This window comes from Sus scrofa, chromosome 11 (assembly GCF_054392235.1).
Source record: "Sus scrofa isolate SSC_HxYL_T2T_F1_AM1 chromosome 11, Sscrofa_HxYL_maternal_Yorkshire_Landrace_v2.0, whole genome shotgun sequence".
Classification (NCBI taxonomy): domain Eukaryota; kingdom Metazoa; phylum Chordata; class Mammalia; order Artiodactyla; family Suidae; genus Sus; species Sus scrofa.
The window spans coordinates 51,606,497-51,678,585 of record NC_139393.1 but is presented as its reverse complement, the minus strand read 5'-3'; positions in this window follow the sequence as shown (position 1 = coordinate 51,678,585).

Here is a 72,089-nt window from a genome sequence, read left to right as displayed (position 1 = left end):
AGTAATGGTGAAGACTGATTCAGAAAGTTGAATACACATTTGGAATTTAAGAAGCACTAGGAAAAACCATTTATTACCTCAAACAGGTTTCTCAGCCTTTAGTCTAGTCCTGTTCCATATATACACCTTGAAAATCAATTGGGAGCCAGCCACTGTAATGCATGAGGCTTTATTCCTTGTCCTCAAGCAATTCACAGCCTTGAAAGGACCAAGGGTGAAATGCAGGTGTAATTCTCTCAATGTAGATTTGGGACTTCTCTTACCAAGTTTGATTCTATTTCTCATTAAAAATAAGACCTGAAGCTTCCCATGATGTAAAAACCATAACAGTATATATTAAAATGATTTTATTTGCAAGGCCCAGAGGTAAACGTTCATAACTCTTGACATGTTGTAGTTGGGCTTAATGCACAAGAGGCAACCAGCTGCATCATTAAAATTTTATGCATTAAAATTCTGATTAGAAAGCTAAACCATTCTGATTTTACTTTTTCTTTGTTAGTATTGCTGTTTGGGAATATCAAATTAAAGAGTAATCAGTAAGGTGGATGATCATTCTGGGGTTCATGGCTATAGCTGGACTCCTGTGACAGTAACATCCAGCTTCCAAAATATGCCTAACATTATCTGCACCAAAACTGTTTTATTGTCAAACTTGGGTCAGATAGGAGATGACAAAGTCAGTCAATGATATGGGAAAAAAAAACAAAAACAAAAACAAACTTTTGCTCCTGGAACCGCACTTATAGTTTAGTGAAATGTACCTAACAAGACTTTTTATTTCAGCCACTAAAAGTGGGTCCTTGCTGAATTACTTTTCCTGCCTTTAAACCCTTACTCTAGATAAGATGATGGAGGAAGGGCAAGAGAAAATCAAAAAACAAACTTAATAACACCATACCTTCGAAGCGGCTTGATTTATAATGAGTTTGTGGGAACATTCTGAACCTATTTCATGTTGAATTACAGTCCACCTTTACAAGTGGCTGCTGAAGAGAGTTCATGAACATACTCTTTGCACTACTTCAATCCTCTTCCTGCTCAGCCCCTAAAATTTAAAATGCGATACAAACAAAATGTGTCTATAAATTTATATAGTAACTACACAAACAAATGCAAACTCATTCTTAGTAACCATAAAATTACCTTCTGTTATCTATCACTTTGTGAATTATAGTGTCATCGCTGAGAAGAGCCAACAGCACAGAATAACACTGCTTCTCTTCCTACCCCTGTGTCACCGCGGCCCTCCTGGCTGGAGTAGCAATCAATAGTCTCGTGGATAAACAAATGATTAAAGGCCACGATGAACTACTGTAAATAGGGATCACATTATCTGTTTTTGCTCTGAATATAATTAAAAAAAAAGTCTGTGTCGACTTTTGGGCACCTGGCTCGAATTATAATCCAGTCGAGGTTCTTTTGTTTCTCTGGTTTCACATCCTTAAAATCTTCTTTAGAAAGAGCAAATTTTTAAACAGGTACAATGTAAACAATACAGCAGAGGTAGATTTGAGTGGATTTCTTACTGTTAAGTGTAAAATGGATACACATACCTACAGAATGAAATATGAGAATTTTAGCTCCAAAGTCATAAGAATTTTAAAATCTTTTCTTACTTAATGTTAGTTTGATATCCAAACAGAGGCACTGGGCTGGTACATATGAGATTTACAAAGTTTAATGAGCTTGGTATTATATAACAATATAGCTCAAGTGAAATAAAGATGAATAAATTATTTTTTTATTTCTCATAAATATGAATAAATTAATTTTTCCATAAGTTATGGGCAATGGAATATTCAATTTTCATTTTTGAGATGAAGACAATAAATTTGGGAGAAGAAATACAGTCCCAGTATATTTTATGCATTAAAATTCTGATTGTAAGGCTAAACTATTCTGATTTTATTTTTCCCTTGTTAGTTTATTGCTGTTTGGTAATATCAAATTAAAGAATAGTCAGTATGGTTGATGATGATTCTACTTATACTTTAAGCTGAGAAATTTTCTTATACAATATTAAATATCACAATACTTCATTATAACTTCATAGTCACACTTAACTAGATTGATTTTTTTATTATTATTTAGTCAAACTGGTGGATCTAAATGCAAATAACTTGGAAATGCAATATGATCACAGAAATTAGAATTTTAATATAAGCTTTGACAAAGGCAAGGAAATTGCTCAGGAAGTAGATTAAAAGGGCAAAGAGAATGAAAATATTAAATGAGATAAAATATATATAAAATCAATACAGGTGGGCCAACATCCAACTAATAGCACCATCACAGACACAATAAAAGACAGTTTCTTTAAACAGAAGGATCAATGCCCAGCATAATGTGTGGAAGAAAAAAAACTGGACCCATAATTGTGAAGTTTTCATACACCAAAGAGAATGTAATGACTTCAAAAGCTTCTTAAAAGAAACAAATATTTCATGTCTAAAGCAACAAAAAACACATTAGCATCAACTGCACATCTGTATAACTGGATGTTAGAAATTAATACAGCAGTACCTTTGAAAGTTTGAGAATAATTATTTTAATCTAGAATTACATAACCTGCTAATTTCTCTATCGAGCTTGAAGCTAGAAAAGATATATTTTCATATTTGGAAGGCGTGCAGATTTATTCCTCTTTCTTTAAAAGCTACAGGGGGATAGACTCTAAGCATTTAAACCACGAAAGAGGAAGACATAGAGTCTAGGAATGTGTTGAAGCATTGACTCAAGATATCAGTGGTGCAGTAGACCTGGAGAGCAGAGTCCAAATGGGATCAGGACTAGGGAGGTAGTTCTGAGGAAAAAGGAGAGTCCCAGAGATTTCATAGTGTCTATGGGAACTTGGAACAATTTTGGGGAGCAATATAAGAAAGATGGTGGCAAGTATAAATTCCAGAACAAAACAAAATGAATGACACAGAATCCAACAAAACAAAGCAAAATGGTAAATCGGTATGCAAAAAGAAATGCAAGTATACTACATTATTGGTTATGTGGTGTACAATATTTACATAGTCATAAAAACATACCCATTGAAATTTTGTAGCAAAATATGTTGAGGGACCTAATTATGCTTTACAGTATGGCACATAAATGCCATTCTTCTCAATAAAAGGAAGGCAATATGGCGGAATTTGACAGTTGAAAGAAGGAAAGCAAAGTTACAGGTAAAGAAAGGGGGTCAGTCATCCTTATTTTTCACTGGAAGGGGTTAAGAATTTGGTCTACGGATGAATCTAAAAGTAAAGCTATTTTCATATTAAAGTTATCAAAGTAACCACTAGAAGGAGTAAACATTAATGCTACGGGGGAAAGGATGTAAGGTGGTATAAAAGGGTTATGCAATCCCACAATTCTAGGAGAAATAGTCTTCATAAAATTTCACTCAAAATTTATTTACTGAAGGAAGAAAGGAAGTAGGAACTAGGACTTGGCAGCAGAGCTCATGGTCTACCAGTGATGCCAGATTCCTACCCTCCACCGAGAATTGAGCAATTATTCTGGATTACTCGCTGCTGAAGCAATATAAAAAGTGATTTAATCAGTCACAATAAATGAGGGAACAACATGTGGCATGGGGGAAGTCAAAATTACAGGTAGCATAATAGGCATATATACACATTGCTGCAGGCTTACAAAGAGTGGAGTAATTGTGGGGAAGTATTGTTAAGGTAGCTGAGAGCTAGTGACCTTCGAGTAGAAGATAACCCATATAAATTAATTAGAAAATCATGGAGTGATTGTTGAGGATGGAGTTTAGGGAGGGCATTCCATGTGTCAGAAACAGCACATGGAAATATGGCCTGGAGTGCTCATAATTTGAAGAGGTTACAAACAGTAAACTACGGAAATGAAGATGCAAACAGGAATGATTGCCCAATGCAAGTCAGGTCTAATAACATGTCATGTTTTGAACTGCCGAGCATTTCATAGTAAGAAGCTTCGTGCTCTATTGGAAGTATAGTGAGGAGTCAGTCAATGGAGGAGGAACCAAGGGGTCGAACTTGTTAAGACAGCAAGCCCTGGCCTTAGAGTGAGCAACAGATTGACTGGCATGTTAGATATTTTGGAAGCAATTTGAAGAGAATGTCCTTACATGTTCAACAGAAAACATTTGCTTTCCTGAAAGAATGTCTTTGTGGAGGATTTGACAGCAAACTTTGGAAATTCAGAAAATGAATGAAAATAATTTTGGAAGAGTGGGTAACAAAAAAGAATAAAGAATAATAAAAAATGTCCATGTGGTGGAGACTGATAACACAAAAAGATATGCCATCAAAAGGCACATTGACAGGGCCAAATAAATTAATGGAGAATAATGAATGGTAAGCAAAGTAATTTCAAGGAATAAAATTTACTCAGTACTTAGGTTCTCATATATAAAGGACCAAAGCATAAAAGTCTCAGAGGAAATCTACTGGGTCAAGTCAATATCAGCATATAGTTGGTGAAATGAGAAGAAAAAAGACAATTTTATTTAAGTTCTTAATGTAGTAATCCCAGATCTTTTTCTTTTCTTTTTTTAATGAAGAAAAATAACTTAAACACAGGCTAGTGGTGAAGAATTTGAATAAATTTTTAAGTCACTTAATGTTTTTCAAGTCAAAGCTTTAAGGTAAAGACAATGCATATGGAGTTCCTGTCATAGCGCAGCAGAAATGAATCTGACTAGGAGCCATGAAGTTGCAGGTTCAATCCCTGGCCTCACTCAATGGGTTAAGGATCCAGCTTTGCCATGAGCTGTGGTGTAGGTTGCAGATGTGGATTGGATCCTGCATTGCTGTGGCTGTGGCATAGGCCAGCAGCTCTAGCTCTGATTCATCCCCTAGCCTGGGCACCTCCATGTGCCGCGAGTGTGGCCCTAAAAAAAAAAAAGAGGAGACAATGCATATCATTTCATACTGATTAAAGATGTATTTTAGGTCCATTCTCTGAAAGATGAGACATTGTTAGCCTCTCTTAGGCATCTGCATGGTACAACCATTTGCTAATATCACTAATTTTTCTTAGTAACTTAGATTCACAGTCAATAAAAACTCTATTCAGCAACTCTGCCAAGGAAATTGATATAACTACTTCCAAAATTGATTTTTTTTTTGACCCAAGGTGTCTTAATTTTTTTTTTTTTTCCCCTAAAGCCAGCTATTAGGCTATGCTTAAGAGACTTCCAGGGGACAGGAGAGGAAACATACAACTCTGTCTTTAAAATATTTTATTTTTATTTTTATTATTGTTATGAAAAATGTTAATTTCCTAAGGGAATGGCGTTTAAATGAACACTCTGGAGTCCATTTCCTAAGCCAATCAATAATGACCTCATATGTATGAAAAAGAGAGTACCTGGGCATTTCAAAGCAAAATTTATGGCACCCATATAAGTAAAGGGATAAGAATTTCTAGCATAAGACAGCAAACACAGATTTATGTTGAAATACTTAATTCAACATCTCATACGTCCTCATATATCTATACGAATGTCTCTTTTCACTAAAGCCTGGGATCAATCAGAAATCTAGGTCTCCTATCATTAACATGAGAAAAATATCTATTTCAGAACTCTCAGGATGCTATCCTTTTGAGGTCAATAGCTGGTGTCTCATTTGTAAAGAGGAGCTTGTATTTGCAGGCTACGTAGAAATGAAAGTAATTTTCACTGACCCATTAGAAAGCAACAGAAGTGGTTTAGCATAATAACAAAAGAGTTGACAGTGTTGTTAAACTCTTTTGTTGGTAGAAGAGAGTTCTTTGGTTTGGGCAATGGTGTATGACAAGCACTTTCTTTTTGAATATCTGTGTTTATTCTCAAAATAACTTTTTGTCATTCAGTAACGTTCACTTATACAGGTAAAGGAGCCTTTCAGAGTGGAGATGTGGATCAGAAGTTAGGCAGAGTGGACACTCCCAGTCCTTCTGGATGGCGTGCCGTTACACACATCTCTGGTTTGGCTGCACAGCTACTGCACAGTTATTCTCATGTATTACCCACAAAATAATGCTTCATTTACATAGCTTTATATATGTATGCAACAACTGCCAACATTTCATAGTTAAAATAATATTGGAATTAAATGTGAACAGAAGAAAAGAAAGTTTAATAGCCGAGATAGAAAAAAAGATGCTCTCATGTGTGATTAGAAAATGATGGGGATTTGATGCAGTGGAAAGATATGGAAAGTTCTTCTGGATACCAGCTACTTGCAGAGGATTGTGCATTGATAATAGTGACAAGTGAGGGCAGTCTGTATAAAAAGAGAATTTCTGCCATTTTCATAAGTGTACCAAGCAGGAAAGTCAGCATCCATTGATGAAATTACAAGACAATTGATAGTAAGAGAGTAAGCCAAGTCGTTTCTTCCTTTAAAATGGACACGAGATATCTACACTTTGCTGCTCAATTTTTACAATGGGAATTGAAAATGGGCCACTACAGAAGAGTTAAAATAGAACAAAAACCAAAGACCAAAATGAATGGCTATTTATTTGTGTTTTCTATAACTTGTTATAAGCAAAATTCCTTGCTAAATATTTATTTTCAAGTTATTCGAATACTAGTAAATGTGAGGACAGTTTCAAGTTGGGGGTGAGTTCCGATTTTATATTCTTTAGAAATCTTATGATGGAGGGATAAATGTAAAGATATATGAAACTGAGATAAGCTCGCCATCGATTCAGATTTTATGTGGATTCTGTTGTATGGTAGCACCAGTGATCGAAGCAACTGTTCAGAGGAGAATCGGAAAAGTTGAAGAGAGCCTGTTATTCAGATGGTAGCAAAGGAAGACTTGTGCAATTGGGTACAATTAAAGATCAGGGGATGTGTTTCAAATTTTACCATCAATTCGAGTAAGGCACCTAAAGTGGGAGATGTGTTTCTATTATTACTAAATATCTTGAACATGGAAAAAACACATGTATAATGCAGCCCAGTAGCCTATCAGAAATGGAAGTCTGGTGGCCTTATTGAATGCGAATGCGAGTTTTTTTTTTTTTTTTTCTTTTTACGACCACACTCAGGGCACATGGAAGTTACCAACCTAGGGGTCCAATTGGAGCTACAGCTGCTGGTCTACATCACAGCCACAGCAACGTGGAATCCAAGACGCGTCTGCAACCTACACCACAGCCCACGGCAATGCTGGATCCCTGAGCCGCTGAGCAAGGCCAGGGATGGAACCCGAGTCCTCATGGATACCAGTCGGGTTTGCTACTGCTGCGCCATGATGGGAACTCCCGTGAATTTGAATTTTTTTGTTGCTGAAGATTGCAAGGCAGCAGAGATATTGTAGAGGATTTGCTTGTTGGATTTTTTTCAATAATGCTAATTTTTTAAAATTAAGAAGAAAAGCATTTTATACTTTATAAAAGTTGAAATTTAGAAAAGCATAATGAAAAAAATAAATATGCAATTCGATGAATTTTTAATGTAGCTTTTATAAATTCAAGAGAATGTTTTCAGATGGAAATATTGTATGCTTTATAATTTTCACAACTATCATATTATATTCCAAATGGAATTAATAACAATTTACATTGTGATTATAATTTAAATTTAGGGTCCTTTTCTTTCAGTTCAATGCTTTCCATATAATTTCTATTGTATAGAGTAGTTGCGACAGATATGATATGATTTTGCCTAAATATTTAAGAAGTAAACTGAGGAGTTCCCGTCGTGGCGCAGTGGTTAACGAATCCAACTAGGAACCATGAGGTTGCGGGTTCGGTCCCTGCCCTTGCTCAGTGGGTTAATGATCCGGTGTTGCCGTGAGCTGTGGTGTAGGTTGCAGATGCGGCTCAGATCCCACGTTGCTGTGGCTCTGGCGTAGGCCGGAGGCTACAGCTCGGATTTGACCCCTAGCCTGGGAACCTCCATATGCCGCGGGAGCGGCCCAAGAAATGGCAAAAAGACAAAAAAAAAAAAAAAAGAAGAAGTAAACTGAAAAAAGTTGTATATAAAATTTGTTTGGCAATTTAATATTAATAACCTAATATATGAGGAAACAAATATACTGAGGCAAAAAGTCAGCAATGGTAGTAAAAATATCATAGGCATTTTAGAGAAACTATCTCACCACCAAAATCACATATTATTTTTAGAAAACAGTAGAATAAATAAATCTAGTTTACTTCTTCTATAACAAGTTTTTACTTAAGGATGATAACATTTTATTATTCAAATGCTTTCTGTTCTTGTAGTTCATGAATAAAACTCTTTTCTTTCTTTCCTACAGTTTGCCAAGCAATTCCTGTGAAAGAGGTTCATGTATTCATGAGAAAGTATTTTACACTGAATGACTAAGGCAGAAAAATGGAAACTCAAATCAAGTTTTAAAAATATGATCCTCTTAGAGTTCCCATCATGGCTCAGTGGTTAATGAATCTGACTAGGAACCATGAGGTTTCGGGTTTGATCCCTGGCCTTGCTCAATGGGTTACGGATCCGGCGTTGCTGTGAGCTGTGGTGTAGGTTGCAGACACGGCTTGGATCCCTCGTTGCTGTGGCTCTGGCATAGGCCGGCGGCTACAGCTCCAATTAGACCCCTAGCCTGAGAATCTCCATATGCTGGGGAGCAGCCCTAGAAAAGGAAAAAATACAAAAAAAAAAAAAAAAAAAAAGAGAGAGAGATCCTCAATAAATTTCTTTCAGAAGTTTTTATTTTGTAGGTGAGATCAATTTAGACTCCTTTTTAGTATACATCTTGTTAAAATTTAACAAATCATACTCAATTATTTTAGGAAGGGACAAATATTCCTTGTCTATCAACGTGGCTCAGATTTTCCTTCTTTGAACAATGGGAACTGGATATTGCTCCCCACAGGGAGAGTTGAGGGCCTGTTTGGGAATCCAGCCCTACTCAGTAAGTCAATCTGATTTCCCAGGTCTGAAGCTCTGGCTGGGCAGCCCAAGCCTATTGTTCAAGGCACCATCTATTTGCTTGGGCAGCTAGGTTGATTGCTTGGCCATCAGTCCTTCCTTTCAGAGGGAAGTGCTGCTCTCACCTGGCTGGATTCTGGTCCAGCAGGTGGGGGACCCCCAGTCTCCACCTCCTCCGTTGTGGGTCAAGAAGCCACACACGCTCTCCTCCTTGCAGTAACATTTTCAAAACATCAGCTAGGACTAACTTCTATGGACAAATATAAATATATATGTTGATTTCTGGCTCTAGTGATTTCCATGCTTTTATGTGCCCTTTACATCCCATAGATTGAAGGAAAAGGCATGAGAAGAAAAGGGAAGAAGTTTGATTGAGAGATAGAAAAGGGAGAGTGGATGGTGAGAAGCGCAGACGGAGGAAAGCAGGCGTGGCTATCTGGGTCAGAGCGGTCCATTTCCCACACTTGCTCCCACTCAGGGGATGCAGCACTCATTTGCTAAACAATTTTTTCTAAAGCAGGTTGAGTTTCTGCATTACTAATGCTGCTTGCCCCATAGGGCTCTGTTCACTGCTGACATAAAGTGAGACCTTTTAGGCTTTCTTCTGCCTGGGTGTGTGCCAGAAGCACTGACTGTTTGCCATTTCTCCTTTTCCTGGCATCCTAGCCAGGAAGGGCCAAGCCTGGTCAGGAAGGGGAGAAATAAAGAGGCCCTTTTGACTCTGCTATGACACAGCTGCTGGACAGCCTTTGGGAATATCTTCCTCTTGACCCTGCTTTGCTCACGCCAAGTTGGAAGAAGGTAATCCTTAAGTTCAGAGAAGGAGTCAAAACAACAACAAAAAAATCATTTCAAAGTGAAGGTTACAGGAAAAAAAAGAAAGGCACAGTCTAATATAGGCAAGCTTGTGCGAGCAAATTGGGGCATTTATCTGCTTATGGAAAAGGTTAAGATAACTTAAACTTGGTCTATACTTCATTGATGGTTGTATTTTCTCATTTAGAAATAAGGTGTTCATGAGAAAATAAAGTAACTTGAAAAAAAAATGAAATAAGGCAATCAATTTTTTTTTCAGTCTTTTTTGGGCCATACCCATGGCATATGAAAGTTCCCAGGCTAGGGGTCAAGTTGGAGCTACAGCTTCTGGCCTACACCACAACCATAGCCATGTGGGAGCTGAGCCCTGGCCACAACCTCGACCATAGCTCATGGCAACGCTGGATCTTGAACCCACTGAGCACAGCCAGGGATCCAACCCATGTCCTCATGGATACTAGTTGGGTTCGTTACCGCCGCACCATCACAAGAACTCCAGGCATTCAACAAGAATTTTTTGAGAACCTTGTTGATTACCATTCTGAATATTCTCCACCTCAATAACCTTACAACTTCTAGTCTTTGTTAAAGCTCAAAAAATATAGGTCAGTGTACAGAAACCATTTTTAAGGTAACATAAGAACAAGAACATATAGTCCATTCCATCCAAACCATGACCACCGGGTACAGAAATGCTGTTTATTGCCATTTTGATACTTCAGTGATCTATGAAATAGTTTACAAATGCTGGTGATATTAACATGGCTGTGTTAACAGAGCAGGACACTTTGGGGCCTTCTCAGGGCAGACCCTTCCCCTATATCCTCTGCTTTAGCTCCTCTCTGAAGTATACCGTGTCTTGTTGGAGGTTTACAGGAACATCATTACCTGACCTCTGTGGGCAGCTACAAGAACAAAGAATTTATGCACCAAGAAGTTTGCAACAACCAACCATGCTCTTCCCTCACTTTGCCTTTAAAAATACTTTGCAATTTTGGTGGTTCAGGATATTTTGGGGGCATGAGCCACCCATCTCCTTCCACGTCCCTGCAATGAACCTTTCTCTGCTCCAAACTCTGACATTTCAGTTTGTTTTTGCCTCATTGTACACTGGCCCGGGGACTTGTGCTAACAGTTGAACATATATTTTGTGTTCTGTAGTAAAGTAAAGTATACTTTACTCTTAAGGGTGAAAACAGAGTACAAAGGAAATATTGTAAAAGAAGAAGTCATGTTTGATTTGGAAGGCCACCCTTTATCCCAAATGAAGATTAGGCAGTTTCTAAATGTCATTTGCTACAGAATCAAGGATAAGACTACAAATTACCAAATATACTTCTTGAAGAGTACTGGAAAATTTCAGTTTGAGATATTTTCCCATGTTAGTGTCCCTCAAGGGGGGCGGGGGTGATGCCATAGTTAATGCACATTCTAATAGTTTTTTTCATGAGTATAAATCATCTAATATTATCAGCCAAGCTGACATTCTCTTGCTCTTCCAAAAAAAAAAAAAAAATACAGGAGTTCCCTTGTGGCTCAGTGGGTTAAGGATCCAATATTGTCACTGAAACAGCTGGGGCCACTGCTGCAGCAAGGGTTCAATCCCTGGTTCATCCTTCCACATGCCATAGCTGAAGTCAAAAAAAATAATATGAGCTATTTTCTTCCCTAAAATTTTCATTCAATATCTTCTATAAATGACAATTAACATGCTTCTAATATCAGTAAGTTTCATAATGCCAGATACAAGTTCATATTTCATTCAACCTGTGAGTTTTTATTGACTATTAAATATGTTTAGGGAATTTAACTCTACATTTCACTGGATTAAAACTGAAATTATTTTACACTGGAAACTCTTTCTTTTTTGTTTCCATTGAATTGAAACCTAGAAAGAAGACACATTCAGTTGAAAGACGGATGGGGGCCCAACATTGACAATGAATAAAGATAAGAAAACGTATCATCCTTTTCCACCATCTTTGTTCTTGGTTGAAATAAATTAAGGCTCTGCTTTATGATGAATGCAGAACTCCAGATAAAATCTGATTGCTAGTGTGGATGTCATGCCTGGGTCCTTTGGGCACCTATCCCACATAATGACTTCTTCAGCATGGGTGTGGTGCTGAGAATCTCATGGACACCTGCTTGGGCTATAATAACACTGTTCCCCCATGAAAAGTAACTGCTAAACAAACTCCATGCATATATCCTATGAAAATATTTGAGCCCTGATAGCACTGCAGAGTGGAGGATCAAAGGTATTTTGGAAACTGGTGAATGTCAATAAGATAGTTAATATAGAGGAGTTCTAATCATGAGATCCAGCTCTGGATATTCCAAACACGTGATTTAAATTTTGAGCCATTTCAGTCAGATACGAATTCAAACTAATTGTAAAACTCTGGACAAACCAAAACCATCACTTATTGGGCACTCTAATTTTTATGATGATTTAAACCACCAATTTATCATAAATTTGTCTATGAGAGTACAAATTAAAAGTTCTACTCTCAGTTTTGAAATGCCACCACATATGAAATGTCTAAATCTCCATCCCTTTCCAATACATTTCTTGTTCTTTATTTTAATTATGGCTAATTTCATTTCATGCACATTTCTGTTTCTAGATATGGAATGCCCTAAGTAATTCTTATCAGAGGATAAATGAATAAGCAAAGGACTTTAGTTAGTTTCTCCTGCTCTTTGAATGTTGGAAAAACTACATATAGTTATTTAATGAATTCCTTCAACATTTTATTTTATATGGAAGAACTCCTAACTTGGTCACCTTGAGCAGTAATTAGTTATTTCTTTATTACCTCTCCTCATCCTAAGGTTTTAAATGCCTGTCATGCACACAAATTAAGGTCACATTTTGTCATCGGGACTGCTTACACAATGTCTTCCTCAGTTTTCTTGTTGAATAGTGATTATCCATTATATGCCAACTGATTACCTATTGGCTTTTCTGGTAGCTGCTGAAATTGGTGTACAAATGTTTCAAATACAATTTCATAAGCATAAACTGAGTTAGTCCACTATTTCTCAATATGGCATTTTACTTAGACCATTTGACTACTTGTAAAGAATGTGTCTGGACAGTGACTCAAAGAACCTTTTTAAAAAAGCATATGAATCATACTCAATGATTTATTCACATATCTATTTAAAAAATTCCATTGGTCATGCTAAAAAAGGTTGCAAGCCCTTTGACTTAAGTATTTCTATAATGGCTGTTAAAATCAATTCTGGCATTAAAGTCTCTAAGAATGAACAATGCATTGAGTGGAAAATTGATTACATGGTCAAAGAACAGTCCTTTGTGGCCTCGTTTGCTTTTTCGATTAGCACAGCTGTCATGGCTGTTGTAGGTGGTCCTCAAAACTTATAGGAAAAAAAAAAAATCTGTCCTTGACACTTAATGTTTGTCTATAGATTTTTGGGAAAGAAATATGTTTTTGTTTGCTTATTAGAACCTATTGATGTAGGTACCAATGTCAAGTTGAGTTTTGCAGAGATAAAGGACAGATAAAAGGGAGAATGATTTGTGAGGGAAATTGAACAGAGTAATATAGAAATCCACTTCTAATATTTCCTCTAAGTTTATGGAAAATACATTATTTTGTAAAGGAAGGTGCTTTGATTATTACTACAGCCATACTTAAAGCAGCTTACTTTTGGTAGAAAATCCGATGATGTAGGAACTCGCGGACCTCGCGGACCGGACGACAGTAGCTCAAAATGGGAATCAGTCACCTTTTCATCTTGATTTCCGATCTTTGCCTTTTCTTTTCTATCATCAAAAAGAAGCTTTCAGGCTAGGTCCCCTCCCTGGTATTCAGGGAGGGACTTCTCCACCTACATTGATCTTGTGCACTTTACCCTGAATCTCAGGCTGTGGGTGTTTAGTAAGCGCTTATTGAAGTGTGCTATCGATTTATCTCGGGTTTATTTATTTATTTACTTACTTATGTTTAACTTTTCTTTTCTAATGAGCAGGTTTCAAATGCTTCTAGAGTTCTGGAATGTTGACCCTCTCTGCTTGCTTGGAACCCTCCCTAGAAAAGACTCACAGACCAATTTCTGTGGCTTTTCAGACTATCAGCCCAAGGAGAATTTTTCTACTTCTCTATCTCTTCTCCAACTTTTGACTAAAGTCAAACATAGTATCTGTTCTTATCAGTTTAATTCTCTTCTTCTTGCATATTTTATTAGTTTCTCATTGTGCTGCTGAAAGAGCTGATTGACTTAAAACAATGCAAATTGATGATCTTACAGTTCTGGAGGGCGGAAGTCTGAAATGGTACTCATTGGGCTGAAATGAAGATGTGGTCAGAGCTGCCTTCTTTCTGGAGGCTACAGGAGAATCTTTTTTCTTACCCCTTGCAGTTTCTAGAAACCAACTGCATTCCTTGACTTGTGTCCTTCTTCCGTCTTTAAACTAGCAATGGCTGGTTGAGTCTTCGTCACATAACGTCACTCTGACACCAACTTTGCTGCCTCCTTCTTTCATTTATAAGGACCATTGTGATTACATTGGACCCACCTGGGTAATCCAGGAGCGTCTCCCTATCCCAAGGATAGCTGATTAGCAAACGTCATTCCATCTACAATCTTAATTCTCCATTGCCACGTCAGATAACACTTATACAGGTCAGGATTAGGATGTAGGCATCTTTGGGGGGGAGGCATTGTTTTGTCTTCTATACCTATATTCAACCAAAGTGAACCCACTGCCTCAATGGCATTTCTAACAACTATGTCATCATAGCCATATCTTTCATGTAGAAAAGATATCACGTCCGAAGAAGTTCAATGGCCTTCCCATTAGCCTGGGAAGGTCTTTCCACCTGCAACAAGATCTGTAATCTGAAGTTTATTGACTTCTCTAAGTTTCACACATATGAATCTTTGAAATTTCGTGAACATTTTCCCTAAGTGCATTTTCTATTTTCAAAAAGTCATGGACAAAGTTATATGATTATATATCATCCTGTGTATCCCTATATTCATTTACATTCATTGTTCCAAAACTATAGTTTTGATTCTTCCCTCCTCAGAAAACTGCACTGGTTTCCAAAGGTTTTAAACATATGTTAAAACCTATAGGCATTTGATTTAAGCTCTTCTATCAGAATCTATTTAGTATTCTGGAAGGTGAATCTGGAGATTCTGACATACTACTGTGTTTCCCCCCTACCCCACAGCATATGGAAATTCTCAGGCCAGAGTTCAAACCCGTGCCACAATAGCAACCCCAGGTATTGCAGTGAAAACACCAGGTCCTTAACCTGCTGCACAACAAGGGAACTCCCACTACTGGTGTTCTTAAATGTGAGAAAGTACCATTGTTGACTAAATTACTAGTGAAGATTTCCATGAAGTTTTCCATTTCTATGAATTTGAACATCCTACAGAGCTCAGCTGTATCCCATGGCAGAAGCTAGGAGAACTGAAACTTTGGGGATTCCTGTTTTTCTTTATTCAATTTGGTATTTTTGGTGCAAAACTCTTAAACTTTTCTAAGTACCTTTTGCCTTTTCTGTCTAAGATAGCACTGATATAATTTTGATGTCCCAAGTAAACTAGGAAGAAAGAAGCCAGTCTGTTGTAGATCAAATTTCTCTTGGAAATTCTCTTCATCCCCTCAAGCATCATATCTTCTTGTTGATTGGATGTGAAGGAAAACTCCAGTGCTTTCTTAGCTGACAATTAAGAATCTGGCTTTTAGAGTCCTCAGATGATAAAAGGAACACAGAAATATAGGAAGAAGCCCCCTAATGTTTCCTCTTTTCTCTGCATGGAGATTCTAGAAGGCTAAGCCTTGTGAAGATTTGTTCTCTATATTTTTGGCATCCGTCTGCGGAAAGACTTTTAGTGTGGCAGAAACCGTGGCAGTGGAAAGAGACAAGCGGCACTTGGAGATGCAGGATAGCCAGGTTTATTCAGCACAGGTACGGGCTCAGAGGAGTTGCTTCTAGAATCTGAACACCAGGTCTTTGTTCTGGGTAGCTTTTATATAATACAGACTTCCGTTTTTTTTCTTTTTTTTTTCCAGGTTTTCCCCGGCTCCTGCCCCCGGCATGCAAGCAGCCTGTGCCCTGCTTCCTCAAGCAGACAGTGTTCCTGCCTAAGAAGCTGAGTAAACAAGATTACAAAAAAGAAATTGATAAGCAATGATTGGAGCATGGCTAGCAGAGCTGCTAGAAAGGACATAAGGCACGTACTTGCTACAAGATTACAAGGGTGGGATGGGGTGAGCAAAGCCAGGGGTGTTGTTTCTGTAGTTAAAACTCTTCATCAGAACCATTTCATGCTACAGCTGGTGCAGGTGGGTGAACAATCTGTGAGAATCTGTCTTGCTTCATTCTCTGAAAGGAGTTGCCATGCACGTGACCTTGGGAAGGAATGGGTTAATGAAGATTTGGCACAAAATCTCGGAAAGATTGCAAAGCCTCGCTCCACCTTAATGTCTAGCTGCCTGTCACCTCCCACTCTTCAAGTCAGAGCTTATCAATTTTATGAAGTCTTTGCAGATACCTGCCAGGCCGCCAGTGTAAGATTGAGTTTTCAACTCATGGTTTTCTCTCTCTTTCTCTCTCTCTCTATTTTCTGTTGTTGTTGTTGCCCCATAGCACATAGGGTTCCCTGGCTAGGGATCTGAGCCGTGGTTGAGATCTACGCCACAGCTGTGGCAATGCTGGATCCTTAACCCACCATGCTGGGCTGAGGATCGAACTTGCCTCCCAGTGCTCCAGAGATGCCACTGATCCCATTGTACCGCAGCAGGAATTCCTACTCTCACTTTTTAAGTAAACAACTTTCATTGAGCCCTTGTTGGATGCAAGACACAGTGTTGTGTGCCATGAAATAATGTCATATGTGGCAGTTTACTTTGTACTTGCTCCTATAAAAGCATAAAACAAATTTACCAATAAGTGGAGGGAGACAGAGAGTTGGAGAGAAAGGAGAAGACGCAGAGGGTGGAGGAAGGGGGAAGGGAGAGAAAGAATGAGAGAGATATTAAATAATATCAATTAAAGAAATATCACAGGTCATTACATGATTAATTACCAAATGAGTGCTATAAATTTCAAATGCCCTGGCTTCAGAGAAAGGAGAGATCATTGTGAATTGGATGGTGAACTTGAGATAGTTTTGAAGGGTAGGTAGGTGGAGAGTGGAGAGCTGGCATTTAGAATAGATGGGCCCAGCATGGAACGGAATGATCCGATAAAGATGCTTTATAAAAATGATTTTTCAGTTTTATTCATGCCTTAGAAAAGCTCATGATTTATCCGTCTTAGATCAATCTTGATATGACTAACCATGGAAAAAATAACACAGTCAGTAGTCCAAAGGAAAAAATAGAACAAAATAATGGACTGATTATAAATGTAAACATATATTTTTATTCCCACTAACAGTCAACAAACACACCTTTGATTAATAAATTCCATAATTAATCTTGTCAGAAATATTCACAAAGACTTATGCTGAAAATTTTAATTCAAACAATGGAATGGTTTTCACCAAAATAATTTTCAAAACTTTTTTAGAGTGTATTAACTTTTTGCAATCAGAAAATTTTGTGGGTCTCTCTTGGAGGCTTAATCCTTTGATGCTTGCAATTGCCATACTAAATTTATTTGTGATGAAATGGAATCCTCAGCTACTTGATAATGACTTTTGGCTTGTAAAGAGCAATAAAAGAATTTAAATCATTTAGAGTACACCTCTCCTTTGTTATCAACTATCCAACATTATTCTAATAAAAGAATGCCTAACATACTTTTAATGAATTTCCTTTTATATAAGATAAAATATTTAGCAAGAGAATTCGAGATGCCCATTAGAGCTTCTCATTCATAAATGTCCAGGATGTTGTTCATCTTGGTGGACCTGATGATTCAAGGAAAGGTTTTATGTGCTGGAGAGAATTATCCAGCAAGTGCATTTACCTTCAGAGAAGAAAAACTCAAGGCCATACATACAAAACCTTTTCTAGAATCCTTTATTAACATTTTACTCTCTAAGGGAAAAAAAAAAAAATCTCTCCTTTCTCCTCTAACAAGTCTCTGTGAAGTGTGAAGCTCACCCTTTTCTCTCCCCCCGCCCCCATGGGAAGCACACAGATGACAGAACGGAATTTTCAGCTGATTGCTAGTTAGTGACTTTGAAGGAACTTTTAACAGCTGTTCAAGGCCAAAATAGATTACTCTGTTTTATGCAAACCTATCAGCATTTTTGCTATTGCACATTTCTTTATTTCCTCTGAGTTAATTGCTAAATGTCATCCACTCCTGCTGTTCTAGTGAGTCTGAATTTTCTCAAGATGTTTCATAACTTTTCCCTTAGAGATTTCAATCGCTATCAAATATTCTAATTTTTCTTAAAGAGTACCTTTGAAACAGGAGCATTCGAAATGTCCTTTATGGTAAAGATGAGGAGAAACATCAATTTCGCTTTGTTATCTTTATTCTGGATTAGACATTTCAAGGGTATTTCTATATATTTGAAAAACAGGTTAAATTGTAAACATTCCATGCAGACTCCTTTTGTTTCCCAAATTCCTTCTTTAGAGAAGTTTCATATTTCTAATTCCTGTACGAAATGGTCAAATTATTTCCACTATATTTCTCTACTTAACTCTGAAAAAAAAAAAAATAGCAGTGAGCTCGTAGGTTCTAAATATCTTCCTTTTCAGCAGCTGCTCCAGGATATCATCCTCATGCACTTTAGCAGGAGTCTCTTGAGCTCTTCAAAAATGTCTGACTTGGAGACATTTGTTTATATTCCTTACCTAAAGGGTACCTTCCTCTCTTCACAATGTAACTAGGTCCCTTAGTCAAAATGTCACACACCAGCCTGTCAACAAATCATGAAACAGGTAAGTTTTCTCTGAAGGTCACGCATACAATTGCTCATCAAAGAATTATACCAAAGGTCTTGTAGCTTTACCACTTCTGTTTGCTAATCCTTCATTCTTTTTTTCTTTCCTTTTTTTCTTACCATCATCCTGCCTTTTTTTTTTTTTTTCCACCCTCTCCTTGCACTACCCTGGCATTCTTCTTTTGAATCACAAAATGCACTCATCTAATTAATCTCTAGTGCATTCAGTACTTTGCATCGATGGATTTTAAAAACAATCCCAAGGTACCTGCGTGTCTCTCTTTTCTCCTTGGTTACACTGGGTAAAGTGGGAATTAGGGGAAATGTGGGATGGAGAGGGGAAAGATGTGGAGAATGCTCAGAGAAGAAAACTAAAAACGAAATCAACAAACGCTAAGACCTTAAAGATGGACATGATGGGGGGGGGGGAGGTTCCTGTTGTGGCTCAGCAGGTTAAGGACCTGACATAGTGTCCCTAAAGAGGTGGGTTTGATCCCTGGCCTCACTCAGTTAGTTAAGGATCCAGCATTGCTGCAAGCTGGGGGGTAGATCACAGATGCGGCTTGGATTTGATCCCTGGCCAACTTCCATAAGCCACAGGTGTGGCTGAAAAAGAAAAAAGAAGAAGATGGACATGATGGAAAAGCTGTATATTTTTACAGGCAGTTTAGATGGAAACTTCAGCCACAAGTTCATCCAATTATTCAGGGCAAGGTATAGGTTGCAAAGGGTCCTATTAAGATATCCATTTTTATAAGATTTTTTTAGTATTATTAACTTCACTAATAAAACCTGAAGGTAGATCTCTCTCCAACGAAGATGTTCATAGAGGCATCCCATATTAAAGGCTTTGTAGTTGTCCTACTCAACTGACCTGCCAAGGTGTCTCAATCCAACTACTGAACAAAGACAGTGCTTCAGATACGTCCTTTTATCCTGGTGGCCAATAGTTAAAAATCTTATCAGTTACCTTGGAAAAATAACATGCTGCTTGTCTGCAGTCGCATGAATTCATTAGACAAGAAAATATAAGGGCTAGTTTTAAAGTGAGGGCATCTAAGTAGCTGAGTACAGACTGCAGAATGAAGATTTAGGGCATTTGGAGGTTAGAAAATAGATATAGTTCAAGGAAATCATGCCAAACAGTCAAAGAGGTCCCTATCATAAGTGGTGATAAATTTTGATTACTTCATAGCTCCAGTCTTTAAGAAATCTCACCCAACTCAAAGTTCTGAGCATACAGTGTATATAAAGAAATTGGGCAACTGAAGGAACTTTCCAGAAAATGGTAACTCTATTCCATGGATTCCATCTGCTTTTCACTAGCCTTAGATAAACTGTTAAGTCTTCGAGGGATTCTGAAAAAAATTTACTTTGGATCTCAATATTTTAAATAATTTTTTTTGAAAAAGTACATATCTAAAAATGAAGGAATTTTTTTTCTGATAGACTGTCACTATTCTATTTTGTGTGTGTTATGTCCACTGAAGGCAATGCCTACCCTTTTGTTGAGAGATATAGAATTATTCCAGAAGCTGCATTTCTAAATGCAATTATTTACCTGGCTTTTCAACCAGCTCTCTTGTATGAGTTATTAATGACACTATTTTAGTTTTCTGTTTTCCAACTGAAAAAGGCAGCATACAATTCATCATTATTTTTAATACTTACATATTATTCTATCATATGGAGGCCCTGTAATTTATTTAACTAATCTTCTACAGTTAGACATTTAAGTAGCTACTGATTTTTCAACATTATAGCTATCCTCATGATAAACATCCTTATTCAAACATATGAGAATATCTCCAATTACTTCTTTAGGAAATATATGTAGACATAGGATTTCTTGGTGAAAGAAAATATATACCTTAAGACTTTGGATGCATTTAATTTGCCACCAATCATAAATTCACCAGCAGTGTATGTGACTGCCTATTTCTTCCTATTTTCATAAATACTGGGTATTTTTTTAAAAAAAAAAAAACCCTTTATCCACCTGACAGCATGCATTTGATTTCATTACCCTGATTATTACTGAGGTTAAATTTGTTTTGCTTGTTTCGGACATGGCTCTGCAAATAATAGCCCATCGGTCAAACCTGGCCCATGGCCTATTTTTGGCACAGACCTTTGTTAAGAATGATTTTTTACATTATAAAAGGTTGCAAACAAACAAACAGCAAAGAAGAATACATCTAAGAGATTATTTATCTTCAAAATCTAAAATATTTACTACCTAGACCTTTACAGAAAATGTTAAGAACCCTGGCTCAGAATGAAATAATAATAATTAAAATATCCAATATTATTAATCTCTAACTAAAGTAGGGACACTGCTAAAGATTTTATATGTATTGTTTTAGTTATTGCCACAGCAGTCCTTCAAAGTAGATATCTCTTTATGACATTTTAAAGTTAAACAAGCAAGCTCAGTAAAGTTAAGTAATTTATCCAATGCCTCACAGTAAGTGGTGGATCTGGGATTCTAACTCAGCTATCTCCAAAATCTGTGTATTTAACAATTTGCTAAATTGCACATGATTTTGTAAATTTATACATTAATTTTGAGAAACCTGAAATCTTTCCAATACTGGGGCTTCATATCAGATATGTGACATCTCAATTTATTTACATCTTCTTTTATTTCCTCAGTAAATTTTGCAGTTTTTTTCCATAAAGGTACAAGATACAATGTATCTTTTCTTTTCTTTTTTTCTTTATCAGCCACACCTGTGGTGCATGGAAGTTCCTGGGCCAGGGATCAAATCTAGACCTCAGCTGCAACCTACACCATGGCTCTAGCAACGTGGGATCCTCAACCCACTGTGCCAAGCTTGAAATCAAACCTGCACCTCCACAGCGCCTGAAGAGCCACTGAAGTTGGATCCTTAACCCACTGTGCCATCGTGGGAACTTGTGATGTATCTTAAATGATTTTGTCCTAGGCATTTTATATTTTGGTTGTATTCTGAATAGAATCGTTTTCCATTTTCATATTCTCAAATGTTATTACCTAGGAAAAAAATTGAGTTGTGTATTATAAGTCTGTAACTAGTCGTATCTGTGGACTTCCCTAATAGTTGCAGTCAACTTACATCAGTTCTTTTTATGTTGTTTAGGTAGACAGTCATAATAATAGGTTTGCTATCTCATCTCTGTTATTCATAACTTTTCCCTTTGTTTAATGATGTCACTGCTTGTTCTCGCAGAATGATGTTGGCAGATATCCTTGCATTATTCTGATTCTAATAGGGAAAGGCTATTTCCTAATATTAATTCAGCAGGATCCTGAATATTGCTTTGGGATCTATTTTCAAATCATGGTAAGAAACAGTTGTTCTATTTTCATTTGCTAAGACTTTTATTCTAAATTTTTGCAGAATTTTATTAAATCTCTACTTGTATCTATTTAAGAGTATTATATTATTTTTACCATTAGCATGTTAATGTGATGAATTCTATTTCTTGATTTTCTCTCATCAAACCATCTTTGCATTTTAGGAACAATCATTATTTGATCACAAAAGGTTAAACTTTAAAAATATTCCATTTGTGGAGCTCCCATCATGGTGCAGTGGAAAAGAATCCGACTAGGAACCATGAGGTTACAGGTTTGATCCCTGGCCTTGCTCAGTGGGTTAAGGATCTGGCATTGCTGTGAGCTGTGGTGTAGGTTGCAGACACGGCTCAGATCTGGTGTTGCTGTGGCTCTGGTGTAGGCTAGCGGCAACAGCTCTGACTAGACCCATAGCCTGGGAACCTCCATATGCTGCGGGTGCCGCCCTAAAAAGACAAAAGACAAAAAAAAAAATTCAATTTGTTAATTTTTAAAAGGTTGTTTTATATTTGTATTCCTAAAGGAATTTGCTCTACATTTTTTTTTCTCTGAGATTTTCTTCATTGTGTAATTCACTGTAAAATGGATTTTGATATTTTCTATGTTTTTGTCTGTTTTTAAAAATATTTTTAAAGCACAGATGGAAATGATTTGTCCTTTAAATGGATAATCAGCAGAACTCATTTGTTAAAAAATTTAGGACCTAATGCCATTTCGAGTGGTAGTTTTTTGATAAATATTCTACCTTCTTACATTTCATTGATCAGGTAGTGTTTTGAGCTAGTTTTGCTCATTAACTATCATCAAAATTTTATATCTTAGTGAAAAGTTACCTGAAGGTTTTATTTATAATTTTTAAAATATTTGTATAAGTGATTGAATCTCCAGTGTTATACCTAACATTTCACATGTATTATTATGTTTAGCCTTAGCAGAGGTTTGTCTATTAATTCGTATCTTCAAAGAACCAAATTTTGTTTATATTTGAAAGTCAACTGCTTTTCTATTTTCAAATTAATCATTTTTATGCTTTTATTTTTATAGTCATATGTTCTTTCTTTTGCTCCTTTTGCTTTTGTTTTCTAATGTTCTGATTTTATTGCTTTATCCCCTTATTTTCATTATTTAATAACCATAAGATGAAGTTTATGGATTTTCCTCTGATGAGTACTTTGTTAGTCTTACCCATGTTTTTATATGTAGTATTATCATTATGATTCATTTCTAATTATTTTAATTTTGTTTTTCCTCTGAGAATTCTTTAGAAAATGTTTCCTAATTAACATAAACTTCTCATTGTACCCTCACGTGGTGGAAAGCAGGTGAAAGATCTCTCAAGAGCCCCTATTATAAGAGGACTAATCCTATTCATGAGGGTTCCACCCTCAGGACCTAGTAACTTTTTGAAGGTCCTACTGCCTCATACCATCACTTTGGGCATTAGGATTTCAACATATGAATTTCAGGGATACACATGCAGGCCATAGAAATTACATACGAACCTTCCCCAAGTAATAGATTGCTAATATTACCCAATATCTATTTGTATTCAAAGTCCCCCAATTATCTACACAAATCTTTTCACTATTTGCTTGCTTAAATTGGGATCAAACAAGCTGCACCACAGCAGCTGGTTTGAGTTTTTCTTTAGTCTTTAAAAGTGTCACTCTGGGACTTCCCGTCGTGGCACAGTGGTTAATGAATCTGACTAGGAACCATGAGGTGGCGGGTTCGATCCCTGCCCTTGCTCAGTGGGTTAAGGATCCGACGTTGCCGTGAGCTGTGGTGTAGGTTGCAGACGTGACTCGGATCCCACATTGCTGTGGCTCTGGTGTAGGCCGGTGGTTACAGCTCTGATTCGACCCCTAGCCTGAGAACCTCCATATGCTGCGGGAGCCGCCCTAGAAATGGCAAAAAGACAAAAAAAAAAAAAAAAAAAAAGGTGTCACTCTGCCCTCTCTTTATGCCATGTATTTGTTACGAAAACCTGGCCATTTACCCTGCAGAGTATCCCGCACTTTGTGTTTTGCTGGTGCTTCTATATAGTATCATGTAGCATGTTTTTCTATTCCCTTGATTTAATGATAGAAACGTCTAAAGCAAATGTGATGACTATTTTACAAATCATAAAACTGTGGCTCAGAGAATTGAGTAACTTATAAGTGGCAGAATTTCCATTTAAATACTCATCTGGGATTTCCCGTGGTGGTGCAGCAGAAACGAATCCGACTAGGAACCATGGGGGTTGCGGGCTCAATCCTTGGCCTTGCTCAGTGGGTTAAGGATCCGGCATTGCCGTGACCTGTGGTGTAGGTCACAGAGGCGGCTCGGATCTGGCATTGTGTGCCCTGGCGTAGGCCAGCTGCAACAGCTCCAGTTAGACCCCTAGCCTGGGAAACTCCATATGCCACAAAAGACAAAAGATACATACATACATACATACATAAAACTCATCTGGCTAATTTTAAAGATCAGGCTCTTTCTTCTACACTGTGCTGCACAAATATATTTAGAAAGGGCAGTGAGGATGTGGAAAGAAAGAAGAGTGTGATTTGAAGAGGTTGCTTATTTTGCTTGCCATCATGCTGTTATTTTCATGGTTAATTGTAAGGAAGGAGGAAGTAGAAAACCTCGGGTCTTAGCTGTCAGTTTGTATTTTTTTTTTTTAATCACACACTTACAAATATTCAGATTTCAGAAGCTCTTTATATTCCTTTACACTAAAAGAATTATTTTGCAATGTAATCTTTACTGAAGATTCTCTTGTGGAGATAGAACAAGTTTTCATATCCCCATGTCATGCTAGGGCTGCCATATCAAAGTACCACCATCTGGGTGTCCTAAATAACAGGAATTTATTTTCTCAGAGTCCTGGAGGCTAGAAGGGCAAGTCAAGGTTTTGGCAGGGTTGGTTCCTTTGAGGGCTGTGAGAGGAGTCTCTGTAGATGGCCATCTTCACGTGCACATGGCATCACACAGCACTCGCCCTGCATGCATCCCTGTGTCCAGATTTCTGCTTTTTATAAGGACCACAGTAATATTGGATTAGGGCTCGTTCCAATGACCACATTTTAATTTGATTTCTCCTGTAAAGATCTTATCTACAAATAAGGTCACCTTTTAATGTTCTGGGGTTTAGGACTTCAACATAGGAATTTTGGGGCAAGGAAGAGGGCATGATTCAACATATAACAACACAGAACACAGCGCATGGCTTCACAAAGGTTGTGCATTTCTTCTAAGTCTTTTTAGCCTTCCCACTCCCTTCCCCATGAAACACCAAGCTCTAGTACAAATGCATTTCTCTTCTTGTTTCCTGGTCCCAGATATCAGGGCCTACTTTTCATGGGGTTTTCAAAACATTCAACCTATTAAGGATCCACCTTGGGAAGATTTTCATATTAGCTTCTAGCTGAGCAAGAAAAAGTCTCCTAGTGCCAGCCTTTTAAAATTCAAATATGTGAAAACACAGACTGAGATCAAGCCCAAGAAATACCTAAATCTGAAAGTATTCTGTGAGTTGGAAAGAATCCTTCTCACTTGTTATGTACTGGGGTTTAATGAATGAACTTCAGTGAACTGTGGTTTAATCAGTATTAGATTTCTTTAGGTTTTGTTTAACTTAAGTGCAGCTCTTGGCAATATTATTCATGTCCAGCTGGATTTATTTATTAAGGACTTTCATTTGAATTTTTATAAAACTGATGAGTGGAGAAGTTTACTGTATATTTCAGCCAACTATGATTATAATTTAAAATAGTCAGAATAAAACTTGCACTGTGACACCTCGCTCTCCTGGGTCTGTCTCAAATCCAGTGGTCTTTTAAGGTGATAAATAAACATTTGGAATGTTGAATCAAAAATTTCAAAATAATGATGACGAATCAGTCTCTAGTGAAGGAACATAGAGTCGCAAATGATCTAATATAATATAACATTTCTAAATATTTTGGACTTCATTATACAACTTTTACTTGGGAAGATTTATCTTCTTAGTTTGGATTTACCCAAACTGCTAGTTCCTGAGCTCATGCTGGTAGATAGCCCAGAAAGGGTTTTGGTTCAGAAGTGGGTCAGTTGTTAGGTATACACTCAGCAAGATTTAGGAGTTTCCCTTTTGGCTCAGCAGGTTAAGGGCCCAATATATTCTCTGTGAGGATGTGGATTGGAGCCCTGTTCTTGCTCATTTGGTTAAGGATGCGACATTGCTGCAAGCTGCAGCGTAGGTCACAGATGTGGCTCAGATCCAGTGTTGTTGTGGCTGTGGCAGAGGTGACAGCTGCAGCTCCAATTGCACCCCTAGCCTGGGAACTGGCTGTAAAAAAATAGAAAGAAAAGAAAAATTTAAAAAGACTACTACAAATAACCCATACATTGCAAAATCTACGTAAATAATTTAGAAGTGTCTAAAGTTAGAATTAGTGAAATCCGGTGATCTATAGGAAAATCCCACCTGGTTTGTCTGAGAAAAAAAAAAAAAATCTCCCATGAACCCCAGAAATCCAACCATTTTTGATCTGTTATTTTCTCTCAGGAAACCTCACAAACATCAATGAAGTCCCAGTTAAAAACATCAGTCTAGGAATAAAGCTGCTCCATTATCTTGAGCTCTGCCACTATCTCACATGTCAATACTCAGACCAGAAACCTTTTTCTAAGGTTGATGGATGCACTGTGTCTCTGTATGTATGTGCCTATAGTTAGATTTTGCTTTTAAAAAGGAGCCATTAACCATGCCTATTTCAAAGTGTTTTCCCTTTTTTATCTACACAATCAAGCTGATGTTTAACTATTTCACAACATATGCTTCCTTAAAAAATAGCAAAGGTAAACCAAAATTCTTTTTGGCACATATACAAATTTTTTTTTATTTAATGATTTTTATTTTTTTCATTATAGCTGGTTTACAGTGAACACATACATAATTTTTGAATGATGTAGAAAGCAACTTTAGTCTCTCTAGAAAAGTAAAATATTATAGAGGATAATTTTTCCCAAGTCTGATAACCGGGAGGAGAGTGATCTGGGGTCTAGAAAACTGCAACTGGGGGTCTAGCCATTACCAGTTGCTAAAGTTGGTCTATTCGGCCAAAGTACATGAAATTGCCAATATGATACAATTTTCTACCTATGAAGACAGCAATTTCTTATGGCTCTTAATAATTTTTATAATTTAAAGAATTTATTCTGACTGCAAATAAAAATATTAAAAGGCAAATAGAACAAAAAGAGTTAAAAACAGATTTTTTCAATTAAAAATAGATGATATTGGGAGTTCTCTTGTGGCACAGAGGGTTAAGGATCTGCTGTTGTCACTGCCGTGGCTCAGGTTGATGTTGTGGTGTGGGTTCAATTTATGGCCCAGGATCTTTTGTATGCCAAGGGCACAGCCAAAAAAAAAAAAAATTTGATGATATTAACTATTTCTATGACTTAGGCTCATAAGTATTATTTTGTTTAGTTATAAATTATTTTTAATTGAAGAATAGTTAATTTACAATATGTTAGTTTCAAGTATACAGCAAAGTGATTCATAGATACACACACACACACACACACGTATATATTCTTTTTTTTGCTTTTTAGAGTCACACCTTTCACATATGGAAGTTCCCAATCTAAGAGTCAAATCAGAGCCACAGCTGCTGGCCTATACCACAGTCACAGCAACGCGGGATCCGAGCCATGTCTGTGACCTACACCACAGCTGATGGCAATCCTGGATCCTTAACCCAGTGATCGAGGCCAGGGATCAAACCTGCAACCTCATGGATACTAGTTGGGTTCATAACCCACTGCACCACAATGGGAACTCCATGTGTGAGTATATGTATACACGTATATATGTGTGTGTATATATGTATATATATTCTTTTTCAGATTCTTTTCTATTACATGTTATTATAAGATATATTGAGTATAGCTCCTTGTTGTTAAGGTTCATAGTTTTAAGAAGCACATCTTAAAGACAGAGAGTGAATCTTAGGGTGGTATAAGTATATAGAACTCTGTGATGGCAGGGGTTTTGTTTATTTGTACCTAATAAAAATTTCAGGGCCTTCATTAATGTTATGAAGAAGATTTAACAGGATGATTGATGGGGACTGATTGGGGACCACTCTGACCCAAATCGTCTGATAGGGTCTCTCTATGGAAATAACAATGCATTGGGCCCTTAGTCATAAGAATGAGGCAATGATGTAAATATATGGAGGAAGGAGAAAGGTGCAAGAGCTCTGAGATGGGAATGAACTTAGACTCTTTAAGGGAAAGGAGAAAAGACCAATGGATTTTGTTAACCCCTGTGTACTTGGAGTAGTCTCTAAATAATGGTTGTGGCTGGGCTGAGTAACATTGCAGCCCTGAGCACATGACTTACTGTTACTGCACCATGGATTCCTCATCTATGAGTGATGATAATTTATAACCATCACAACAGCTCTTTGGGACAATGATTACATGTAAAAGGCACATGCTGGACACAAAGAAAATCTTCCATGAATGCCAGCTTTCATTTTAGGGGTGTTATATTCAGGTAATCAAATTTTTCATGAACATCTTTTGTGCCAAGTGCTAAGTCACTCAAAGAAATGAACGGTGTACATTTGGCTTTAATAATGTTTATAATTTTCTTGGGGGGTATAAAATAAATTTCCAAACTTTACGGTATCAACAAAACATGCAGAGAAGTCAGGGAGAAGTGGAGGCAAGTGGAGATCAACTTGAAGAAATGACAGACAGTCTTATGGAAGACATGTAGTTGAACTGGTCTTGACTATTATGATTCTTTCTTTATAGGACGTTTTAGGAAGGGTCTTCCAGAATAGGAAAAAGCCCAGCAGTGAGACTTAGAATGGCACTTTCAGGGTACTGTGGGGGCAGAGGCTATGTTGTTCTCATTAGTAGAGGCATGTTTCAGTGAATGGGAACAATCATCTAGATGTACAGCTAAGGAACTTGATGGTCAGAAGAACTAGGAAGCGGAAAATTTGAAAGTGAGGATGAGGAGTCTGAACTTGAAGACTTAGGAGTAAGTATTCCCATAACAACATACCAGGAGGTCATGACACAGTCATCAAAAGGAAAGAGACATTGGAATAAATTATATACTTTACTCTATGAAGTAAAAAGGATTTGGTAGGATAAGAGCCATGGGCTCAGATTGGAAGAAGCAGATATGTAAGATAACTTGAAGATTAAGCAACCTTGAGTAGCAGAATTTTAATTTTGACACATAGCTACCACGCAATAAAACTTATCACTTCAAGACTAGACTAGCTGCCATAGGTTTGTCATCCCTATTCATCTAATGACCTGAAAACCATTATTCAGGTTTTAGGGAGCTTCAGTTTTTTTTTTTTTTTTTTTGTAAATGATGGAGTTCCTTCCCTATTGATAATGGCTACCTACCTCTAGCTCTTAGAATAGGCCAAAGTACTTCTTTGAGTCTCAGAATTTTAGAAGATTCACGTGGACTTTGGGAGGTTAAATATAGGATTCAGAGGTCACACAACAACCCCAGGAGTGCTAGGCAATTTCATGATAGTCTGTTTCTTCTTGTGATTAGTCAGTTCTTTCTGGAGCTGCTCTCTTCTGACTGGTGTCTGTGAGGAAGGAATAGCATTAAAAGGGGGTGTCAATGGATGTGGCTGAGCCTTTTCTTAATTACTTTTGACGTCAAGGTTTAACACTTTATTTGGGTAAATGTACTGATAAAATATATTGGTAAAAATATGAATAAAAATATATTGTATGCAGTTGCCATTGGTTAAGTTTATTTCCTTTCTTTTAATCCTTTTCTATCTAAAATATTTTATAAGATTTAGAGATTCTTTTGATAGCAGGAATACAACACCGTGGCACTTGGATCGATGAAAGACAGGGCTTTTTGTTGTTTATATCTCTGAAGGAGAGAAGGCTGGGCACAGCCACACTGGAGGGACAATGTGAGCGCAAAATAGGGGACAGCATATGCGTGTTCCGTTTTGGGTTCCTTGTGGATTGAGTAATTCGGTTAATTTTTTAAGCTCTTGAGTCCAGAAGTTCCTGTCTAGTTACTGGGTACCTAGCGATTAAAGCCATAAGTGGTACTGGAGTATGAGAGTCCCATGCTGGTAGTGATTGGGGTGTGGACGCAAACCAACTCGTCAAAAGAAAAACTGACCAGTCTCCAGCCAGGGGTTCAACACTGGGCAAGGCAGCATTAAAAACAAAAACAAAACTATATTATCACACCATGCAGTAGTGATAATAGTAGTCCCCAGGCCAAAGTGAGGACTCTCCTGCCTCCCAGCTGATTCTCTTCTGGGTAGAATTTCTTCTGGCAAATGCCCAATACGGAAGTTCTGCTGTGGTTATATGTAATTCTATAGAGTACATTCTCACTGGTTTGGCTTTTGTGGTTTTGTCCACTTAGAGCAGAACTTCTGATGTTTCCAGGATAAATAGGAACTAATTAGGTGACAAATTTTGGAGTATTACTGACAGTGAGTAAAAGAAAGATGGCCTTTTTTTTTTTGTCTTTTTAGGGCTGCACCTGCGGCATTTGGAAGTTCTCAGGCTAGGGGTCGAATCAGAGCTGCAGCTGCCGGCCTACACGACAGCCACAGCAACACTGAATCTGAGCCGCATCTGTGACCTACACCACAGCTCATGGCAATGCCAGATTCTTAACCCACTGAGCAAGGCCAGGGATCGAACCCACATCTACTAATCCAGTTTGTTAACACTGAGCCACCATGGGAACTCCAGAAAGATGGCCTTTAAGATGATTATACATTTAGGCATCTGAGAATAGAGGCTTTTCACATTACTCACAGGGCGACAGGGCAACCTGCTGTGATGCTCATGGCCTAGGAACATTCCACTGGGATGTATTTTATTTATTTGTTTGTTTATTGACGTATAGGTGATTCACAATGTTGTGTTAGTGGAATATAGTCTAAATATTGTATTTTCTCTATTCTCAGTCTCTTTTCTGCTCTGTATGTCTGTCCCCATCTTCTTGTCTCTACTTTTATTTAACTCCTATCTTCTCTCCCTTCCAACTTTTTATGCCTGACTGTATTAGTAAGCATATTTCTTAATATTGGGTTTAGGGAATAAGTTTTCTGTCCCAAGGCATTAATTTTAAATGCAGGAAAGTTGAACACCTTAAATTTATTTCCACCAAAAGAAAAAAAAAAAAAAATGAGGAGCTCCCAGTGTGACTCAGCAGGTTAAGAATGAGACATAGTTTCCGTGAGGATGCAGTTTCAATCTCTGGCCTTCTCGGTGGGTTAAGGATCTGACATAGCTGCAAGCTGTGGCATAGGTCACAGATGCGGGGTGGATCCTGCATTGCTGTGGCTGTGGTGTAGGCCAGCAGTTGCACCTCCGACTAGACCCCTAGTCTGGAAACTTCCATATGCCACAGGTGTGGCCATAAAAAGAAAAAAAACTTTGAATTTTAAGTTAGTTTATAGACTTTTTTTCTGTCCACTGAACTTTGATTTAAAAAAACTGCTTCCTTATCTCTAATATTATTTGAGGTTTAATTTCCAGATATTTTATCTTTTCTTTTCAATTAACTATGTCTGATAAACACAATCACAGATGTATAGACATATATAGAAATCCCACAGGTGTTAAAGTAAATTTTTAATTTTTCTGGGCATTTGGCTCAGCTCAATTTAATTTTTTAAAAATTCTCATTGTGTCCTAGATCCTGTTTTAAAATAGACAATTTATAATTACTAATTAGCCAGAATAAGAAGATAAGGTAGATGATTAGCCCATGAAAGCTTTAGTTTTCTTTTCAATCAAAGGTTGGAATCAAAGCAAGGTATATGTAATGTAAACATCTTCCGATGTAGTAAAATCTTGTTTCCCCTTCAGTAGTCCAGACCTTCTTCATTATTACAAATGAATTAACCCTGTCAGAAAATTCAATCATCTCATTAGCCTGCTAAATTTGATCTCCTTTTATTTTCTGCTGATCTCTTTTCTTGAGCAGTGAATTAGTTCTAACAGACTTGCATCTAATTCACATTGTTTAGTTCTTATGTCAGAGTGTTCCCATAAAATCAGGCACGTTTTTAAAGGAGAAAATGGGTATTCCACAAATATCTTTGCTGAAGATGTACAAAGTCATCTCCTCAAACCAAAAAGGATGTATTTCTCTAAAACTCCTTCAAGCCTTGCTTAGTTTTAGACTCAGAATCTATCTAACTTTTATGATGATTTTAGAAGGAGTATATACCCTGGGGTGCTGGAAAAAGTTAAAAACAAACAAACTCTGATTTATAAAGTATCCTCATTTCATTGGTTTAAATACGCCAACTTTGCTTTGTTTCAGGTAACCAACAGGAAATCACCAAGTGAGTTTGAAAGAGATGCAAGATATTACATCATTATTAAACTATATCCACCATGCAGGTATAACAGAGAGATAACATCAAGAAAATTGGTGATAGTAAAATCTAGTTAAATTGGTAGCAAGTAATGAGTTTTGATTATGGATTACCTTTGTATAAATATAATGTATCTAATTGTGAACATATATATTTTTTAATTTGTGTAATTACTGGGTCTAACTACTATCCACAAAATTCCTGAAAAACTGACATTCAATTCTGTGAGCTGCTATGAGTGAGCTTCAGCACAACATTGAATCAGAGTATGGACATATTTAAATGGTTCCACATACAGAATGCTGGATTTGTAAATTTGATCTCCTAGTGCTGCCTAAATGCTCAGAGAACACTCTTAGTGACTTGGACAAAGAAAGAGAAGAAAGAGATAAAGGAAATAAAAGAAGAGAACAATTTTAAATGAAGAAAAATGGAAGACATCTGGTAAGGTGAAAATGTGTCAAGAATCTAAGATGTGTGAATGAGATGGGAAGATTTTACGAGAATCTCTAGCTATTTTCCTTGAGTTTAGCTCATCTCTAGCTCATGAATGTATTATTAAGAAACTCTGAGAGTTCTCATCGTGGTGCAGTGGTTAACGAATCCGACTAGGAACCATGGGGTTGCAGGTTTGATCCCTGGCCTTGCTCAGTGGGTCAGGGATCCGGCATTGCCCTGAGCTGTGGTGTAGGTCGCAAATGTGGCTTGGATTGTGCGTTTCTGTGGCTCTGACCTAGGCTGGTGGCTACAGCTCCAATTCGACCCCTAGCCTGGGAACCTCCATATGCCATGGGTGCGGCCCTAGAAAAGGCAAAAAAAGAAAAAAAAAAAAGAAAAAGAAACTCTGAGAAATGACGGAGTGTATTTCTCTGCTGACGTTGTGTTAACAAAAGATCTGAAAATCTCTCGTTTACAGCTTCCAAGGTTAAGTTCTAACTCATACAGCACATCCATGGTGGGTGGACTGCAGCTCTCCAGTCTGCCTTTTGCATTCTAGAACCTAGGCAGATGGAGCACCCTTTATCTGGGACATTGTCTGTCTTATGGCAAAGGGAAAAGAGAAATGGCTGAACATATGCTAGTTTCCAAAATGACACTTGTAACATCTGCTCATATTTCATTGACCAAAGCAATGTACACAGCCATGCCTGAGTCCAACAGGGTGAAGTTGTAAAATCTTCCCTTAAGGACAGAGGCCAAAGGGTGGGAGTTTCAGGAAGGAACAGCAAATACTTTGAACAGGAGATACATGCAAAGATCTCAGAGGATAGTGCAAGAGCAACAAGTTTAAATGCCTTGAGAAGGGACCAAATTTGATGCTAAGCACCAAGATCCCTTCCAAGTGAAGAGATGCTCTCGTATTGTATTGTGAGGGCCTCCCTGAGGTGCAGGTGTAGGGGGTGCATTATCTGGGGAGAGGTAGCAGGGAAGGTGGAGGAGCCCAGCTCCATGCTCAGTTCTTGGATTCTTCTCCTGATTTTCCTCTTTGCCCTGCCTTAGTTACTCCCCTCATAACCCAGACTCTGCCATCACAGTCATAACAAAGCTCAGTAGCCTCAAGACAATTATAACACTCTCCAAGGAGTCCTTCTATCTGTCGCTGATGAAACTGCTTCCTCTTCAAATGAGTTAATAGAATCTGTTCAAACAGAACTTTCCTAAAACTCACTGTGACAGGGACTCTGGATCTGGGTCCATTGGCTCGGTCCACTTTCCTGTTAATATAGATGGACTCTCCATTCTCGTGGAAAACACCATCCCTCTACTGGTTTACTCTTCTACACCAAGCACTGACCAATAATTCTCCCGTCTCTCCTCCAAAGCAAGTGCTTTTTCTTTTCTCCTGGACCTCTTCCTTCAGCATCCAAAAATGCTATAATTTCCCCCATATTAAAGTGTCTTCTATTAACTGTAATTTGAAAATATACATGCACCCCAGTGTTCACTGCAGCACTATTTGCAATAGCCAAGACATGAAAGCAACCTAAATGTCCATCATAATCATCATCAGATGAATGAATAAAGATGTGGTGTGTATGTCTATATATGTGTGTGGTGTGTGTGTGTGTGTGTGTGTGTGTGTATACACTGACACTACACAAAATACATATATGCATATATATATACATGTAGTATATACACACACACACACACATAAATGCACAGACACACACACAATGGAATATAACTCAGCCATAAAAAAGAATGAAATTTGCAGCAACGTGGGTGGATCTAGAGATTTCATACTAAGTGAAGTAAACCAGACCCAAAAGGATGAATATCGCTTTCTATGGAATCTAAAAAATGATACAAAGAACTGATTTACAAAACAGAAGTAGAACCACAGACATAGAAAACAAACTTATGGTCATCAAGGGGGAAAAGAGGAGAGAGAGAGAAACTAGGAGTTTGGGATTAACATATATACACTACTATGTATAAAATAGATAACCAACAAGGATCTACTCTATAACATTCCCAATATATATTTTGTACCCCTGAAACTAACATAACATTGAAAATCAACTATACTTCAATTGAAAACCAAACCAAATCAAATCAAAAAACAAAAACAAAAACAAAAGCAAAAACCCCAAACCTTATTTTGGTCCCAATTTCCTTTTGAAGATTTTGAAGGCTTTTACTATAAAACTCCATAAAATATGGTCTATATTCTCCCCATTTTTTCTTTTCTCATTCTCCTTTGAACAATGGAGCTCCCTGCCCCCAAACGCACAGAAAATAACTCTATTCTGGTCACCAATGCTGCTCAATCCGAATAGTCCATTTTTGAGTTCTACTCTAACTTGACTTATTAGTAGCATTTAGCAAAGACCACTGCTTCTTTTCAATGAAATACTTCTTTACTGAGCTTTCAGGACTCTATATGCTCCTGGTTTCCTCTCTTCTCCCTGGATCCTGTCTCAGCCCTGGGTTTGTCCAGGGACAAGGCTTTAGGTAGCTTTTCTCTATGTTTTCCTCGATATTTCTTCAAGCACACAGCTTTACATATCATCATTATGCAGACAATTTCTAAATACATTTTTAACCTAATTTTTCCACTGAAGTCCAACAGCCTTTGCAACATCTCTACCGATAGACCTAATAATATTCTCAAATTTTTCAGTATCAAACTTGTTTTCCCCTGAAATCTCCTCCACCTCCACCTCAATGAAATCATGCTTGACTGCTCTTTTTTTCTCATACCCCACATCCCATCTAATGGCAAATCCTGTGGCACTACCTTCAAAATATAGTTAGCATCTGACTGCTTCTCAACAGCTTCTATACTCCTGTCCTGATCTGAATCACCACTATCTTTCTCCTAGATGATTGTAATGACCTCCTACTTGATCACTGAATCTGCCCTGGCCCCACTGCCACAACCAGGGGTCCCTTAAATAAAGTTGAGTCATATCACTGTTGGAAAAGTCCCTCAAATTTTTCCCATCTCATTCAGAGTCAAAGCCAAAAGGGTTATTATGGGTATTGGAGCCTTTCTTGATTTAGTCCCCAGTTACATTTCTGACCTCATCTTCACACAGTTACTTTATTTACTGTTGGCTAAAAAAAATATACAAACTAAAAGTTGATAATTACGTTTTTTATTTAGTGAAGGTTGTTTTTATTATCCTCTGATTTTTTTTATTCAAGTATAGATGATTTACAATGTTGTGTCAATTTCTGCTATATATATTTCCTTTTTTATATTATCTTCCATCATGGTCTATCCCAAGAGATTGGATATTGTTCCCTGTGCTATAGAGTAGGACCTCATTGCTTATCCATTCGAAAAGAAATGGCTTGCATCCACTAACCTCAAACTCCAAGTCTATCCCACTTCCTCTTCTTCCCCTTCCCCCTCAGCAACCACAAGTTTGTTCTTTTTGTCTGTGGGTCTATTTATGTTTTGTAGATAGGTTCATTGTGCCATATTTTAGATTCCATATATAGGCAATATCATACGGTATTTATCTTTCTCTTTCTGACTTACTTCACTTAGTATGATCATTTCTAGTTGCATCAATGTTGCTGCAAATGGTATAATTTTGTTCTTTTTTATGGCTAACATTCAATTGTATATATGTACCATATCTTCTTAATTCATTCATTTGTCAATGGGCACTCAGGTTGTTTCCATGTCTTGGCTATGTGAATAGTGCTGCAGTGAACATATGAGTGCATGTATCTTTTTGAATTATAGTTTTGTTCGGATATATGCCCAGGAATAAATTAATACATCCACTATGGGAAACAGTAGGGAGGTTCCTCAGAAAACTAAATGATAACTATGTTTCATTCAGCGGTCTTTCTGAAGATTTAAGCCTGGAAGATAGCCTTTCATCACTGAGGGACTGCTCCCAAGAGATAAGGGAAGAGCCAGGATATATAGGAGTTTTTGCAATAAAAACCAGGTAGTTGGAACATCAAATGGTTACTGCTAATTAAAGAAAACCAGGTATCTCAGGTTAATGAATTTAGCTCTTTTCAACTTATGAGAAGATGCAAGTATCTGGGCTCATTGAGATCACTCCTTTGATATGCATCTTAATTACCTAGGGTCAATATCCTGCTTTTCTCCATCCTGAATCCCCTCAGGGTACACAGTTAGGGATGGCAGCAGTGGCCACAGGTTTAGTGGCAGGCAGCCTGTTTGTCTTCATACTGAGTTCCTTCAGGGGTCAATGTGGAGGGTGGCTGTAGTGGCTGATGGCTTGATGGCTGCAATAGCCTTTGTTTGCTAATAAAGCAGTAAACATTTCATCCACATTGCTCACTTTGATTCTGCCACACCAGCCTCTTTGTTGTTATTCACACATCTTACCACACACCTGCTATTCCCACTGTCTACACATTGTTCCCCAGACAAGGGCCTGGATCATCATGTCACCTTTTTCAGGCTATTAAGTAAGTGCTACTTTCTCAGTGGGGCCTTCTTGGACTGCTTTATTAAAAATATTACCTTGACACAAGCCACTGAGTACTTTCTCATCTCTCATCTCTCTCTCTCTTTTTAATAGTACTCATCACCATCTACCATAATAGATATTTTACTCATTCATCTTCTTCCACTGAAATGTAAGTTCCAAAAGGGATGGGATTTGTTTACCATTGTTTACTGATAGACCGCCAGTACTTACATTAGTGTCTAGTATGCAGTCAGGGCTCAATAAGTATTGGTTTAATAAATGAATATAAGGCATAGTATGGAATAAACATCTCAAGTGGCAGTTCTACAACAAGTCCCGGTCCTTGTTCAACTTCTTCCACACCTATCCCTCTCCTTCTAATTCTTGTGATGAAAAAACAGTATGGAGGTTCCTCAAAAAACTAAAAATAGAATTACTGTTTGATCCAGCAATCCCTCTCTTGGGCATCTATCCAGAGAAAACCTTAATTCAAAAAGATACATGCACCCCAATGTTCACTGCAGCATTATTTATAACAACTAAGACATGGAAACAACCTAAATGTCCATCAACAAAGGGATGTATAAAGAAGATGTACATATATACAACAGCACATTACACAGTCATAAAAAGAATGAAATAATGCCATTGGCAGCAACATGGTGGACCTAGAGATTATCACACAAAGTCAGTCAGACAGTGAAAGACAAACATCATATGATATCATTTGTATGTGGAATCTAAAAAAAGGATACAAATGAACTTATTTGCAGAATTAAACAGACTTTACAGACTTTCAAAAACTTATGGTTACCGAAGGGGACAGGTTGGGAGGGGATGGACTGGGAGTTTGGGATTGGCATGTGCACACTGAGGTATATGGAATGACTGGCCAATGGGAACTTGCGTATAGCACAAAGAACTGTACTCAATATTTTGTGATGATCTTGTGGGGAAAGAATCTGAATGAGAATGAATGCATGTACAGTATAACTGAATCATCTGTTGTACAGCAGATATTATCACAACATTATAAATCAACTATACTTCAATAAGACTCAAAAAAAAAAGAAAAAAAAGGTTAAGCACTTTCAGAAAATTAGAGTTGAATCCTGCTCTTTTGTTTACTCTTAGCACAGTCTCGAGTAAGTTGCTTAATTTTGCTGCCTCTTTTTCTTTATTTGTCTGTTAAATAATATAATGCAAAACTTCCATGACCATTTTGACAATCAAATAAGAGACTGTACCTGCTTTGCAAATATGGGGTATTATTATAATGAATTGCAATTCGCATTTGGGAATGCCTCATTTAGAGGACATATCATAACTTGGATTCTTTCTTTTAAAATTTGAATGTTGAATGTTGTTTTTGTTATGACGAAGAGGGATATAGCATTGTATAGACTACTTCTACAACATCACATGTTCACCAACATATATGTTTGATGGTAAACGTAATTAACAAACTGGGGTGCAGGGTGCTTTCGGGAGTACTGAAGAGAATCAGATGGAGTTGAGAAGGGCAATCAGAGGAAGTTTCACCTTCGTGGAGAGCAAGATAGCAATATTTGAGCAAGATATTAAGAATTGATTTATTCATGGCAGAAGAGACTTAGAGAAGGCAGAGATAATAACCCAACTGATTGCTTGCTCTATGCATAAAAGTCTGCTCTTTTCTCACCCTTGCAATAACTACTATCAATTTGTGTAAAAACGAAGATAATTTAAGCTCCCATTGTGGCTTATTGGGTTAAGAATCTGACTAGTATCCATAAGGATGTGGTTCGATCCCCAGCCTCACTCAGTGGCTTAAGTATCTGGAATTGCCACAAGGTGCAGCATAGGTCACAGATGCAGCCCAGATATGGTGCTGATGTGGCTGTGGTGTAGGCCAGCAGCTGCAGCTCTGATTTGACCCTGAGCTTAGCACTTCCATATGCCTCAGGTGCAGCCCTAAAAAAGAAAAAACAAAAAAGAAGATAACTGTAATTGTGCAGAGTAAAATTTACCTTTCCGGCAGCCATTCTTTATGAGTTACAGTACTCAGTTTTCTTTTTGGGAATTGCTGCTATCACCTGGTGTAGAGTCTTGGTGGCACTGTACCCAGAGTACCATGTCTGCCCATAGGGCAAGCAAGTAGGGTGGAATGAGGTCAAGTCCTTTCAACCAGATACTTCCTCTCTGTAGGCTGGTACAGGCAAGGGCAGGCACCCTGAAGAAATGTAGCCAGGAGGACTTTTGGGACTAGGAATCTTGGTGTGGGGTGGTGCCAGCAAGGAGGGATGGTTGGTGTTCCATCATTTCTATGATGTTGGCTAGAAGAGAAGGTGAGCAGACCCTTCATCCCAAATTCCCGGAGAAGTTAGTCTGGGTTCCTGCCCAGTTTATAAGCCTAGTCTTCAGCATTTACTTGTCCAATACTCTTCCACTGAATTCTCTTCTTTTAAAATCTGAAGTTATTTGCAAACAAATCAATTAGGATACACCTAGATCAAAACATGAAAAGGGATTATATCTGTAGATCACCCAGTGGTCCCAACGACTTTGGATATAATCACGGATCCCCCTCGGCTTGTTCTATCGAGATCTTTTCCTCCTCAACACCATACAGCTGATGATTTCATATCACTAACACGCCATCCCCACTTTACATCTTCCTGAGACAGATGTTGTAGAAAGGTGTTCCTTATAAAAAGGGCAGTAGGTTTTGTAGATGGCATTTTCCTAGAAAAGGAAGAAACTACATAGGGAGCATTTAATTGTTACCCTTCATCTCTGCCCTATCTCTTCCACCAACTGCAAAAATGTTATTAATTAAAATGTAGAGATAGTATTCGGACTCTGGCTTTGTTAATATAAGGAAAAAATAATCAGATACAGAACAGGGAAACAAATAGAAGGATAAGCAAGTTTTCCCTGTTCTTCAATCTTAGTTTTTTGTCCTGTCTTTTGGGCCAATCAGAATGTCATCATCACATAGAATGTGCTATCAAATTTTATGCTCAAGTAATAATGGCTTAGACATTAAATTGGGAGCATACAAGATTACACATTTATTCCTAAAATTAACTAACATTAAAATAAAGGAATACAAGAAGTAAATCCTATAAAGACAAAGAAAATGTAAATGATAGAACAGAAGATGAAATAGCAGGTAAATTTTGAAAATGGGGGTTTTAGATAATAGCATGTTTGTTCGTTTGTTTGTTAGGGCTGAACTCTCCGCATATGGAAGTTCCCAGGCTAGGAGTTGAATCTGAGCTGCAGCTGCCGGCCTATACCACAGCCACGGCAACACCAGATACCAGTTGCTTCTGTGGCCTACACCACAGGTCAAGGCAACACCAGATCCTTAACCTACTGAGCGAGGCCAGGGGTCGAAACCGCATCTTCATGGATACTAGTCAGGTTTGTTACCACTAAGCCACCATGGGAACTCCAACAGCAGTTTTTTAAGTCAGAGAAGAACCAACAAGAGCAAAGTAATTTCCACTAAAGAATAGTCTGAATAGACTCACAGTGAGAGGCACCAAATACTTCGGAAGGTGGGAAGCATGGGTGGTACTGGTAAAGAATGTTGGTTAAAAGTTTCTAAGGAGCAGATAAATTCTTCAGATTCTCTCTGGAGTAACTAGCTTGTTTGTTTGTTCATTATTAATTGAAATGATACACATTGTGGTAAATTTTCACTGGTATTTGAAAGTGCACTTTTTTTGAATCAAAGAGAAAAAGAGACAATAAAGGTTATTGGTTTAAAATTCATGGTGCATTGGCTATGGATTAGACGCTATATCTGAGATCTAATGGTGAGAAAGATGGGGGGAGAAAGGAAATAGAACCGGTAAAACTGTGTGATGGGCACATATGACTCATTTGACTATTTTCTTTACTTTTTAATGTGTTTGAATTTTTCCATAATAAAAAGAAAAACCTTAAGGACTTAAAGAAAAGCTCAGAAGTTGGCAAAGCCTACTTATTGTTTTGCCTCTTCTCCTCTGAAATGAAGCTGAGTTTTAGCCTTAAATGAGTGACCCATTTAAGAGAACAGCTAGTTCATTCTGTCTGGTGCTATTGTTTCCCACAGATCAATATTTCTCCTGCATTGTTGAGGCTATACTTAATATGTCTCACAAGTGGTTTAACACAGAGGCACTTGTGGCTACACCAGGTGGAGGGTGGTTACTGAATGATTGAAAGAACAATTGAAAGAATGTGAGTCCAGGAACAGAAGAGAACAAAAAACCCCGACATTTCCCTGCAAGTGATAGAGTGTTCTTATTAGAGGCCATATGAAGATTACAAATTATCTTTGGATGTTATGTCTGTTCATTTCTGAATTGTGAATGGCCTTTCACTGCTTAAGATATACAGATGTTATTCATCATTACACACCCGACTCTTTAGAGAACTGAAATCTGGTCTTAACACATCAAATTACACTTAATAAGAAGCATAAGCATTTCAGGATTAGGGTATAAATGTTGCTTCCTTAGAAAATTAGACAATAAAGGAAACTTTAAGGGTGGGAGTGAGAAAGACAGGCATCAAGTAAGAGAGACAAAAGATGGATGGAAGTGAGATGATGGGAAAGGGGAGGAAATGAAATATTTTCCTTTCAAGCCTGTGCCTCGCTCTTATTTGAGTATAGTAATCTGATTCATGCTTATGCTCTGTGTCTGATTTATTACTGATTTCATCATGAATGCCCAGCTCCACTGCCTTTTGCCCATTTGTCTCCAAGGTAGTGAAACCACCATCCACACAATGACGGTACCAGTTGACCCCGTTAGCACTTTTAACTCTCAACTTAAACGTCTCCTTTTGCTAGTTATTTTTAGATTTATTGTTGTATGGGATGTATATGTTGTATAGCAATATGATACCTATGGAATGTTCTGCCCTGTGTGAATCAATCACTGTAATAGCATCTCTGGGTGAAACCAGGGGCAGAGATAAACGATAAACCATAAAATGGGACGGAATGGGCAACAAAGAGGGACAGAAAAGGGTGAACACACGACTGGAAAAAGTACTTAGGTGTTAGGAACAGAGAGTGATAAGGGAAATAAGAGAGAGAAAACTGAAATTGAGGATTTAATCATGACTAGAGGCAAAAGTGTAATTAAGAGAGAAAATTTGTCTAAAGAACAAGGTACATTGGGAAACAAATTCAGTTAGTGCACTGGTAAATAACCATACCTGGCCTTTAAGGAAATAATATACTGTTAAATCTTGTTTATTCGCAGAGTAAAAGAGATGCATCTCAACAAAGAAGCTCTTTATAATATCCTAAAGACAGGTGCAGAAAATCAGAGAAAGAACATGTTTGTGGCAGGAGAGTCTTTTAGTTCTCCAGGAGCTGGTGGAAATTGGTTAGAATTAAAAATGGAAAAAAAAAATAGGGGTCAATTGTTCTTGTGAAGAAGTAGAACATGACCAGATTTTGAGGCTTTCACCAAGGTAAATAAAATGCAAGAATAGTCCTCAAAAAAAGTCTTAAATGAAAAAGCACTTTCCTGAATTTTCACTATCAATTTGCTAAACGTTGGATGACCTTGTCTTTTGGTCATGGTTTATGAGGGTTGGAAAAACTCCTTTAGGTACATGGTAGCCATTTCTTTGTGTTCTTGGTTTCTTCCCTGGACATTCCTTCTCTCTATTATGTCCCCTACTGAGTTAATAAAGGAAAAAGATTTTGCCCTCCCCCCGCCCCAATACCTTGTAGAGTTTGCCAGGCAGTGATGCACAGCCAAGACCCCTCTGATGATTTATTTTACCTCTTGAGAATAACTTGATTTTAAGAGAGCTGTAATTAAAGTTTAGCCTTAATTATGGATATTCTTTGCTTCGTCATTTTCTTCTTGAGACATTCAACAATTCTGAGTGTGTTTGATTACCAAACTTTCATGCTTGGTTTTAAGCAGAATTAGAGTAACTATTTTGGAATTTTTAATTGGATGAATAATAATTGAGGTGAAGGCTCTTTAGCTAATTTCCCTAAGAGTTGACTTGCTACTAAATAAGCATGAAAGATACTTTCTGTTTCCATTATATTTTTATATTAATAATTATACCACTTAAAGTTTAAATAGGCTTCAAAAGAAAAATGTAATGTCCTAACATGAAAATCAAAAAGAGTTATCATTTTTCCTTGTCATTGACTTTCGTTATTTAAATTCTTTCCTTATTAATCTCCAAGTGAATTACTTTGTTTTAAATTCACATTTAAAAATCATATGAAATTCAAATGTAGTATTTAAAACTACGGATATATGGCAGATATCTGAGCTAAAATAACTATGAGTGATCCAGATTGAAATGTGAGTTAAATAGTATGAAAATAATCCATTAATCTAAGAATGATTAAATTGACTTCCGGTTACCTTTATCTTCTTTCTCCAAAACAACATAATCCCCTATAGAAAATAAATGAAATAGAATTGAAACCATATTCTTATGTTTGCAGATTTTCTTTAAGCAAAAGCATAATTCAAAGTTAATTTTTAACTTAATTATTGCTATACTTGAAACATCAAGTGATCTTCAAAAGTCAAAATTATTCATAAAGTTGATCTGCTTTTGTCCTGAAGCCAGATTTTACTGAAAAACTGTTGAAGAATGATTGTATTGGTTGAAATACAAATTACAAAAATGAGCCTTGACTTTTTCAAAGTTTAGTTGTATTAAACAACTTCCTGTAAGACAAGTTTCAGCAGATCAGCATAAAATTTTCTTAATTTCATTACAGTCTGTAAATTAAAATTAATGAGTCTGACACCCACAATTAACAATGAAAAATGCAGATTGTTATAATTACTTAAGCAATAACATTGCTTTACATAGAAGACTTAAGGTGCTCCACAAATTATTTACAAGTGTTACATAAAACACAAAAAATGACAATTTCAATTTATTTTGTCAATGCAAAAAACCAAAATCCTTACTAAAACCTTTCTCGTTTGGGAATCTCTCTCCATGCATAATTAAGCAAATTTGATTGCAATTAAGCCTGGCTTCTACAGTAGAGTTTTAATTAATGCAAATCTGGCATCCACATCTATAAGATTAATTTTAGTGAATTAAAAGAAAACAACAAAGCACATTTGAAAGTGCAGTTGTATTGTTGAAAGGACAGAATTTAAAAGCTGGTTATTTTTCAGCCTTCCATGTGTGTAGCCTTTGACTTAGACTTTAAAGAGTGGATATTTTATTCAGATTTTTTGTTTTGTTTTTAAATGCCTTATTAAACAAGACCATCAAAAGTACACAAAGCCACTTCAGAAAGACATCTTAAAAATTCAATATACATTAGGAGCAAGGTCTACTCATATCATATATACATAGATATATGTGTGTACATGTGTATAAATGTGAATATACATCCACAGACTCATACATACACAATCCCTTGTACCTTTGCCGAGTTAGATTGACACTCATCCACAAATGTATATGGATTTTATTTACATGTTTTTAAAATAGCTTAGTGTTTATATCTCAAATTTAAAAAGCTGATGAAAACTATTACTGCTGAGGCTATATCCTCTTTAATAAAAGGGCTTAAGGTGGAATACCAGGTAAAGCATAGAAATAGTTTGTATTATGATATACATATTTTTGGTTAGTAGAATGTGAGGCAACTTTATTTATTTGTAAGTAATTTTATTTAATTTACTACTGAAATTTCCTTATGCCTTGTGTTTTGTTTGACAGAAATATAGATGTTGTTGCATACATATTAAAATGACTAAGTATCCTAAACAAATATATAACCTGGTTTGGAAACAAACTTGAAAATTTTGATTTTTTAAAGTTCCTGATTATTTAAAAAAAGTCACTTGTCTGAAAAAGATGTCATTATTGGCAGTAGGATTTCTTTCTTTCCTTTTTTTTTTTTTTTTTTTTTTTTTTTGGTCTTTTTGTCTTTTCTAGGGCCGCACCTGCAGCACATGGAGGTTCCCAGGCTAGGGGTCTAATAGGAGCCATAGCCTCCAGCCTACGCCAGAGCCACAGCAACGTGGGACCTACACCACAGCTCACTGAAATGCCAGATCCTTAACCCACTGAGTGAGGCCAGGGATTGAACCCGCAACCCCATGGTTCCTAGTCGGATTTGTTGACCACTAAACCATGACAGGAACTCCGGCAGTAGGATTTCTTGATTGCCAACGTTCCATGCTCTTTTTTCATAGAATGAATTGATGAGGTGGATATAAACAGGGAAGTGTTCCTAACTCCATTTTGGCAGGGACCCCAGTACCATGGGTGTCAGGTAAAGTGGGACAGCACAGAACTTGTAAAGGAGCAGTGGGGCCACTAGTTTTATAAACCTTAGCTGACAGCCACTTCAAAAGTGTTGGCTGGAAAGCAGAGAGTCTACTACCTCTGGAAAATGTTGGAGTAGTTGGAAAGTAGAAAATTGGAAAGTAAAGAGTTTACTCTCTCTGGAAGGTGTTGGAGTAGCGCGGCATTTTCCTATCCCCAGCAGGGACAAGGAAGGGCTTTCTTCTTTATCTTCAGTCTTGTGGGAAGCAGAGCTTCGAGGAGATGATTCGAAGTGATTGACAGTGATCTGGATGTTGGAGGCTGATGTTGACCCTAATGAAGCCTCAAAGGCAAGAGGCTACCATGGAAACCTGGGGCCTCTGAATAGAGAGAGAAATTGAGCTGAACTGAGGGCTAATTTTAGTTAGCCTGTTGCCAAGAGAGCCACCAGGAAGCGCCCACATGTGGGAAACACACAAAGGTCCCATGAGGAAGGGAGTCAGATTTGTCCATTGCAAAGTTTGAAGAGTATTGGCTCTAAAATCTCTCCAATCCCCAAAGAATCCATTGTCGATTTGCCATGTCACCAGTCAAGTAAAGACTTTGTTCCTACCCTTCATGTGCTTCGTCTCTCCCTTTCCTACTTTTCATCAACCTAGAAAATCCAGAAACATCTTGGGGAGCAAGGAGGGCAAGAGATGTGAGTAGAAACTTAGTAAATAGAAAAGAAGTCATCTGCCCTCTTTGCTGCAGGCTCAACAGGGGGGAAGCTTTGACATTAAGTGAGATTTGGGATTTTAACTATTACACAGAAGGTACATGTTGGCTACTGAACAGTTACATGAACGAGGTAATTTTGACAGGTCAAGGGCAAGACAAAATAAGTAAAAGTTGTAATAGTAACCAGTTATTGAGCAATTATGTGCTACTCTGATTTCAGTCTACAATGGTGTCAAAAATGTATTGTCTTTTTAATGAATTTCTGTGGATTTATTCCTAACAAAAGCTTTAGATTATAAGTAATTCTGGATCCACAGGATGTTTCAAAATGTTGTATGGCTAGATCCCATGTACTTTTAATCATATTTCCCCTACTAATAACATCTTACCTAATAACCTAGTGTCATATCAAAGCTAGGAAAATGACCTTAGTGCAATCCAAACACCTTATTCAGAACTGGTCAGTCAAAATTATATTGTCTTTTAATGTTTCTTCTATTTTCTGTGGTTTAGTGAATGTACCACCCACTCAGCTGGACAACTTTTTATTTATAGAATGTGTATATATGTATTTTGTGTATTATGTGAATTAGAGTATTGCAGTACACAAGTCATTCACCAGCTAGAAGGAGAGGCATATTCAGAATAAAGAACTACTGTATTTCACCTAATCTAAGACGCCATCAATTGTAAGATGCACCATTATTTCATGTGAGACTAAGAAATAAACATGTCAAATAATAGCATTTTTGCCGTTGTAAGACACATTTCAGAGATGTTTAATGTAAAAGAAAACCAAAGCATGCATCTTGAAATTGACAATATACAGAATAGTAAATACTATAAATAGCACTATTTATATAATTAATGGAGCAATTTATTTTCTGGAGTAGGGCGTTAAAGAGCTGAAGGATGGCTAAGAGAAAGGCACAAAGAAAACAGGGCACAAGAATAAGAATTTATGGAGTTCCCATCATGGTGCGATGGTTAAGTAATCTGACTAGGAAACATGCGATTGCGGGTTTGATCCCTGGCCTTGCTCAATGGGTTAAGGATCCGGCATTGCCATGAGCTGTGGTGTAGGTTGCAGACGTGGCTGGGATCCTACATTGCTGTGGCTCTGGCGTAGGCTGGTGGCTACAGCTCCGATTGGACCCCTAGCCTGGGAACCTCCATATGCTGTGGGAAGCGGCTCTAGAAAAGGCAAAAAGACAAAAAAAAAAAAAAAAAAAAGAAAAAAAGAAAAAGAACCTAAAAGACGGTAGATGTTTGCCAGATGGATAAAAGTATGAAGGGCACTCCAGGCTGTAGAACAACCCCAGGAGAGTGGGCCCATGAAAATAAGCAGGGCATTCTTCAGTCAGATGCAGTGGTTAATGGGAGTATGCATGGAGATACAGAGAGGGGGTTGGGAATGTGGCTAGAAAGGAGGATGGAATCTGTTGGTATAAATAAAACCATGCATGCTTCTCTAAAGAGAATGGACTAAGTTACATGGGGAACATTTAAGCAGGAGTGGGGCATAATCAATGTTTTAGAAAAATCTTGCAACAATATAAAAATGTCTTATGGGGAAAAGGCTGGAGGAAGGAGACATAGCACAAGCTGGTATTGGGTCTCCAAAATTAATTACCAGTAGGAAATCTTGATTAGAATAGTTCCTTTTTTTTTTCCTTGAGGAAAAAAATGCTTAAAATTTTTTTTTGGATGCACCCATAGTATGTAAAAGTTCCTGGGCCACGGATCGAACCCATGCCGTAGCAGAGACAATGCTGGATCCTTAACCACTAGGCCACCAGGGAACTCCAAAAATGCTTAAATTTTAAAAATATCTTTTAAGTGTATCTTTTTTTGCAGAGCAGAAACAGACTTACAGACTTTGAAAGACTTGTGCTTACCAAAGGGGACAGGAGTTGAGGGGCGGACTGGGGATTTGGAACTGGCATATGCACACTGAAGTATATGGAATGACTGGCCAATGGGGACCTGCTGTATAGCACAGAGAACTCTACCCAATATTCCAGGATAATCTATGTGGGAAAAGAATCTGAAAGTGAATGGATGCGTATTCCTGTATTTCCGAGTCACTGTGTTGTATAGCAGAAGTTACCACAACACTATAAAGCAACTATTGAGTCAATAAAACTTTTTAAAAAATGAAAAAAAAACTTTTAAAATTACTATACTGGGAGTTCCTGTCATGGTGCAATGGTTAATGAATCCGACTAGGAACCATGAGGTTGCGGGTTCGATCCCTGCCCTTGCTCCATGGGTTAAGAATCCGGCATTGCCGTGAGCTGTGGTGTAGATTGCAGACGCGGCTCGGATCCTGCGTTGCTGTGGCTCTGGTGTAGGCCGGTGGCTACAGCTCTGATTAGACCTCTAGCCTGGGAACCTCCCTATGCCATGGGAGTGGCCCAAGAAATGGCAAAAAGACAAATAAATAAATAAACAAATAAAATAAAATAAAATAAAATTACTATACCACAACCTAGTTATGTGAAAATGAAAATCCTCTCTTATCTAACCCCTCACAATTAGAAATGTCTTCTTTTCAGGTTTTAGAGTGTATTATTATTATTTTTTAAAAGTATATTATTTAATCATGATTTAAAATGCTTTTTGGTCTGTTCTTGGCACAGAAAGACCAATGATTATTACACCTATGGAGAAGAGTGTATGGGGGATTATATATATACACACATATATATATTAATATATAATATATATCAAGAAAGATGGCACTGTTACAATGGAGGGGCATATAAGGGTAATGAATATCATCCTTGAGGTGGGGTTCAGTGTCAGACCTCTTAAAAAGGCCAGTGAATAACACTCACTTCTGGCATTTTATTTCCAGTAGTGATTGCGTGAAGGACTGTAATTATAATCTCGTCACTTGCTATTGTTTTGTTTTAATATTCAACTATAGTAGTGTTTTGAAAGTTAAATGAAGAATAAACTTGAATATAAAAGCTCAAAAAAACAAAACTAAGCAAAACCCAAAAAGGTCCGCTTTAGGTCCATGTACACACACACACACACGCACACGAACGCACATCATACCAGTTCTCTTTCTATGGAGACCCATGACTGATGTGACCCCTGAAGAGGCTCTTAGATCAGTAACTTTAGAAAGCTTGCAATTATAAATCTTTTCTCTGATGTTTGATATATGAACCCCTATCCCAAAAGTTTGTTTCCTAAAGACCCTAATAACGGTTTTTTCTTAAAATGCAAATATCCCGGGAGAAAACGCTGGCTTTGCCCCATTCCCTTTTGGAAGGTAAGGACCTATCTTCCATGAATGACTTGCTTTGATTTGTACCCCTACCTCCCATCATAAAGGTCTGAAAAGTTTGTTTCTCCTATGTGTAAGTGCCAATTAACAATCCAGGTGGCCTAGTCACATGGCTTAACTTCCCTTCACATTCTGCGGTTCATTTTCCTTAGCACACTTCTGCTTTTAGAAGCCTCTGACCTTGGAGTTCCTGTCGTGGCTCAGTGGTTAATGAATCCGACTAGGAACCATGAGGTTGCGGGTTTGATCCCTGGCCTTGCTCAGTGAGTTAAGGATCCAGTGTTGCCATGAGCTGTGGTGTAGGTTGCAGACGCGACTGGGATCCTGCACTGCTGTGGCTCTGGCGTAGGCCGGTGGCTACAGCTCCAATTGGACCCCTAGCTTGGGAACCTCCATATGCCGCGGGAGCGGCCCAAGAAATGGCAAAAAGACAAAAAGACAAAAAAAAAAAAGAAGCCTCTGGCCTTTTGTTTCAGTGGAGTTTGGTTCCGTTTATGCTGAACCCTCTTCCCTATTACAAAAGTATGTCCATGTCGCTTACACTAGTGTCCAGCTTTGTTTATCTTGGACAAACTAATGGAATAAAATATAGAAAACTGTTTTTGTGACTTTGGCTGGGAGTAGGAAGAGTACCTCTTAAAAAATAAATCAAAAGCATAAGCCATAGGAAAAATAATAGATCTTTTGGCCACATAAAAATGAAATCTTCTGGTCAAAGAATGACAACATAAATATGGTCAACTTATGGATAACTGAACTAGGAGAAGATGTTTGCAAGATATAAACTAGTATTTCAAATATACAAGCAAAGCCTGTAAATGTTTAAGAGATAGGGAGGGAATCCTACAGAAAAATGGGCAAAGGATATGAATAAGGACTCCACAGAGACGACAGATAAGTATATAACAAGAAACTCAAGTTCATTAATGGTCAGAAAAATATGGAATAAAACAACAACATGGAATCTCTTTACACTTAAATTGGCAAAAATGAGAAATGGTTGGGTAATGGCAAAGTTGATGAAAATGTGAAGAAGTAGTACGATCATTCTAGAAAGCAATCTAGCCATATTGGTGCAATTACTTATGGTGTCTCCTTCCACAGGAATCATACTTCCAGGAAACACTTATTCACAGTTTCCTTAGAGAGCTTGAACAAGTAGTTGTATTAGTAGTAACAAAATGCTGAAAGTCATTGAAGTGATTATGTCTGGGAGAGTAGACGTGTAAAATACGGTGGATGATGCATGGAATGTTCCGCAGACCACAGAGACAATGAACTAAATGTGCACATGAAAACACAAGTAGATTTTATCAACATACTCTTGACTATATTGGTGGGAATGTAAATTGATGCAGCCATTGTAGAAAACAGTGTGGAGGTTCCTCATAAAACTAAAAATAGTTTTTCCATATGATCCAGCTATCCCACTCCTGGGCATACACCTGGGAAAACTCTAATTCAGAAAGACACGTGCACTTCCATATTCATAGCAGCACCATTCACAATAGCTAAGTCATGGAAGCAACCTAAGTGTCCATCGACAGAGGAATGGATAAAAAAGATGTGATACAGATATACAAAGAAAAACTACTCAGCCATAAACAACAATGAAAGAATGCATTTTGCAGCAACATGACTAGACCTTGAGATTATCATACTAAGTGAAGTAAGTAAAAGATAAATACCATATGATGTCACTTCTATGTGAAATCTAAAATATGACACAAATGGACTTATCTGTGAAACAGAAACAGACTCATAATAGATAAAGAACTAGACTGGTGGTTGCTATTGACCAGTGGTTGGGAGGGATGGATTGGGAGTTTGGGATTAGAAGAGGCAAATTGTTATATATGGAATGGATAAACAACAGTCTTACTGTATAGCACAGGGAACTCTTTCAATACCCTGTAATAAACCACAATGGAGGAAGAATATAAAAAATAATGTGTATATATATATGTGTAACTGACTCATTTTTCTGTACAGTAGAAATTAACATAGCATTGTATATCAAATATACTTCAACAAAATAAATTTTAAAATAAAATAAAAAACAACATAGTGTTGACTAAAATATGTATGACTCACTAACATTGGCAGTCTAATATCCCTTATGTACATTAGGAACAGTACATACGTAAAACAATTTAATATTCCTTTTCAAGAGCACTTTTATACAGAATAGACACTGTGTTTGTGTGTATTGGATAGCCAGAGAAGGAAGGAGAGTAGGATGTATAACAAAAGGTGAAAATCAGAAATTAAGTGAGACCAGACAGGGCTCTTCTAAGGTCTTAGTGGATCATGAGCTGGGGAGAATGATTAACTTGACATTAATTGAAGTCTAATTTAAAAATTAGATAAGTCTGAGTTCAAATCTCTTTGATCGAATTTTTCTTATAGTTTTAGATTGTTTTATGTTTGTGTAGATCATTATTTTGTAAATTTGAGAAAATTTTAGCCCTTGAACTAATAATGTCATGCTCCTAATATATCTAATTATTTTCATAAAACTGAAAAGAAGCCCTAGTGTAATAATGGCTGTTATTTATTTTTTGTAATGGACCAGACACTCTTGATATTCTACACCTACTGCTCCATTTTATTCTCGAGTCAGTAAATTCTGTTACCTTTATTGTACAGATAAGGAAACTGAGGCATAGAAAGGTTAGGTAGTTAGTCCAAGATTAGCTAGCGAAGAATTTCAAAGATGATGCAATTATGCTGTACATGAGATGGGCACCTGGCTACCATAATTATTCAGATTCTATGTCAAATAACAGTAAACAAATACTAAAACCAGGCAGACTATACTCTAGTTCACTCCACAGAAATTATTTTCCTCGAAAACGTGAAAGTGTGACACATTCTATCTTTAAGTGGTGAACTTTATTCCAGCTATCAGCATGTTGACTATTTCTTCAACAATTATCTCTCCTCCAAAAGTTGTAGGATTTGCTTTCTTGGTTTTAAGCAAAAGAAAAATTTTAGGCATTCCACTTACTGATGACTTCTAATATTTTTTTCCCTGCTTAGTTTCTTCAAGAAAACATTTACAATCAAATGAAAGCTGTTTTCAACACCCAACCGTCCGTCCTTATTTGAACACACAGATGAATATTTTTTAAGTGAGGAGGTAAGGTTGATTTCTTGTGGAATGATGAGATCTAGAGAAACTGAAATTATGGCATGATTGTATAAGATCTGATGAAACAGAACATTAAGCTAACTTTAATAAAAGCATCCTTCTCCCCACCTCACCTCAGACACTTGAAAGGAAAGGAAATTTAGGTTAATTTTTTAAAGATTAGAATGCAATAGAATGAAAAAAGAAAGAGCTAAATAAATAAGTGTACTAACTCAAGCTGGCTACAGAATACTCATAACAATAGCAATAGCAAAAATGGTGATAATGACAGCAGCTAACCCCTATAGGGCCCTGTGTTAAAAGGTAACATAAATTACCTTTTCCATTATTGGAACAACTCAGCAAAGGAGATGGGGCTTTCGAATCATGCATTCACTTGAAATTCACCTGCTCTATGGGGAAGGGAAACACGTAACCATCTTGTTTAGCTGGAATCTGGGAAGCTTAGGGTTTGAGCAAAAGCTGGAGTTTCAAAGGAAACAACACAGGTTCAAAAAAAAAAAAAAAAAAAAAAAAAAAGAGAATAAACGCTCACTAAGACCCTTCTGGACTGGAGATCAAAATTCTCTGCCTTTTTCAAACAAAGTCTTGGCCCTTCCTGTGCCTTGCTTTCTTCACCCAGCCCTCGACTAAACTGCCATTGGTTAGAAACTGGTATTTGATGGAAAGATTAGAGCTTGTAACATGGAGTTATGGCAAAAGAATGGTCTATATGAGTTATAGTTTAAGTGGTAGTGACAAGATTTATGTTTGAGGAACACACGAAAAGCAAAGTTAGCTTTCTTGCAATTGTCACTGTGGACAGAAAGATAAAACCTCATTTGGAGGGGAGATAAAAATCTATTCTGTACATATTGAGAAGAAAGATGAAAATTACTGTCTTGGGCATTTAGAGAAAGTGAGGCAATAGCTGTTATTCTAAGAGATACGAATTTGTACCTCACCTGCCTGGGAGTGACACCATGATTTGAAAAAAGAACACATGAAAATATTACCAGATTCTTAATGTCAAAAGTGATCCAGAAGGCAGGATGTGTGAATTGAGAATGTGGGGCATTTGGGGCCTTCAGGGAAAGGATAAATTGCTTTTGATGCAGCCGCTTTCTCTCCCAAGGGGAAATCCTACCACATATTTGATTTTTAGCTGCAATGTGTTACTACATATTTATGCCCTTGAATATGTATTTATTACAGTTTTATGCAGCCCATTTTCATGACGTGAATTGTTTGTCTCTCTTAAGGGATATCTGTGTTTTTTTCCCAAGATCATAGCAAATGAGAAAAATATGGAAAATAACTCCATTTGAAGCAGAAGCAATCCTATTCTTCTGCAAATCAAACCCAAACAATTAAACACGACTAGGGAAAAAATGAGGCAGTTCGTACCTTTGGTTTGTGATTAATTTCTTTACAATTTTTGGAGGGTTCATTTCTTGTCATGGTAATAACCTCCTTCTTACAAATGTCTCCTTTACATGCTGAAATAAATCCAAGCTTAAAATACTTTATAGATATAAGAATGTAAATATTGGTAATTTTGAACACTTCAGGGAGACTCTTGACATAGCATTAATAAGGTTTGCATTACAAATGCCTTCTTTTGGACCCAACTGCTTGGATCAATCACTATCTCCATCTCATCATTTCTGCTTCTACCTCTTATTGTAGCAAGATTACAAAGAGAGAGGTTTTTGTGAACCATCCTGGATGAAAGATAACTTCAAAATTTGGGAAAGTTATTATATCCTACCCAGAGTCCATTTCTTCAAATGGCCAGTGAGGTCCAGCCCGGAAGGTTTGGTGGCAATGGCTACAGTTACAAAGAAAAGAAATGATAATTATAGGGTATGTATTGTCCTAATTCATTTCTTCCTTTTTGTGGCTGTCATTTCCACGGTCACTATCAGCACTCAGCATGATTACCTGCCCCCCTAGTCTTCAGCCTAAAATGGCCAGAACCAAGTTTAAGCCAACTTGCAAAACCAAAGTTTTCAGATACTTGTGTTCATACATTTCATAGCCAATAGCAACTACAGCGAAGAAGGCTTCAGACGTTTGCCTCCAGAGACAGCAAGAGGTCTATTTCATTCCTAATAACTTGGGCCAGTGATCTGTTCAATTTTTGTTGTCCTTCGGGTGTTTTTTTTTTTTTCCCCCTGAAATCTAGAAGGCTTAAAAACCAGTAGTGCTGTTTGGTACCTGCACATGTACTAGAATAAGCCCAGAGAACATAAAAGGCAGCAGATGGAGAGCATCCCACTGGGCAGCATGTATGTTTCAGAGTCTCAGGACCCATCGTCATGGAAACCTGTGGCTACTCTGAGGAGAAGAACATCAGCCAACTCAGTGCTGGTTCCCAACACTGGAAGTCGATCTTGTTTGGCATTACTCTCTCAGGAGTTTCAAGCAATGAGGGCCTTCCATGGCATCAGCAGGAGCTGGATGCCAGACATCTCCCTCAAAGCTTTGCCCTGGCTCTAGATCTCCAGGTTTGGCACTAGAGCACATTTGCATTTAAAACTGGCATTGTACAATCCAAGGAAGAATGGTCAAAATCCATGCTAATAATGTTAAATTTGAATTTTTTGTTATTGGAAAGACATTAAATAGCAAATTAAAAATACCATGACAAATTGAGAGACCACAGAAGAGAAAAACCTCAAATTTTAGCACCTTTAACAGCACTTTTTCCTGATTTTTAAAGGGCTCTGCCTTTTTATTTTGTTCTTCCTTGCAGATAGTATTACAACCCGCCTAAGATACTTGCCATATTAATTAAGAAGGAAAAAAAATGAGATCACCTTCTTTAAAGTAGAATCCTCTGGGTATTCTTGGGATTTCCCTGGGGGTTTGCTGTTCTTTAGCTTTGATTTGCTTTCTGCAAGGGGTTCTTCTCACTGACCTGCTGCCATTGCCATTAGTGATAACACTGCTTGGCTAATGTATCCACTGGCCCTACTGTGCTTTGCAGGAGCCACTCAAGGGCTCCCAGTATTTCATTATGAGTCAACTTGCCTGCAAACCATTGATGCAATGCAATTTCATTGACTCCAATGCGACAAAAAATAATCTGATTAAAACTTCAGCAAGCCACTCAGCACAACAATTTGTCTCAAACAATGATTTGGTTGAAAATGAATAATCCATATGTTCTGTAATCTCTAATTCATTTCTGGTGAATAAACAGTGAGAGAAGATTGACAGAAAAATGATTTAGAAATCTCAACACAAAAGACAGAGAGGATACTCCCCCAATTCTAAAAAGAAGTGATGAAAATGATTACTATAAAGTGTGGCAAAATCACTCTATTGCTTGTGCATTAAAATATCCTATTTTGTCCCATTCGCCCCCCTCCAAAACTGAACATTAACTTAACCTTCAGTTAAATGATCTGTGTATGTATTGTTTTTGTCTGATTCTGTGGTCTGGAGGAGAAATGAAGGGACAGGAAACTTTTCCTCTCCCTTCTTCTTGGTGATTACGGTCTACTCAGGGTCTGAAGTAGTTCTGTTTATGCACAGAGATGCCACCATTTTTATTGACTACACGTCATTCAATGTCTGCTCTAAACTTCTTTCTGCATTAGGAGGAAACCAGCAAATAAGCTGGGAGGTTTTGTAGGGTGTGCCATGTCCCAATTCTCATCTTTTCTTTCTCTCAATGCACAGCCATTTAAGCACATGCCCAAAAAATTAGCTTCCACTCTTAGGCCAAAAAAAGCAAATTCCTATGCTTATCAGAGCATAATGAATAAAGATGCCTGCCACAAGAACCTGTCCACATTGAGTCTGCTTGTTCCACAAATAGCAAGCTCAGAAACCTGCCTGGTTTGACATAGGAGCAGGGGTGACCTAGGAATAATACAACCAACCGATGAAAACCTTAATTGAGGACTTTACATATAGGATGGTGTCCTGTCTAACCCTTCTTGAATTTTTCCCACAACTGATCTGCTTTATATAGTTTGCCTGCCTTAGCACATTTGCTGTTTTATAGGCCCATGGTCTTGTATGGACCATGTTGTACCATTGCTAATGCCTGTGTCAGGGGATCTTTTCTCCAGAAAGCAGACTACCCAGGACTAAACTATCAATAGATATAGGTCAGGAGGATAAAATGTTCCAGCAAGTTTTTTTTTTTTTTTCTCTGACATTGTCCATGTAATATATTTACATGTGCCTTTGTGCAATCATTTGGAAGATATGCACCAAATGCCTCCTTTTGCTGAGGATTTAAGGGGAAATGATACACGACCACTGTATTTAAGCAGGATGTAATTTAGGGAGTTACCAGGTAAATGCACAGCTGCAGGACAGGGAGGTTGAGTGCCCACCCTCCTTAAGGTAAGAGCATCGGGCTGGGGCATCAGCCTGATGACAGGTAGTGGCGAGAAGTTTCCATTAAGTAAATCAGGTCAAGAGACTCTTCAAGGAAGGGTAGGTTTCATTAGAGAAAAAACTTTTCTGTTTTAGATTCCATTTTTAATTTTATTTTATTAATTTTAAAATTAAAAAAAATTCAAGTATTGTTGATTTGCAATGTTGTGCCAATTATTATTACTTGTTTTAATTTTTAAACTTAGTAGAGTCAATGAGATAAGATTTTTAAAAAGGCATTTCAGGCAAAAGAGCAGAATTCGCAGAGATTTAGAGAAAAAAACAAAGTGAGGCACGTTCAGGAACGAAGAGGTGTGGAGTTCCTTTTTCCGGCAGCCAGTTAAGAATCCCACATTTCACTGCAGTGGCTCCATATGCCACACAGGGGAGGGGAAGGAAGAGGGGTATATGTGCAAAAGAAGCTAAAGGTATGTCACAGTGTGGCTGGGACAGAAAATACACCTGTAGGAGAAGCGGAGGATACACTGGACAGGGCTTCTCTGAAGATTAAGGAGCTTGGACTTTATCCTACTGGAAACTTTTAAAGATTTTGAGCCCATTCCCAATGAGGATTCTGTTGTATAAAGATCATTCAAGGCAGAGTACAGGGGAGACGGATTGAAGCAAAATGAAACCCAAGGGAGAAAACCTGCCCTGAGGCTAGAAATGTTGAAGGAACCCACAAAGCTGTGACAACAGGAATTGGGGAGGAGGAAAGGTTTCGGAGAAATATAAAGAGATAGGATTTCCTGAGGCCCTCCCGTCGTGGAGCAGTGGAAATGAATCCGACTAGGAACCATGAGATTGTGGGTTCCATCCCTGGCCTCGCCTTGTGGGTTAAGGATCTGGCATTGCAGTGAGCTATGGTGTAGGTCACAGACGTGGTTCGGATCCTGCATTGCTGTGGCTGTGGCATAGGCTGGCAGCTGTAGCTCTGATTCCCCTCCTAGACTGGGAATCTCCATATGCCACGGGTGCAGCTCCTAAAAAGCAAAAAAAAAAAAAAAATTTCCCCAGAATCAAAGCTGACTGAGAGCAAGGGATGGGAGAACATCCACTGTGGGCCGGCCAGTGGATGGGGACTGGTTTTTCTGAGCCAGGAAAGGAGAGAGGCTCAATGGGAAAGAGAACAGCTTCAGTTTCAGACATACTGAATATCTACAGTCGGGTTTGTTAAAATGTAATTCACATATCACCAAAGTCACCCTTTTCAGTATACAGCTCTATGAATTTTGTCAGACAAATATGAAAATGTATGGAATTGCCACCAAAATTGAGGAGAATAGCTCCACCACCCCCAATTGTTCCCTGTTCCTTTGTAGTAAACACACTTCCCTCCCCACTCCACCAAGACCACTAGTCTGATCCCTACAGTTCTTCGTTTTCTAGAATGTCATTTAAATGGAATCACATAGCACGCAGATTTTTTTAAAAAGTCTCCTTTTTTTTACTTAGTATAATGCTTCTGAGATTGGTGTAGTTAACAGTAAGTACCTGTGGTTTGTTAATTTTATTGATAAGTAGTATTCCATGCGGTGGGGGTTCCAACATGTTTAATGTTCTTGCCAGCTTGGGGAGATTAGGAGTGAATCTGCTACAAGCATTTACTTATAAGTGTTTATATAAACGTAAGTTTTCATTTCTCTTGGATAAGTACCTGGAAGTAGGATTGCTGAGTCATATTATAAATCAGTGTTTAGGAGTTCTCATTGTGGTGCAGTGGTTAACGAATCCAACTAGGAACCATGAGGTTGTGGGTTCAATCGCTGGCCTCGCTCAGTGAGTTAAGGATCTGGCGTTGCCATGAGCTGTGGTGTAAGTCACAGAGGAGGCTCGGATCCTGCGTTGCTACGGCTCTGGCCTAGGCCAGCGGCTACAGCTCTGATTCGACCCCTAGCCTGGGAACCTCCATATGCCATGGGTGTGGCCCTAGAAAAAGACAATACATACATACATACATACATACATAAATCAGTGTTTGGCTTGGTATGAACCTGCCAAAGTGTTTTCCAGAACTTTAGTATTGTCATAAAATTTAGTATTGTGATAAAAAAAAATTAGCCATTCTCAAAAATATGTAGTGAAATAACATTGTGGGTTTAATTTACATTTTTCTAATGATTAATGGCATTAACATACTTTCTGGTGCTTATTTGATATCCACATCTTTCCTTGGTGAAGTTTCCATCAAAGATTTTGCCCACTTATTTTTATTGAGTTTGCTCTCTTGTTATTGAGTTTATGTATTATAAATATGATCGGAATGCAAGTCTTTTCAAGTCTTTTGTCACATATGTGGTTTGCAAGTATTTTCTTCCAGTCTGTGGCTTATCTTTTCATTTCCTTAAAGTATCTTTGAAGAGTTGAAGTTTTTAATTTTGACAAAGTTCAATTTATCAATGGTTTCTTTTATAGTTTTGGTGTTGAATCTACAGAATCTTTGTCTAACATAAGCTACAAATGATTTTTCTTATGTTTTCTTCTAGAAGTTTTACAGTTTTAGGGTTTACATTTATAGCTATGATCCATGTTGAATTAATTTTTGTATATGTTTCAAAATATAGATTGAGGTTCATTTAATTTTTTTTTTTTGCAAATGGATGTTTAATTGTTTGAGAAACACTTGCTGAAAGACCAACTTTTCTCCATTAAATTGTTTTAGACCTTTGTCAAAAATCAGTTGACTAGATGTGTGTGACTTTATCTTATCTCTTTCTCTCTATGTTAAAAGACCTTTGAGGCCTGGGATATTTTTTCATATTGATTTTTTCCTTAGCTCCTAATACTCTCTATATAAAAGATGCTCCAGAAGTGGTGGAGGTAGCAGAAAACAGCTTTAAGAACATTAGGAACTGAACTTGAATCCCACCATTTCTATCCATTAATACAACTTGCAATCAATTACACATCTTCTCTGCAATCGTGTTTCCACAATTTTGAGTGTCATGATGTTACCTTCTTAGAATGTTGGGAGGATTGAACGAAGACAGAAAAGGGATTTGGTATTTAACATGACGATGCCTAGCATGTAGTAGGTGCTTCATAAAGATGGTTATTTATGTAATTAAAACCAATTTATAGATGAATATGAAAAAATGGATATTGAATTATGTGAACTCAGTTAATTTTGCTTGTTTCCCAAATAATATTAAGACTTCCAGTCACCTATGAAATAACAGCTGCTTTCAATTATGTACTAATTTGAATAAACCAACATCAGCTCAGGGAGGTTGTGTGAAACAGAGGAAAAGGCTAGGTAGGCAGATAAGCAGTCTTTCTCATTTGGCCTGAAATCTCAGTAGCTCTGCCAGTGGGCCAAGGAGTGGTTGTCTTATGCATGTTCCTGAATGCAGAGCAGAGTATATTTCTCTGGATGTGTCTGCTAAGCCCATGTTGCTGTGTTGAATGACTATGTAGGTAGTGGAAAGGTTTTTTTTCATATCCCTACAAAGGTGTTCCAACCTGCCACTGCCTTTAATATGCCATGACATCCCTGAAGGCTTTCTTCCCTGTCTTGATCATAAATATTGTGAGATTTGGTCTAAAACTATCTGAGGGCTAAACAGAAGACTTTGGTTGGCCAACAGAATGTCAAATGGTAGCTACTTTGACCACTTGCATGTTGTTAGATATTCACCCACTTCTGCGGACTGCACAGGTCAGGTAGCGGGAGAGGCCAAGCCAGAGGGGTGGCATTGGGTTAAACAGAAGTGCTGCCACCAGATGATGTGAATCACTGTTACAATGTTACAAGAATTCTCTCACTTATTTGTCCATTTTGTGAGATTTCCCCTTCTACTCAATACAAAGTTGCATGGAATTTATCAGCTCAGACATTTATGGGTGAGCCTCTCAAAGCTGGACAGTATTACTAGGCTAGGAATCCAAACAGATGACTTTCCCTAAAAAAAGCAAATCTACTGGTTGAACCTGGCTTGTACCCTGGCTGAATGTGTTAGCCAATAAGGGATACTGAATCCCCAGAGAGAATCCATGAAGAGTGTGTCAACGGCCACAGTGGCTGTGCCACAGATGCGTAACCCTCTCGCCTTGGCAGAATAGATGGCACCACTGCTGTAGCTCTCTTGGGATTAGAGTTGGACCTTTTAAAATACCCTTGACTCACTCTTTTTGTTCCATCTCAAAGTTCAAAAATCACACCTAAGATCTTTCCAAATGAACTGCATGCATAGAAGAAAAGCTTTTATTTTGGGAAAACATAGAAAATTCTGCAAAACCTTATTAGCACCCCGGCAATCAATTAGGCTGGAATGAGCTCTCATAGCTTGATTTTGACAGTAACATTCTTTGGCTACCAAGAGCTCACAAAAACCCAAACCCAAACCAAAACCAAAGTCAATCCTCCCTCCAAAATTGAGGATTAACTTTCTCAGGGATTTTTGTTTTCTTGCCTTAATTTTATTACTGTGTACTTTCTCCTCTGTCATGTACCAGCAGGACAGGCTTCACAGCTGTGCACCCTCTGCAAACACACAGTGCCTCATGCTCAGAAGGGCTGCATGCTTGTTCTACTGCCTGGCTGTTGGTGTCTTCAGATTCTAAGCAATATTTTTTTTGACAGAAGGCCCTGAACTTTCATTTTGCATTTGACTCTGTCCTGGTGAGCATTCTGGGTTGCAAACTGAGGCAGAGAAGGGATTCTTTGAAAGGAAAGTCATGATTAATACGTAATGGTGAACCCCAAGAAGTAGTCTTAAAAGATGCTAGGAACTACTGGCCATTTCAAACCCCAACCCAGATTCTGTCCCATGAAATTCATGGTCAGACAGACAGTGCTGTTGTTCCCACTGCTAAGCACAGGGTGCCACTGCCATTGCCACCAGGGAAGAAGTCTTGCTGTGCTTGGTTCTCTGTGCCACTTACTTCCAATTCATACTCCTGGTTGGGAAACTCTAGTTTGAGGAGCATAGGTGATCATTTTTATTCTAGCTACTAAAATTGAGACAAGAAATAAGTATGTATTTTATAGTACAGTATAGTATAGTATAGTATATTGAGAATGCATAGTATAGTATATTGAGTATGCATAGTATATTGGGAATGGACCCTGTCAACTACTAGGACCCACAGAGTAATTTATTCCCCAATATCAATGATTGGGAGATGGTTCACATCCTGAACAGCCAAAACACAATGAAGAGAAGCGACAGGGGTCCACCTTACCTGATTTCTAAGATTCTGCACTTTTGAGGTTTCTGAACATCTGATCAATTTTTCTCTGTGTTCTTTTCTATATCTTCTTTGCTGGTTCTTTGAAGGTGTTATCTGCAGAGCACTCTACCTTACTTTTTTTTTTTTTTTTTTTTTTAGGGCTGTATTCATGGCATATAGAGGTTCCCAGGCTAGGCTAGGGGTTGAATCAGAGTTGTAGCCACCAACCTACACAGCAACGCCAGATCTGAGCCATGTCTGCGACTTACACCACAGCTCACAGCAATGCCAGGTCCTTAACCCACTGAGCAAGGCCAGGGGTCGAGCCTGTGTCCTCATGGACACTTGACAGGCTTCCACTGAGCCACGATAGGAACTCCACTCTACCTTACTTTTGATTCTTGCTTCATATGTTAGTTGAACGCTCCCCCACATAGCTAATGACGCTGAATGTCTCTGAAATCAATTTCCCCATGTTCCTCATCCATGCTTTCAACCTCCCTCAGAACATTTCTATGTAATACGAGTGAATATAGGAATATCATAATCTTTTAATATCATAATTCATATAAGCCAAATTCAGTTATATGACAGAATAGAACCACAGTGAGAAGTATCCACGGGTGTGGGTCTGAAAACAAAACTCTAGGTATCTAATGATCTAGAGACTAACATCTTCATTCCTATGATTAATCAAAGGAATGGAGTTTAAATAGTGAGGAGACTACTTGGGAATATCTAATTTTGATATTCCCCCAGGTTGATTATATAGGAGAAATACAATCATTTCAACAAGTCAGCTGAGATTTTGCATTTGAATATTTGTTCTAGATGCATATGATGCAGGATATTATATTTCTTCTGAAATTATTATGGAATTTCTTTCAGTTATTTTTACATTGACTACATACCTGTTGAGTCTTTGATAAAGTCTTTTTAATTTACACATCATTAATCCATGCACCATCAGGTTCCAAAGGAGAGCGAGGCAGTTTTAAATAAACTTTACCTAAGTTAAGGAGTGAGGCCATTCTTCTTTAATTTCAGTGTTTTTCAGGATCTTATTAATTTTACTGGGGCCTATCTTAAGGCTCTTGTCTTGTCACCTTTCTGAAAACTCTATGGAAAAAGGAAGACAGATGAAGGTGGAAGCAGAGGACAATAAAGAAGGATAAAATACACCAAAGTTAAGATGTCGTCCTAGTTTTTCCACTCACTTTGTCTCACCTTGTCTTTCTTAGCTCCTGAAACATGAGCTGTAGGCAGAAAAGGTGATGAGGTCTTAGTGTATCACATAGTAACAAGTGAGTTCCTTAACTTGACTTTCTTCCATACTTTTATTAAAATTAATGCTTTCTTTAGAATGTTTTCTCCAAATTATCTGATCATTTAAAATTTAATTTTGATATAATATCCAAAATTCCATATTTTTACTGTACACTACTATACAATTTTTTGTAATGCTAGCAACCAATTTAAGTGCCTTCCTTGTGAACAGCTTTTATTTTCATAGTGTGTGTTTTAATGTATTCACAGGTGTTTATTTAAAAACATCTTTATGTTTCATGTAATATTTCAGATATTAAATCAGTATTTAGACTCTTGCAGGAAGTTTCATTACTATAGGAATAATTGAGCAGAATAGGGACCAGCATACAGACTCTGATAATTATGGGAGATAAAAACTAGAAAAGCATTTAAAATAGAAAAATACGTCGGGCACATAACACAAAGTGAAATTTCTGATTTTTACATGCATTTCTTTATCTGATTGATATGCTTCTCTTTGCCAAGTAATATATACATACTCTTTAAAAGAAGCATATATATTAGGAGTTTCTAATCTTAAAATTTTAGACCTTGGATCCATGAAACTTTGGATGATAAATTACATGAACCTCCTTATTCTTGCTTTCTCTTTTCCCCCAGTAGAGACAATCTCTGATAAATTTCATCTCTTCAATCAATTATGTGAGAAAACAATCTTTTATAATGGCTAATGATAGAATTATATCCCAACATATGTGGTTTAGCTACCAAAAAAAAGTGCATGTTTATACACTGTGTGAAAATTTTAGAGCAAGTAGAAACTCTGGAGATCACGGCATGAATATCTTTTTTTTTTTTTTTTTTTTTTTTAAGCGGCTGCAAATGATATTCAGAATCTCCCAAATATTTACTAAAATATAAAAGAATAAAATAAAAACCTAAATATATTTTTCTCTCATGTCAGTGTTGTTAACCTAAAACAATAAAAACAACTATTTTACCAGCAAAACAGAGCAGCTGAGAATTGCAATTCAGGACATGCAACTATGGTGAAATATGGGCAAGTCCTGGAGATCCAGTAAAGAAAAGGAGAAGAAATTCTTTTCTAGAAGAGACAGGGAAGTTGGGAGAGGCTTTTACAAACAAAAAGTCTACTGGAAGAAACTGGGGATTTGAAGTATAGGGGTTTTTCATTGGCTGAGCTGTTGCCAGGCAAGGAGAAAAATCTTCCCTCCTCCTGCTGGCAAGAGTAAAGTAGGATCACTTCCTGCTGGTGATTCAAGGTGGTCTCTTCCTGTTGAGATCTATATTGACTAAGAGATACAGGTGTTTGAGAACTCCCCCTTCTGAATTCCCAATTCTATTTATTTTATTTTATTATTATTGTTTTCGTCTTTTTGCCTTTTCTAGGGCTGCTCCAGCGGCACATGGAGGTTCCCAGACTAGGGGTCTAATGGGAGCTGTAGCTGCCAAGCCTACACCAGAGCCACAGCAACGCGGGATCCAAGCCGCGTCTGCAACCTACACCACAGCTCAGGGCAACGCCAGATCCTTAACCCACTGAGCAAGGCCAGGGACCGAACCCTCAGCCTCGTGGTTCCTAGTTGGATTCGTTCACCACTGCACCACAATGGGAACTCCCCATTCCATTTTAATAAGGCTTCACTTTATTAATCTTCACAATATTTCCTCCCTATAAAACCCTGCCCCTTTCAAAGCTATGAATTGCTTCAGATATATCTGTGAGTGAATTTCCAAAGAAATCCAGAGAAGAGCAAAAAATTAACAGATTAATAATACTGTGAATTTATTATTATATTCCTGACAATAATTATCATACTTTGTGCCTGTGACAACATGAAACCAAGTATTGTATGGGGAAAAATTTATAGCAAATCAAGAAGCCTAAAGTCTCATCTAATCTGCTATTTGCTAATCCTGCAAATTTGGGGGAAAATATTTAAAGTATCTGGCCTCTATTTCTTTGTCTGTAAAACCAAGGAGTTGAAGGAAATGAACTTGAATGAAAAACATTAGGATGACTCCTTGAAGTAAAGTGCAATGTTGTGAAATTCAAAACAGAGATAAGGAGCTCACAGAAAGGTAAATTGAGGCTCACCGATCAGTCTAGTTCTTTCTTGGTGTGAGTCCTACTAGGAGTTGGGAGCTTGAGCTGTAAGCTTAAAGGCGGGATTTAAAGAAACTTGGCTGGCTTATTTCATCTCTCTTTAAATTATTTATTTTTAAAAATTGAAGTAGGGAGTTCCCATTGTAGCTCAGCAGTAACGAACCCGACTAATATCCATGAGGATGTGGGTTGGATCCCTGGACTCACTCAGTGGGTTAAGATCTGGCATTGCCATGGGCTGTGGTATAGGTCAAAGAACCATGGGTGCACCCTGAAAAAGAAAAACAAACAAAAAAACAAACAAACAAAAAACTTGAGGTATAGTTGATTTACAGTGTTGTGTGGCTAATCCCATCTTTTACCCTCAGCACCTACCATAGGGTATATCACCATGAATTATTGCATAAATCTCATGCTTGAAAACATAGAGACATTTTGCATTTAATACCATCACAGTCTTCCATATCTAACAATTTTCATGATATTTAGGAGGAGGAATTGTATAATTCCTTTTGTGTAATGGAGTCACAAGGTGGATTTACATCATTCTGTTTTTAATGATAGCTATTTCAGGAAACAGCTCTTGCCCAGAGACCATTGCTCTTACTACTGGGGAATTTATTTATTTAATTTTACGTGTGACACACTCTTCATGTCCCAGTTAAGGAGGAGTCTTATAATAGTTTTATTTAAAAGATTTTTTTAAAAAAAGACACTCATTATATTGAGACCTTCATTGAACTTGCCTTTGTTGTATTCCAACTGAGATTCACACCAGGTGAAAGAATCATTGTAAAATGTAAAATGTCTAAAATCCATGAAAAGCATATATGGTGAATCTTTTATTTTTAACACTATGTTAGTTCTGTCTCTTGTAAATTTCCTTTTTGTCTCTTTCTAAAATGGCCACATTATTCAGAACCACCCCACCCCCTTAGGGAAAAAAATCCTCCAATACACTAGAAAAAAAAGATCAAAGAAATTTCATTGCAAATGAGACCATGACACTGGTGATTTAGATGGGATAGCATGTTCTGGGTTTCAGCAATAAGATAACAGCTCCCTTGGCTTCTACTCTTGGAGAGGTTTGAACTATTCTGGCAGCTCCCTGGCATGATTTAAGGCAGTGATTCTGGCATGCTGTTCGTACTAAAGCAGAGACAGAGCAGTGCGGGAATCAGTGAAAGGCTTGCTCGCCATGGATAGAATAGCTGTGAGGAAATTCAAAGAGCCATTTCAACTTGTAGTCAACAATTGAAGTTTTCACTTTGGCGATTGAAAATAAGAGGTCTTGTATCAAGGTGAGGCAGCCATTGGAGACAACAAGTATTTACGAAAATTATTATAGAGTTTAGCCAGTGACTAGATACAAAGTGCCAGTCCCTGGAAAGGCTAACTAGCTGATGGTGCTGGATAACATAGCTGGGCTTATGAGATGCAAAGCAAGTGCTTCTGATGTAGGATGTCACTAGATGTCACTCTGGATTTCATTATTTGGTAGTGGAAAGATTTCAGCAGCTTTGCCATTTTGTTACCAATGCCTCTTGCAGGACCTGAATAGACAATGTGAAATGTGCATGCATAACAGGGAACTGCTGACTGAATGTCAATTTTCGAGTGTGTGACTTCTATTGATCATTCATTATTGACATGAAGGTCTCCAGTGTCTTTGCTTTTTCACTTTAAACTCTTTCTCAGCTAAAATTTCCAAGCATCTGAAAAGGGAGGCCTTGAAGAATGAGATGATTCAGGTCTCACTGGATGTTTTACAAAGTACTTTGACCTCTGGAAGAAATCTTGGGTACTTTTCATAGACTCAACAACTGCTTTGAATAAAAATTCAAATACCAGCACAGAAAAGTACTTCCTTTTCATATTTAAATGGATTAATTTTCACCTATCTGGGTTTAGGCATAGCTAAGGATAACTTTGATGAGAAAAAGTCTTGTATTTTTATTGTTATGTTTTTATAAATCCACATGTTTTATTTGGTGGGCAGCTAGTAAAATTGGAGTGTCCACTGACCCAATGGTGACAAATGACATGCTATAGAGTATCCTGTGATTGTGGATCTGTGATTTTATTTCTCTTAGCTTTGTATACATTAATTAGGTATACACAATCAGAGCTGAGTGCAGAGGCAGCTAAATAAACAAATGACAGTGTGGAAAGGTCTTTCTGCATACTAATCATATCCTACATCTGCAAGCAAAAGCTCTATAAATCGATTTGCTCTTTCACATCAAAAGACAAACAGTGATGCAAGTCAGCAGTTCCTTTGTCAAAGTCACGGAGATTGCTGTTCTTCACAAACGCATCTTTACAAAGCTGGATTCAACCATTTGACGATTAGCATTATTGGCAACTCTTCAAAGAAGATTCATCAAGTGATTTGCAATTGGATTGGTTACCATTTTTATGATGCTGCTCCATGAAATCTAACTAAAAGTGATTGACACTTGAATTCTTGCTCAAAGGATGAGGAAGCCAGCAAAAGAAAAGAAGTCCTCTGAGTCCATAGAGACTGTGCCATACTTGTGTGTGTGTGGGCTGGTGTCAGCCATAGGGCATGGTTGGCAGGACATGACATGAAATGGATGCTGGGTGGTGGGTATCTCTAAAGAAAGCCTGAGAGAATGGGTCCTTGACTTGCCATCTTTGTGCTAAAAGCACAAATGCCAACATTCAATGAGTTTTGCAAGAGCATATTAAGATATTCTATTTTGTTGCACTGTTTTAGAACAAAATGTCACTGTACATTGGGGAAAACCAAGGTGGTCCACTCTTGCTGGTCACTGATAGTGTTGGATTAGTTGGGTAGAGGGGTAAGACATGGGGAAGAGGTAAAAAGGGGAGATGTAGGATCATCTCCATAAATATAAATATATAAATATATTGCAAGCTAGCACACGTAATGCCTACATAATCTGTAGAGAAATGAACAATTAGGCTAATAGCCATAGGACCATATTAGTGAAATATGGGCATCATCAGTATCTCTAAAACAGAGATTTTAAAATTTGTCTTTGGTATGGATCTGAAATTATGGTAACATTTCCTATTGAACTTGATGCTTCCTGTTTAATTTTATTATTTAATGTTATACAGTCTTTAACTGTACAGGAGACACCATTGAGGGGCAAGCCACTCCTAAATTAACTAAAGGGGATAATTCCATGACCTCTCCAGGTTATTCCTGATACATTTCAGATATATAATTCGACTCTTCCCTATTTTCTAAAGAATTCTGGCATTGACCTTAAAGGGCTTACTTATTAAGTAATGCACCTTATACAGATGGAAGTGTAACTTATACATTCATTTTGGTCTTCAAATGATCCTTGTAATTGAGAAGAATTTTCACTTTGGGGGAATCTTCTTAAGACTTCATGCTAAAATATCACAGAACTTGTTTTAAAAATCAAGCTTGCAGTCACCTTTGTTAGAAGCAGTAAGCAAGGGTTTTGAGTGAGATCCAGTCTGGTCTGGGAGGATGGTGCTTTCAGGTGCATTACCGAGTGTGCAGCTGAAGCCATGAACTGACTTTGAATTTAGACAAGTGGCTCAGGCTGGTTGTGCCTCAATTTCCTACCTGTTCAATGGAGGCAGAAATATTGACTTATTACTGAAGAGTGTTCTGAAGATTAGCTAATAAATGATGGTAGGAAAGCTCTGTGCAATTCTAAAGTGCTATATAAATGATATATTGTTATCACCATCACTACTAATAATTATAACGATCATAAAAAGTGAATGACTCTGCTGTGGAGAGCTTGAGTCCCACAGGAAAGTTATTTTTTCTTAGTCTGTTTTCATGTTTTAACAGAGTCCTTAAAGCTGTCTAATTGAATAAAAGAGAGGTTTTCGGTGCTCTTGGCATCTGTAGCCTCATTGTGGAATCTTTGCTCCAAAAATCAAAGGTGGCTAGAACGATCATCCGTGTGAGTTCTAATATCTAAGAATTATTCCTAGCATTGGACTATTTTTACATAATGGAAAAGAATCAGTACTAACTATTCCCCCTCTCTAGTTAAGTATCATAAATGCAGTTAGTGAAAATTGAATGTTGTGGAAAAGTGATACAAATTTTACCATTTTATTATCTAGAACTCAGCTATATACCTCTGCAAAGAATAAAACTAGCTAAAGCATACAAGTATAAGAGGGCTCCAGAAAAATCTAAATCAACACTGAAAAATTCAGACACAAAAGTATACAATGATTCATAGAACATTTTGGGTCTACTGTTCGTGTTCTTTTACTCTTCTTACACAAAGTTTCAACTTTTGCCCATCTGCCCTCTAAACCATATGAGAAATAGTAAAGGAGAAGGAAGATAAGGGCTGCTGAGATCAAAGGCATCCACAGTGTTCCAGTTATCTATTGCTGTGCAGCAAACCACTCCCATACTTAGTGGCTTAAAACATGAACCACATTTATTTTGCTAATAGGTCTGAAATTTGAATAGGGCCCAGTGGGGATGGGTCATCTCTGTTCCACTTGGTGGCACAGAGGGCAGCTCAAAGCTGGAACTGGAGCCACCTGAAGGCTCACTCACTTGTTTTTGGTCTTCTTAGGGCTGCACTTACGGCATGTGGAAGTTCCCAGTCTAGGGGTAGAACAGAGATACAGCTGCTGGCCTACACCACAGCTATAGCAACACCAGATCCAAGCCACATCTGTGACTTACACCACAGCTCACAGCAATGCCAGATCCTTAACCCACTAAGTGGGGCCAGGGATGGAACCCACATCCTCATGGATGATAGTTGGGTTCGTTACCACTGAGCAAGTACAGGAACTCCATCTCACTCAATCTCATGTCTGGCACTTGGCTGGGAAGTTTCCAACAGCCAAGACTAAAACAGCTGGCACTCCTCAGGCCTTCTCTGTTTTTATGTGTTCTTTCCACAAGGTCTTTCCAGCATGGTGGCCTCAGGTTAGCTGGCTGTCATGCATTTTGGCTTCAGTATCCAATGCCATACGTTCTCACAGAGCGGGAGCCCGGTAGAAGCTGGATGGCATGGATAACCTAGCCTTTGAAGTCACACAGCTTCACTATCCTTGTCAGCTTGAGCTGCTATAGCAAAATACTGTGGCCTGAGTGCCTTAATCAACCAACATTTATTTCTCAGAATTCTGGAGTTTGGGATCATGGTGCCAGCATGGTTAGGCTCTGGTGAGAGCTCTCTTCTTGGCTCAAGTGTATGCTCACATGGCAGAGAGAGGAAACTCTGGTCTCTCTTCCTCTATAAGGACACTAATCCCATCATGGGGACTCAACCCTCATGGCCTCATCTTAAACCTACTTACTTCTCAAAGTCCACCTCTTAATAGCATCACTTGGGGGCCCAGAGCTTCAACTGACGGATTTTTGTGTGGGACGGGACACAAACATTCAGTCCAAAACATTCACTTTTGCCATATTCTGTTCATTAGAAACAACTCTTTAAGGCCAACAGATCTATTAAAAACTTATTAGTGCTTTTTCCATATGCTGAAACAAATCAAATGATTTTACCATTTAATTGCCCCTCCGCAGACAACTTCCTCCTGCAAACCTCTGACCTCTGACCTCCAGCTTTAATCTGTGTGGCTGGGGTCCTGGCATCTTCCTTGCTGTTCTCCTTTATCTGAGCTCCTGTTCCCTAAATTCCATGATGCTCTCCCTGGTGAGATTTTTATTTCTTTTGCTAAGAGATGCCCTCTAGCAGCTGCCTAACAAAAGGAGCACAAGGTACTTTTTAGCCATTGCATGCTAACTTAAGTTTATTCCACTCTCACTTTTGATTGAAGGTTTTGATGTCTGTATACTTTATGTTGAAAATAACTTTGCCTCCAAATTTTAAAGAATACTGCTCCATAGTCAAAGTATTCAACTTCCACCATAGCTATTGAGAGATCTGAGGCCATATTCTATGTGTATGACCTGTTTTTCTTCTCTCTGAAGGCTTTTAGGAAATGTTATGGTGATAGCCTTTAACATAGGTCTTTTTTTTTTTTTTAATTAATTGTGTGGTCCTTTTTCAATCTAGAGAAATGCGTCCTTCCATATCAGAAAGTTTTTCTGCAATTCTCACTAGTATCTTCAAATCTGATTTATTTTCTTGGAACGCTTTAAATAGATCAGTTGTGGGGTTCCTGTTGTGGTTCAGCAGGTTAAGAACATGACATAGTGTCCATGAGGATACAAGTTCAAATCCTGGTCTCACTCTGTTGGTTAAGGTTCTGGCATTGCTACAAGATGCAGCTTAGATCCAGTGTTGCTGTGGCATAGTCTTGTGGCTGTGGCTCTGATTCAACCCCTAGCCTGGGAACGTCCATATGCTGCAGGTTTGGCCTAAAAAAAAATATATATATATATATAAATATATTATAAATATATATGTGTGTGTATAAATTTTAAGACCTCCCAAATTACTTCTCTCATCTATTATGTTTTCTCTCCAGTTTTCCTTAAATTTACT